Source organism: Ursus arctos, unplaced genomic scaffold, assembly GCF_023065955.2.
Source record: "Ursus arctos isolate Adak ecotype North America unplaced genomic scaffold, UrsArc2.0 scaffold_14, whole genome shotgun sequence".
Classification (NCBI taxonomy): Eukaryota; Metazoa; Chordata; class Mammalia; order Carnivora; family Ursidae; genus Ursus; species Ursus arctos.
In genome coordinates this window covers 7737175-7798122 of record NW_026622808.1, presented here as the reverse complement: position 1 = coordinate 7798122, position 60948 = coordinate 7737175, and the positions used below count along the sequence as shown (strand labels likewise).

The window sequence follows — 60948 nt, the reverse complement described above, 5'->3', positions numbered from 1 at the left end:
CTACATGATCTGGCCCCTGGTTCCTTTCTTATAACTCTTTATCTTGCTCATTCTCCGCCAGCCCCTGAGACATGCCAGCCTGCCCCCGCCCCAGGGCCTGTGCATTTTCTGTTTTTCCCTCTGTCTGTAAGCATTACGACCTCACATACTCACTTGGCTTACTCTCTTGGTTCCTGCAGGTCTCTGCTCAAATGTCTTTTTTTTTTTTTTTTTTTAAGATTTTATTTATTTGAGAGAGAGCACACCTGCACGTGCATGAGCAGGGCAGAGGGAGAGGGAGAAGCAGACTCTGCGCTGAGCAGGGAGCCCGACCCTACTTCTTTATTTCCCACTAGTACTTATCATCTGACATATTACGTTCCTTTTTATTTGTTGGTTGCCTTTCTGCCCTTGTAGAATGTAAATTCCCAGAGTGCAGACACTCTCTTTGCTCACTGCTGTACCCGCAGAGCACGGAATAGTGCCTGGCACAGAGTAGATGCTCAATAAGTACTTGTGGAGTGGATCAGTGAATGGATCCTGTCTGGAGAAGTAGCCTTAGGGAGTGTTTTCCTTAGTGATTTATAACAATCTAGAGAGGTTTAATAAAATCAAGTCCAGCAAAAGATACTTGTGTGTGTGTGGGTGGTACGGGTGGGAAAGGCGATGCTGGGTGGTGATGGGGGTACAAAATACTGAATGGTCTACAAAGCCATATATAGTATTAAAAAATAGCTAGGTGAGGACTGTATTTGAGAGTAAATAATTTTGCAAATGAAAAAATGAGTTTGGTTTAATTTATAAGTTTACTAGAGTTTTTAATTATTCAACATTAAGAGAAAAATAAACATCATAAGTGGCCCAGAATAGCACATTTTGTGCATTTCTTCAGCCCCTTGACAGCATCAGGCAGTTGTGTTCACTCTCCACTGATTTTCGTGTGAACCTCCCGGCTCTTTACCCGCAGCTTGTTAACCTGGGACTCGGCAATGTCAGCCCGTTCCTCGGCCTCCTCCAGTTCATGCTGGAGCTTGCGGAATTTAGCAAGATTAGCGTTGGATTGTTCCTCCTAAGAGGAAAGATAAAATTGTGAGAATTAGACTTTGTGGTTCTCACTGCACTTGTCACCAGACAGGATCATTTCCTCAGCTCAGATATGCCCTTATGGTCTGTTTGCCATGTCTGACTTCAAATCTGGACAGAACTTGTAACTTCAGTCGTGTATTTTTTTTTTTTTTTCATTCTAAAGAATGAAAGAAGAATACTTTTGAAGTGGAAGGACAGCCTTAGTGTGTCAAACCCATGTGTATGTGAAATGTGTTTGTGATACATGGACTGGGTGGAAAGAAGGAAGAGGGCCATGTACCTGGACAGTTTAGTAAGTAAATGCAAGGTCAAATTTCAACTTTGAGACAACCTCACTTAACAAGTTCTGTCATACATTTTGACTCTGGTATACAGAGAAAGGGAAAAAGTGCGTCTGAGAAGAAACATGCATCTGTTGGTTTTACCTATTACCATTTGAGCCTCTCCCTTCCTTCTTCCCTCTCCTGACTTCCTGTCTACTTCGACCTACCACATTGGGTCTGGAAGAATGGGGAACAGTCAGGAAAAGTGAGGGTGGAGAATCTTCCAGCATGTCCTTATTTGCCATAGTATATGTGGAGAGATGAGCCCCTGATGATACTGGTAGTGTGCGAAGGAGTCAGCTGGGGTAAAAGATTTATGTTTGCCTCTTGAGAACGCTTGATTTTGTGCATTTCTAGAGGGAGAGGAGTATTTATCATGGACTACAGTTGTGATGGTATAGCTTTGCAGCTATCAAGGTGGGTTGTTTGGAAATTTGCTTTTTTCCCCCAACCCTTACAAAATGCTTAATGATAAAAATATCTCCTCTTAAAGTCTTATTCTGTAATCAGGATTTGAGGGTAAATTCATGTTTATAATATCTGTCTTAAAATATGAGTGGTATATTAATTGAATTTAAATTAAAACAAAACAATTAAAAAATATGAGTGGTATTTTCTTACTTTGCTTTTTTTCTCATTGACACATTCTCTTATTATACTTTCTACCCCAAAAGAAATTTTCTTCCTCCCTCAAGGGCTTAAAGATACTCACAGCCTCCTCAGCTTGTCTCTTGTATGATTTCACCTTTGCCTGTAATTTATCTACCAAGTCCTGCAGCCTGAGAACATTCTTGCGGTCTTCCTCAGTCTGGGGGTTTGAAAAAACAGTCTGTATTCAGTACAATGAAATGAACCTCCTATAGGTGGTAAGATAAACCACTTTGGTCTGATGGCAGGTGGGCCTGGGGTAAACTTGGTCAACTCTGAGCCTTTGTCCGTAGTATTAACAGTAGCCACTCTTGCTAAATGTCCGTTCTGTGCAGGCACTGTGTTAGCGAATTCTACACATCTCTGATCCTCGCCTCCCATGCTTGTTACTCTGTTTTATAGGGAATGAAACTAAGGTTTAGAGTGTTAAGTAACCTACCCAAGTTAAAAAATTAAGAGGGCCAAATTAGGACTAATACCTGGATTATCTGGCTTTAAAACCTGTATCGTTTTCTCTGGTATGCTATTTTCTAAAGGCCTCCATGCCTTTCCTAACTTAGGAAAGGGTCTGAGATAAGCAATTTTATCATTTGCCCCTTATATTTATATATCGAGTTCAGGTGGATCTGTTTGTGAGCACCACATAAATAGTTACCAGATTCTCAGTCTCCCTTGGGCAGGAAGTCTGGCTACTCTAGAAAGTTATTCCCTTTACCTGGTAGGTGAGTTCCTTTACTCTTCTCTCGTGTTTCCGCAAACCTTTAACAGCCTCAGCATTACGTTTCTGCTCATTTTCAACCTCTCCTTCAAGCTCACGTACCTGCAACCAAGAAAGATATGTATACAGCCAGTCTTGGGGGATATTAATTAGCTCAGGACCTGCTGAAGATATTGGGCGGATGTCCTCAGCCTCAGGACAAAGATGGGCATCAATACGTAGGGAGAGAGAAAGATAGAGGGAGTGTCCATTCCCCTTCCCAGATTCAGAGAGATTGAGAGACCCACCCTGGCCTCCAGTTTCTGGATCTGCTTCTTCCCGCCCTTCAGGGCCAGCTGCTCAGCCTCATCCAGACGGTGCTGCAGGTCCTTCACCGTCTGCTCCATGTTCTTCTTCATGCGCTCCAGGTGGGCGCTGGTGTCCTGCTCCTTCTTCAGCTCCTCGGCCATCATGGCCGCCTATGTAGCAAATACACCAAGACAGTAAGGAAACCTAGTAATGTCAGGTAACACATGTGTCAGTGAAATCAATGCTTAGCTTGCTCACATCAGTGATGGCCTTCTTGGCCTTCTCTTCCGCATTGCGTGATTCTTGAATGACTTCTTCCACTTCACTCTGGAGTTGTGAAACATCATTTTCCAATTTCTTCTTGGTGTTGATCAGGCTGGTGTTCTATTACAAGTAGTCAATGGAAATTCATGAGACTTACTATTTGCCAGTGTGGAATTTTACAGATGCCTTACTTGTTGGCTTGTGCAGGGGACCCGACAGCAACAGTTTACTCAACTTTAAATATTTGGTCAGTGCAAAATACTAACCATTTGAAAGGTTGGAACAGCCCCCCCCCGTCCCAGTGTCTATCTAATTTATGCATAAGGACTTTCAAGATTTAAGAATGCCTATGTTAATTAATTGCTCTTTCAATTATATTTCAATCAGACATTACTAGTGTTCTATCCTTAAAAGAAGTAAAAGAAAATAGGAAATAATAGAAAATAATTGATTCTTTTTGTGAGTGCCTGGCATTGTGAGGTTTCAGTTAGAAAGGATCTATTCTCTGTTAACTTTCATGGTTTGCTGCCTGGGGGAATAGTGAATTAATCTTAGGAAAACATTTTATTAAAATTTTAACCCAGTGCTTCTCAAAGGGAATCAACACTGCCTCAACGAGTATTTGGAAACGTTTGGAGGTAAGTACTTTTGCTTGTTAAAATGACTCCCTGGTGCTCCTGCATTTAATGTCCAGGCAGATCAGCAATATCCTGCATGAGGCACAGGCAGTAAACACAATGCTAAATGCAGAAGGACTCCTGAAGAGAAACACTATGTGGCACAGTTTTGGATTCTGGTGTTAACAAATCATATTTATTCAAGTTTATTCTACATCATGGTTTTCAAAATCTAATGAGTCGAACCTTATTTTTAAATAAAACTCTCTCCTTTTTTGGGTAGAAAACCTTAAAAAAGATATATAGGAACAGACACCAAAAAATTGCCTCCAATCCCATCATTCCAAGATAACTGCAGTTAATATTTTAGAGCATATCCCCCCATCCTTTTTTTTTTAATACATGTATTTATAAAAATGGAGTATTTCCATACTATCATTCTGATCCATCACTTAACAATACTCCAGCATTTGTCTGATGTGGAGGTCTTACCTGGGTGTGCAGGAGCTGGACGCGCTCACTGGCATCCAGGAGCTCCTGTTCTGCGATTTTCCTGCTCCTCTCCGTCTGCTCCAGAGTGGCCCGCAGCTCCTCGATCTCGGCCTGCAGCAGGTTGGCTCTGCGCTCCACCATGGCCAGCTGCTCCTTCAGGTCCTCCTGGCCGCGGAGGGCGTCATCCAGGTGGAGCTGGGTGTCCTGTTTAAAAAAAAAAAAATCCTTAGACACTCTGAAGAGGATGTGAACATCCCAGGAGGAGAACTGGAAGAATGTACTGGCGCCAGGAGCAGGAAGTGACAGGCCTGTCATTTGAATGAGTGTGGAAATGGTGATGTCACCAGCTTAGGTGAGCAAGAATGATCAGGAGACAGAGTCTCATTCTATTTATGCCATTAGCTGGTTATTTTTTCATGTGCGAGTAACTAATGTCTGTCACTTATAGAGCATTTTCCATATGCTCTCCCTAGTACTTGACATCTGTTATCTCATTTGGTTCTCACAGGAACCCTACGAAGTGGGTAATTTCATTCTTATTTGGTAGAAGCAGCAGCAGAGTTTCTGAGAGGTTAAATCATTTGCCTAAAATCAGGCAACCAGTAAGTAAGTAACACAGCTGAGACTCAGCCTCAGGCTTATTGGTACCAAAGTCTTGTACTTTCTCTCATATCAAAGCTTATCTCTGGGCTTCTGTTTGTTCTTTCGTATAGCATTTCTGTAAAAATATATTCTGTGCATATTTAATTTAGCTGTCTCCATACTGTGAGCTGTATAATTTGTTAAAAGAAAACTGGGTTGTTTAGCACAAAGATGTTTTGCTGAATGGAGCACGGGTCACTTCCCTGACTTAGCTGTTTATGTGGACCTGTCTACCTTCAAGATGCCTTGGGTGTTCCTGTAGTTCCTCAGGGCCTCTGCAGCCTGGCGGTTGGCGTGGTTCAGCTGGATTTCCATCTCATTGAGGTCTCCCTCCATCTTCTTCTTGACTCTGATGGCATCATTCCTGCTCCTGATCTCAGCATCCAGGGTACTCTGCATCGACTCCACGACCCTGATGTGGTTTCTCTTTAGCTGATCAATTTCTTCATCCTTCTCAGCAAGTTTCCTGTCGACTTCAGACTTGACTTGGTTCAACTCCAGCTGGATGCGCAGGATCTTTCCCTCTTCATGTTCAAGAGATGCCTTAACAAAACAGCGATCAATTAGTAATGGAAAATAACTTGAGTATTTGGAGTGTATTCCCTTGTGAGCCAAACTCTTACTAACATCAGTTTTCTGATTTTACAGAATTCAATACAACAGTTACAGAAGCCTGCTAGGTAATCGTTTTTGTTTGTTTATTCCGTCATAGATTATCTAGGGCAGCTCTGTGATAAAGGTGCTTTATAAAGTATGAAGTGCTATGTATTATTCATGTGAGTACTAACAGAACTTATAGTTAAACTCATGTAGTAAACACGAACTCTCAATCTGTTTTATACATTAAAATGTTTCTGTGTTTGTAGAAATTCTCAATTTAATAATATTTTTCTGATTACAAAATATATGTTCACTGTAGAACATAGGGCAATATATAAGAACAAAGAAAAACCTCCTGTTGTGCCCCCTACCCAAAGATGACCATTTTAATGTACATTTTCCTAGTCTTTTTTTCCTATTTATATATACTTTTGCATGATGAAATTATAGTGTATAGTCACATGTGTCTTTCCTTTAAAATTATTGTGTACCGTAAATATTTCCCCATATTAATTATATTTAATGGTTGTATATAACTGCATCATATGAATGTTCCATAGTTAACTTTATCTTGTCCTTGGATTGGATATCTTTGTGCTTAAAGATTTACCTCCATTTAAGATAATTTTCTTGAGGTAGATTCTTATACAATTGATGGGTCATAGTATTACATTTTTAAGGCTTTTGATAACTGTTGCCAAATTGTCCTTCATAAAGGCTATACAAGTTCATCCACAAGTTCGTATACAATCCACAGACAAGTTTTCACCCATGTCTTTGATTTTCCCGCGCAACATAATATGTACCTCTGCTTCCTCTAAGGCAGCCTGAATGTCACATTTCTCTTGTTCCACTTGCTTCTTTATTTTCTCCAATTCATGGATTTGCTTCCCTCCCTCAGCAATCTGTTCGGTGAGGTCAGAAATCTCCTCTGTGGGTGAACAGACAAGGGAGGAGTGGTTGGTCTCATGCAACATGGAAGGGTCTTCCCAGGGCTCTTGGAGGTATGGAAGTTCAAGAGCACTCACGCTGCAAGTTCTTGTTCTCTCGCCTTAGGGTTTCCACTTGATCCAGGGATTCCTCGTAGGCATTCTTGACCTTGAACAGCTCAGTGCTGAGAGCACGGGCCTCCTTCTGGGAGGCCTCAAGTTCAGCCTGAGTTTCCTCATACTTCTGTTTCCACTCCGCCAGGACCTGAAAAGCAGCGAATTGTCAGCCGCTGCAAGGAAAAAGGGAGACCAAGTAAACATTGACAAAGTTGAAGCAGGTTGGGCCACCTTGTCGAAGTTTCTCTGCTTCTTGTCCAGGGCAGCGCAGGCCGCGTTGGTTCTCTCCACATCCAGCATGAGATCCTCCACTTCATTCTGGAGCCGCTGCTTTGTCTTTTCTAGAGAAGCACATTTGGCGTTCACGGCTTCTATGTGCTCTTCAGCTTCTTGCAGACGCTGGGCCAGCTTCTTCCTGAAACGTTAGCCAGGCAGTTAAGGAGAGTGGTCTGGAACAGGGGCAAGCAATAACGTCCTTTGACAGTCCTGTTTCTATAATGGCAGATAACATATGGTTATCCAGACTGTGGCAGCCAGAACTGCTTTCTCCATCGGTCTTGTATGGAAAGGTCCAAAATTGTGAGTACCTGGATTCAGTTCTTATAGGCTGCTCTTAGTGCTTCATTGTATGTGTCTTACTACGTAAGTAATTCAGAGTTTTCAGGACTTCTGATTGAGTCTGGTTGCAGAAAATGATTATTCAGGACAGTTTTATTGATTGATTTATATATCTCATCTCATTCCAAAAAGGATTTGAGGCTAACTAGGTATTTTATTGGGCAAAAACGTGCTGATCATATTCATTTGCTTTCTCAGACTTCCCATTTCATTTTATGTATTTTTTCCCTAGAGAAAAATAGTTTCTTTTAATATATATTTGGGAGTTCTCACTAGAGAAAGAAATTGATGGATAAATCAGGACAGTTTAAGGAAGGCAGGTTTTCTTTTTTCCTTCTGAATCGCCTACATTCTTCATTCCCCATTGTGTGCCAACTCTACATCCTTATGGTACAGAAAAGCCTTTTGCCCTGAAGCCCAGGAAGATCTACTTGAAGGGCCTCTTTGGTCTATACACAGACTAAGGCTTTATTTTGTTTAGACCAACCCTAGACATTATATACAATTTGGTGGCCTCCAGCATGAGTTTAAAGAGCTCTGTCTTCCTACTGCAGTACTTAAGAAGGTGGGCTCTGGAATCAGAAGATCTGGTTCTAATCCTAGCTGTACTGTTTATTAATCATGTGCCCTTGGGTTAGTTGGTTAGCCTCTCACAGCCTGTTTCCTCATCTGTAACAGAGGGATAAAACATGGTTGTTGCTACGAAAACTAAATGAGCTAATGTGTATATATAGTACTTGACACATAGTGTGCGTTCAGTATAATTAGTGTCTGCTATCATTGTTATGTTACCACCATCAACATCATCATCATAGTGTTTCTGGGTGTTGCTGAGTTGTGCAGCTAGGAAACCATGTCCTTTTCCTCCCCCAGGGTTCACAGCACGTACTTGGCCTCCTCTAGCTCCTCTGTGCGCTGGATGGCGTCCGTCTCGTATTTGGTCCTCCACTGGGCCACCTCACTGTTGGCCTTGGACAGCGCCCTCTGCAGCTCGGCCTTGCCCTCCTGCTCCTCCTCATACTGTTCCCGCAACAGGTCACAGTCGTGGCGGGAGGACTGCAGGGCGTGGGCCAGGGCGTTCTTGGCCTGTGGAAAGACTAGTTCAGTGACTTAAATTCATTTATTCAGTGATACATAATTTACATATCCAGAGTAGAACCTAACTGAACATGCTTAGATTTGCTCAGCCAAGAAGATCTTTGGTAAAACTCACTTTAGTTTCTTCTTCTAGCTGACGTTTCAGCTCCTCGATCTGCTGTGTAGATGCTTGTTTGCTTCTTGAAAGCTGAGAGACTAAAGCATCTTTCTCATCTAATTGTCGGGAATATTCACCTAAGAGTAAATGAATTGGTTAATGGCATAAAAATAAGCTTAAGCTTTCAAATGTATGTATACCAATATATTTATATACATATATATCAAATATATATTTTATCTGTTTCTAAATATGAGTATAGAACTGATTAGAACAGGAGGTAAAAAGCAGAAATGCCATGGAAGTGTAGCAAGTAAACTATTCTGCTGATGCTTGCTTTGCATTCTTTCTGACCTGCTCAGCAGATTCCACCAGTTTATTTCCCTCTAAAATGGGAGGGAGTATTCCTGTTTCTCCAGAACCTCTGGAATCCCTTTTATCCAGCATGTAGTTTCAGGGCCCAGGGAAAGATCCTTACCTGCTTCTGTCTGCAGACGCGCTCTCTGAGCCGTAAGGTCGTTGATCAGCCGCTGCTGCTCCTCTTCCTTGGTCTTAAGTTCACTCACCTGATCTTCTAGAGTGCGACACATCTTTTCAAGGTTCCCCTACAGGACATGTGGCAGTGAAAGATGAGACACTGAATGCAGTAAAAAAAGTTAAAACTTGGGTCTTCAAGTATTTTTAGAGTGAATAAATTCAAGCGTGTGTAGAAAGTTATGGCACCAACTTAATGGGACTGGCTAAGATTCAAGCATGGTAAGTGTGGAATGTCCCTGAAGTGGCCATTGTTGGAGCCCGTCATTTTTTCTAATGATACTGACAGTTGCTTAAAGTGAGCTTTGAAATAGTCTTAATAGGTCATAAGCAAGCACTAACAAAAATGAAGTAGAATGGAATATATTAGAATAGGGAATATTAGATTAGTGCTATAAACTGCCAGCAGACAATGTTTACTGACAGAACAATGAATGTTCCATCAGGTTCTTAGTTACCATCATTTAGAGATGGTATTGGGTACCTTGGCTTTGGAAATGGCCTCTGCGTTACTGGCGAGGTCATCGATCTCCATCTTCAGCTCGCTCTTCTCCTTCTCCAGCTTCTGCTTGACCCTCTGCAGGTTGTCGATCTGCTCCCCGAGCTCGGCCACACTGTCTGCGTGCTTCTTCCTCAGGGTGGCCGCCATGGCTTCGTGCTGCAGGGTGGCCTCCTCCAGGTCTCTGCGCATTTTCTGGAACTCGGCCTCGCGCTTCTTGTTCATCTCAATCTGGGCGGAAGTGGCCCCGCCGGCTTCCTCCAGGCGCTCGCTGATCTCCTCCAGTTCCCTGGAGAGGTCAGAGCTCTGCTTCTCTGCTTTGGCCCGGGAGGCCCGCTCTGCCTCGATTTCCTCCTCCAGCTCCTCGATGCGGGCCTAGGAGGGACACATCAACGTTAACATAAACTCATCTCAATCTCAGGGTTTTTGGGGTACAGAAAAAAAATGAACATGAGATGGTTCACCTGCAGCTCTTTGATCTTCTTTTGTAGTTGAATTTCTACTGCCTGCTCGTCTTCAATTTTGCTTAGCAGATTGCTGATTTCCAATTCTTTCCTGTAGACAGAAGAACAGGACATATTAGTACTCATGAACTGAAAGATGATATCACATGGAATTTTTTTCTGGAGTTCCTACTTTTTGAGTTTCTCATCAAGTTGCTGCTTGTCATTTTCTACATCCATCGTGGATTCCTGGGCCAGTTTTAGGTCACCCTCTAGTTTCCTCTTTGCTCTTTCTAGATCCATTCGAAGTTTCTTTTCTTGCTCTAGAGACCCTTCAAGCTAATGAGAAAGGAAAATATGTTAAACATTGAAAGTGTATTTAAAAAAAATCCTTCAAATGGATATAAAAAACACACATCATCCACTTGCTGCTCTAGCTTGATTTTAGCTTTGGTCAGGGTGTTGACTTTGTCCTCTTCTGCCTGCAGGTCATCCAGGGTCTGCTGGTGGGCCTCTTGGAGGGCCTTCTTCTCCTTGGTCAGCTTTGCGATGGTTTCGTCCAGGCCTGCCATCTCTTCCGTGAGGTTTTTCACCTTGAAAAATTAGAAGGAGAAATGGTATCTGCTCTAAAGCATCTTAGTAGGGTGGCAGAACCTCTGTATGGTAGAACAGAATAGGATTCATACCTTGTTCTCTGTGGCATGCTTCTCCTTTTCAACCTTGGCCAGGGTCAGCTCAAGGTCGTCAATGTCTTTCTTGAGCTCTGAACACTCATCCTCTAGTTTTCTCTTCTTGGCTGTCAGCTCGGCGTTGATCTCCTCCTCATCCTCTGCTCTCTCAGTCACTTCCTTGATCTTGGCCTCCAGCTGGATTTTGTTTTTAATCAGTTGCTCACACCTTTCCTCTGCATCAGCCAAAGCGTCAGCCTCCTGTGGAGAGATTCGTTAAGGTCTTTAGAGAGCTTGTTACGATTTTGAACTTGTTCTTTGCACAAAATAGTAGTGTTTGCTGACTTCTGGTGACTTTTTCAGTATGAATATAAATTAAACTTAATTGAACATTATTACATGGCCTGGAGAAATGGAGCTAATTAAAAGCGAGACTATAGACTTAGAAGCAAATTAATCTGAAAAATGATTGGATTGAAGCAATTGACTACAAAGTAATGTCTAGAAGAGTGATAGGCCATCGGAAGCCTGAGGTCTTGTCTCAGTTTTGTCTCCATATGGATGAATGTAGGCAAATTACTTTATGCCTTTATCCTCAGTTTTCTCATATGTAGTTGGGGAGGGGGATAAATGATTGCTAGGGAACATTTCAGCTGTGATAGTCAAAGATTTTTTTTTTAAGATTTTATTTATTTGTCAGAGAGAGAGTGAGAGCGCACAAGCAGGGGGAGTGGCAGGCAGAGGGAGAAGCAGGCTCCCCACCGAGCAGGGAGCCCGACACGGGTCTCAATCCCAGGACCCTGAGATCATGACCTGAGCCAAAGGCAGACGCTTAACCGACTGAGCCACCCAGGCGTCCCCAAAGATTTTGACTTAGATTGGTTAGATTTGGTTTTGATCATTCCCTGTTCACCTTAAGCAACTAGTTGTTAGACTGAATTTAAAAAGGAAAAGAAAAAGAACTTAAATAGTTTTATGCCTGTGAATACATTTCCATGCGCCATTTGTTATATGCTCACAACCTTCCTGATAGTCCACAACAGTGCTGTAAGTGTCCACAGTTTTCATTTGCGTTTTAAGGATCACCTGTTAGTCTCAACATGAATTTTAGAATATATAAAAATGTGTAATTTTGAGGCATTACATAGCTCCATACAGTTTTTATGAGTGACTGAAGAACTCAAAAATCAGCTTAGCCTTATTAGATTACTCTGGCTTGGGGAATTTCTTTAACTTCTCACTCAATGTTTGTTTTGTTCGTAGCTTATGTTTTTTAAATGCTTAAATGGATGATAATAGGGGACTTCCCAGGGTTCCTTTGCTTTTGTTTTTAATAGTGACGTATTAAGTAAATGTTTACTCACTGACTGATGATAAGAACCGTGAAGAGACGCTAGACTGAAGCGGCTCTTGGTCCTGTTTTTGGGAAAATGTAACCTTCACGTTAGTGAAGGTATCAGAAGGGCAAGTTGAAAATAGTTTAAAGATTTTAGGAAAACTATCCTTTTCACAGGTTTCTTCACGACACTGGTGGGCTTTTGGACCATGGAGATGGGAGGTTATGCTTGGCCAGAGCCCTGGTCCAGACTATCTCCCACCCTGATTACGATTTCTTCCTGAGCTAGTAAACAGAAGCCTTATGAACTTGGGATGTCTGTCAAAGGAAGAATCACAGCAGGAACTTGGGTCTACCTTACACTCTGATTGTTCAGTTCACATAACTGCAAACAGATTTATTGAGCTAAATCTCCGGGGTTAGGGATGGAGAGAAATAAGAATAAGGGGCACCTGCATCCCAGTGTTTATAGCAGCAATGTCCACAATAGCCAAACTGTAGAAAGAGCTGAGATGTCCATTTGACAGATGAATGGATAAAGAAGATGTGGTATATATGTAGTGGAATATTACTCAGCCATCAGAAAGAATGAAATTTTACCATTTACATCTATGTGGATGGAACCGGAGGGTATTATGCTGAGTGAAATAAGTCCGTCAGAGAAAGACAGTTATTATATGGTTTTGCTCATATGTGGAATATAAAAAACAGTGCAGAGGATCAAAAGGAAGGGAGGGAAAACTGAATGGGAAGAAATCAGAGAGGGGGACAAACCATGAGAGATTCTTAACTATAGGAAAAAAACAGGGTTGCTGGAGGGGAGGGGGGGAGGGATGGGGTAACTGGGTGACGGGCATTAAAGAGGACACATGATGTGATGAGCACTGGGTGTTATATGCAACTGGTGAAGCCCTGAACTCTACCTCAGACTAATGAGATACTATATGTTGGCTAATTGGATTAAAAAAGAATATAATGGTCTTTAATTTCAATACAATCTTAGACTTGTGTTCAGGGAATAGGACGATCCTTGTAAGGCTGGGATGAAGCACGCAAGGCAAACGGGTAAGATGTGACTGCAGTCTGGGGCCTCGCCTTTAAACTGCTTCCTTCATGGCTGCTAGATTTGTGATATTATTCAATATGTTCTTCAGTCCTCCCTTTTCCACTTGTAATTCGGAAGTCATTGTGCATATCTTCCTCATAGGACTACTGAAAGATAAGTGAAATACTAAAAAAAGTAATTTGAGCTTTTTCTTTTTCAAGACAAGGCTATTTGTAAATCCGAAGTATGTACGCCTTCCAGAAACGCTTCAGTAACATGTTGCATTCAGAATACAGAATACTCACGGATTGAACCTGGAGCTGCAGGTCATTTTTCTCTTTTAAGAGAGTGACCATTTTTTCCTCCAGTTCCTTCCTTTTCGCTTCTGACTTGGCGAGCTCATCTTTGGTCTTCTGAAACTCTTCCTTCATGGTGGCCATCTCCTTCTCGGTCTCCGCGCTCTTGAGGAGTGGCTTGATTCTGAAGAAGAGTTTCATCCAGGGCCAGTGCTTGACGTTCATGAACGCGCGGATGTTGTACTGGATGCAGAAAACGGCTTCTCTGAAATGACATAAAAATACCAGTGTAGATTGATTCATTAGGGGCAGTGTTATTGTTGTCAGTAATTTATTTTACACACAAGTTCCCCTAGGTGATAGTCCCCCGGGTGTAAATGATATAGCAGATTTTGTGTATGTTAAATGCGGGCTTCATACAGATGTAGACACACTCATAGTAGTGCTCAGTGTAACCAGTTTGCTAATGTATACTGCTCGTGTGGAGTTCTCGAGAGCCTTACCACGCTAGCAAAAGAGTAGACCTTAGAGCGGGAATACTTGGCACCTGTGAGAAACACATACCAATTTAAGATCACTTGAGATATTACAGTATTAGTGATTTGGGAGCGGACGTGGCGTTTGTGATTTGGTTGTGCTGCTGGGCCGTTGACCTACAGAGTGAGCTGTGAGATGACATTGGGTGCTTTCTGAGTTGCCCCACTTGAGGAATTTAGGATTTAGCACGTCTTTCTTAAAGCCTTTCCTCTTATTTTGATTACCAGTGAATTATCCACTCGTAAACTTTTGTTAGCTTTTTCAGATAATGTACTGGCTTTCCTCAAATTCTTTGAAATGCCTCATTCTTATTTGCTTAATTAGATTGTTCATATCTGCAGGTGATTTATCATACATTGAGCACCCAAATTTGTTTTTTAAGTACAATTTTTAAATAGTAATAAAAGATGCCCCTTCTGCAAACCGTAGCACTAGACTAGCAAGGTTTGCTGTATGCCTTTTCAAGCTTAATAAAATGTAAATTCTGTTTCTGTATGGGTCCAAATTACAAGAACCATGACTCTGAGAAGGCAAACACCTGACACAAGCCATAATACAGACACATGGAAGGACTTGGGAGCACTTACAGTGCAAATCCAAATAAGCACAGAGCAGCAAAATGAATGCAAAGAGTGTGTGGGGGGAGCAGGGAGTGCAGCCGTGCTGAGTAGATAGAGCTGGAAGAGGCTCACCGGAGAGAGGAGAAGTGCAAGTTCTGAATGGATAAATAGGTAAATTAGGATGAGGGGGGAAAGGCTAGGGCAAACATGAAAACAGAAGATAAGCAAATTGTTTAGGCTCGCTGGAAAAGGCTGCGTGGTTGGGAATGACAGATGTTCTGGGGGAATACAGAGAGCCTTGACAGCTACGCAGGGCAACACGGATTTGTCATGGGAGGCCAGGGGGAGCCACAGACTGAGGCACGGCATGATGAAAACTGTGCTTATTGCAGATTATTCTGGCAGCTCTGTGTGAGGTGGGTGGATAGGGAGAAATTGGAGGGATTCCAAGTGTGAGGGGTTAAGCAAAGGCGGTTGTGTTGTAGGAGTGAATTCTGAACCACACGAGAAGCATGTATTAGCCACAAAATGAAAGTTAATAAATGAGAAAGGCCGAGTGATAGTCCCAAAGGGACCTTATAATTCGTATAATCTGCACTGTTGTTACCTCCTTTGCAACATCTTCTGATATTCGACCCTCATTAGGAATCCCCTGCAGACGGCTTGAGTTCTTGTTATAATCTGGGCCAACTTTTCATCTCTCATTTCTTCCAGGAGACCCAGAAGGCCAGCTTTGAAGAAAACCTGGAGAGAAGGAGAATCCCTAGTCTTCCCCGTGGTACAGGAGACACAGAAGTGGCAGAAGGGATGGATCAGGTAGGAATAAATGACAGTTATACCTTGGTATGTCCAAATTTATACTGGGTGTGATCAATATCAATAGAGGCAAGAAGTTTCTCAGAGGCCTTCTTGCTGTCAATGAACTGTCCTTCTGGAATAGCACTTGCATTCAGAACTTTGTATCTGTTCAGTCAAACAAAGAAAAGAATGATTAGGGAGGTATTATATGGGGAAACCAAATGACCCCAAAAATCTGAGAGAAAAAGTAAAATTAGAAAATCCAGCTGTCCTTTAAGTTCAGATAGTAAAACAGGGTGATTTTTCTGTAGTCTAATGCATGTGTCCTTTCCTGTTTGTAAGAAATACCACCTCTTCGAACTGTTATCCTGTTTTACTACCACCAGACAGTATTATTTGACTTCTTAATTTTACAGTATTTACTAAGCAGGGCACATGAAATACAACGAACAGAGGACAACAATTAAGATGATAAAATGTTCACAACATTCAGCGAAATACAACAAAGAGAGACTGGCCTTTGTTTAAAATCCCCATAAAGGATCCTGCTTGGGAACCCCTTCCTGCAGATGCGGATCCCCTCCAGCACCCCGTTACACCGCAGCTGGTGCAGGACAAGTTCATGCTCCATGGCCCCTAAAAGGCAGAATACGCATGCCTTACTTCATGGTCTCAAGCAAACAGCCTGGAGTTGTTTGGGTATCAGATGGGTCTTACCTGGAGTCTTGGTTTCATTGGGGATGATGCACCGTACAAAGTGGGGGTGAGTGCTCCTCAGGTTGGTCATCAGCTTATTCAAATTCTCCTGGAAAACCAGACAGAAGGGACTTGATGAGAAAGTTGTATCTCAGATTGCTTTTTTTGTAGTTATTTGGAGTGAACCTAGGCACTCCCTTAACTGTTAGGTATCAGCATCCAAGGCTTCAATTGCTCTGTATTTTTAAGGTCTCCAGCGTTCTAGCCTGCCAAATAAGCACAAGGCCAAAGTTCTTGGAAGAAATGCAACTCTCCAAGGTATTCATTTATAACACCTAGGATCTGTTCTATAAACAAACTGTAAATCCTGTGGCCTTGATGCTCAGGAATTGTTCTCCACTGGGAATCAGAAGACAGAAGACTGTGGTCTCATTCTGCCGCTGATGAGCTGCTCGACTCTAAAATCCCATTCATCTCTCTGGGCCTTAATCTGGAAAGAGTTGAGATTACCTCTAAGGCCTCTTCCATCTGTCTCAGTGCTAGTAATCTTCACAGTTGTAATTTACACTGGGAACCTAGGTTCCCAGTAACCCACCTTTCCCGTTCCTTCCTTGAGCTTATTATTATCCTTGGAACCTGTGACTTCTTGTTTGTACTTTTTTTTTTTTTTTGAAGAGTCTAAAATCACACGACTATATAATCTTGTGTGGGTGGATCTTGGGGGCCAGGGAATGATCCACAGCCCGAAGCATCTGGGGGGCGTTATTCCAGAAATAGAGTAGTTGTTTATGACCGGTGATGTTGTTTTACTCAACTATAGAAAACTCACATGTAAATATTTCTCAGTATTTCTTAGGTATAGTCTTTGAGAAGGCAGAGTTGCTTTTTTTTTTTTTTTCATATCTCAGTTAACTATTAGGAAACAAAATAAGTACTGTGGGCTTCTAATCTCGAAGACATATACAAGGTTAAGTTGATGAAGCAAGAGTGTACTTGGTGAGATAATGCAAATTGGTAGCGAGAAAGAAAAAGAACAGGCCAGTTTTCCTGTTTCAGTCATGGGTTATATCCTTTAGTTTTAAAAGGAATGAGACTTAGCCATTCAGATTCTGACAAAGCAGCCACGAGTCCAGATGTTTCACACACTTCCCTTTGGAAGAGTCAGTTGTTAAGCTGCCTAACAAAGTCACGTTATATGTAGTAAAATTATTTGTTATTTTAAACTTAAGAGATGTTTTCTAGCTTAATCATCCATCTAAATCACTAGGCTTGGCTTTAGATGGTTCAGCCATTCCAAAAAGTTAAATCCACCTCAGAGAAAGATGTGTATTGAGGGAAGGATGTGCTAAAGAGTGTGTCTCTGGTTCATTGTCAGAGAGGATCTCAGGAGCATGCTCAAAGGGCAACATTAGTGGAATAAAGATAACAGCTTTCCTCAGGGACAGCTTTGAAGTTCAGGTATGCTTCTTTAAAAACCAGCCTGATTACATAATGAGAAAGCTTCTAAGGCTGTTCTGGCATTCCTGAACACATCAGATGGTCGTAATGTCAGATGATCGTAATGCGGAATAATGGGGAGAGCATCTGACCCTGTAGAAGAAGTGTTACATTGGCTCTATCATGATAAGAGTGAGTATTTGAACATTCCATTCCCTCCTAGTTTATCCTAAGCCCTATAGTTATGATAATTCAGGGAAACAGAATAGAGTTGTTGGGTGAAATTTGTACTTTACCCTGAAAAGGGCTGACACAGTCTGAAACGAAGAACCCTTCTTCTTAGCACCTTTCTTTGCGCCACTGTCTGAAGTAGAAAAAAAAACCCAAAACCCATCAGTTAGAGCAGAATCTAGAGCCTGGAATGTTATATGAACATTTGGTGGGAATGGGCTTGATTTAGATCGAGGGCACAGAAAGTACCTGCTTCAGCACTAGCGTAGGTTGAAAAGAGACTTGCCAGAGTCTTCATCGCGGACTTCTGGTACAGCCCAACCACAGTGTCATTCAGGGGGTCCTTGTTCTTGTCCAGCCAGCCACCAATGTTGTAGTCCACGGTGCCGGCGTAGTGGATCAGAGAGAAGTGAGCCTCGGCCTTGCCTTTGACCACCTTGGGCTTCTGGAAGTTGGCCGACTTGCCCAGATGCTGGTCATACAGCTTGTTCTTGAAGGAGGTGTCTGTGGCCTTGGGGAACATGCACTCCTCTTCCAGGATGGAGAAGATGCCCAGTGGCTGAATTTAGAAAGGTGGACGTTAGTGTCAACCCATCTTTCCCAAAAGATGCAGACATGGTGGCTGTATCTGATTGAATTATCAGAATTGCCAAATATATATATATATAAAATAAACCAGGGTCATAGCTCACAAAGAAATCCTTTTGTTATCACTGGAGTGACTTTCCCACCATTTCTTGTCATCTTCAATCCATAGCAACACTTTCAGTTAGAAGAATAGTGGAATACAAACTCCAGATGTCAGTCAACATAGCATACGTGCGCAGTTTGTTAAAATGTTCTGTATTACCACACTTTTTGCCTATTTAATGAATTAATCTACTGTCAGTGTTTTATTTTGTTATGAAAAGGACTTACTTAGAGTAATGTCTACTTTATATGCAGTAGTTTAGTAGTATAAATAATCCAAACCTTTTTAATTCAATCTCCTTAAAGTTGGATTATGGAAAAGTGTAAACAATTAGACTTCTTGACTTCCAAACAGATTATCTTTCATAGAGGCCCTATCTGGGTTATGTGTGTACTAATTTTTATCTAGAAAAAAGACTTATTTATGTTGCCGATGTCTTGGATCATAATGGAGATAGATTCAGAACTAGTGAGGTAGTTCTGCTGGTGGAGCAGATCGTCCCAATGGAATTTTCAGTGCTGCTTTAAAATCAGCTTTGAGTTGCTATTAGAACAAAACTGGTTAGAACAGAATGAAACTAAACACTCTGATACTTCTTATGTAAAAGTTGAAAGGAGGAAGTTAGTTCTAAACAGTAATTCTGTTTGTTCTAATATCCGTCTGTCTGAGATCACTGTGATACTTACTAGAATTGCTTCAGACACTTGGGAAGGTTATCCTCGCAGCCCACCTTTCTTTAGAAGTCAGACAGACCAGGGTGCCGGGATGGCTCAGTCGGGTAAGTGCCCGACTCGATCTCAGCTCAGGTTTTGATCTCAGGATTGTTAAGTTCAGGCCCCAAGCTCCCATGGAGGCTACTTAACAAAACAAATAAGAAGGCCTAACAGACCTTCTCGATGAGCTCGATGCAGGCGGCCAGGTCCATCCCGAAGTCGATGAACGTCCACTCGATGCCCTCCTTCTTGTACTCCTCCTGCTCCAGCACGAACATGTGGTGGTTGAAGAACTGTTGCAGCTTCTCGTTGGTGAAGTTGATGCACAGCTGCTCGAAGCTGTTGAACTAAATGAAACAAAATTTTCAACATGAAATGGATTTTTTAGCAGTAAAATTCATTACTGAAAAATTCTTTTATTAAAAAAATATGGAATACAGTAATGAAATAAAATTCAAACTACTTGTTCTTTCAGAAGTCCCAAGGAAAAAAAACAATCATTTTTTTTTTTTTGACATGAGCTTTTATCATGAATTCTGGGGATTATTTAAAGGCACAGGTGTCAATTATACAGCAAGATTTCTGGTGGGATCTGCTTCTCCCTAGGTCTAAGATTGCATAGCAAAAGCATATGAAAAGTACAACCGCGGTCCTATGAGTTATGGTTTGAGTTCGAGGGTGAAAGTAATTTATTGGAAAGCTTTACTTCTTTTACCACTCCACTCTCCAAATCAGGATAAATTTTACATTTTCATTCTTGGCTGTTACCTGATAAGGAAAGCTTACCCTAAGACCTTTTAGTTGATGTACAAAGCGGAATAATAGGCATGTTTTTCTCCTCTTCATATCAAACATCTGGCAGATTCCCTTTGCCAGGTCTGTGAAAGTAGGGACCTGATATTGTGTCGTAATTGATGATCTGAAAGAGTCTTTGTAATAATTTACACCCACATTTTACACATAATGCAGCTGATACCCCAGAGCTGAAATAGTACGTGTCAGATGAACCTGGAACAGGAGAGACTGTGTGCTTTCTCCTCCATGGGAGATGCCCTGTCTGCACATCTCGGTTCTTGTCCTGGCTTTGCCTTAAATGGCTGTGGGATTTTTAGGAAGGGGTTTCATTTTCTTAAATCTCTGTTTCTCCACATGTAATTGGTAGTAATATTCGTTACCCTTTCGTGGGTTGTTTTGGAGATTAAATGAGGTAACATTTTGAAGTGCTTCGTGGAGTGCCAGAAATACCCTGACTCCTCCACAGATGCCAGTTATGGGTGTCATTACATTTCTGTTACTGCCTTGGTCTGTGGGGGTGACTCCTGTTCCAGCTGCCGTGTTGGAGGAGGGCCCCGTACACGGACAGGGGTGCCTCGGATATCAGAGCCCACATTGTTTTTCTCTCACTTTTTGTTAAAATGATGACAACTCACATCAAAGATCTCAAAGCCGGCGATGTCCAAGACCCCGATGAAGTACTGTCTGGGCTGCTTGGTGTCTAGCTGCTGGTTGATGCGGGCGACCATCCACAGAAACATCTTCTCGTAGACGGCCTTGGCCAGAGCGCCCACCGCGTTGTACACCTTCGTGGACAGAGTAGTGATTGTTGGTGCTACTAAAGACATGCTCTGAAGGCCTGGGATGGGGGTCATTCACTGAGGTTGTGCACTCACCTGCTGCACCGTCTGGCCTTTGGTGACGTACTCGTTGCCGACCTTGACCCTGGGGTAGCAGAGGGCTTTGAGCAGGTCAGCAGAGTTCAGGTTCTGGAGATAGGCCGCCTTGTCAGCAACTGCAGAGACACAATTCAAGAAATGTTTAATGGTGGATATCCCCTTTAACCTAATTTTCTATTTTTCTCCAATCCATTTTCTTTATTATTTAAATAAAAAGCTTTTAGTAATTCTGTAGAAGGTCAGATGAGGTTCCCGTGTACATCAGAGCACCTACTTGCTAATAAATAGTTATACTGGTCTTTGGGGATTTATTGCAAGTAGCTTTTGAGAAATTCATCAACAATTAACAGATGTCCAGTGTTTGTGGCAACATGATGTAAGGCAAAGGCCATAGTGCCTGCTCTTAAGGCAGACGCATTAGGTGTGGTTGGAGGGAAAAGATAAATACATCTTAATATTTGCTGTTAGGGAGAGATAAAAGTCCCAATATTTGGATCCTTATTTCAGTTTTGCCCTCCCAATTTAAACCCACTTGTTCAGTTTCATTATCTGAAAATGTGGGTATTAAATTTCACTGTGAGCCCCCTACGGAGTCTTTCTGAAATTCTAGCAAGGACCATAACGTAAATGCCACAGGTCAGGTACCACAGTAACTGCTGAAAAGTTTAGAGGAGGGAGAGAATGTGTCAGATCTTGGGCGGGGTGGGGCGCGGGTCAGGAAAGGCTTCAAGGAGCAGACATCTTTAGCTTCCTTGGTAGGTCCTTTATGTTCTACACACAGAATACATGATTTTTCTTTCTCAGTTCTTTTTTTATCTGACTGCCTAGAGTGCCTCCGGGCTTATATATAGACAACGCACACATGTGCACAGATGTCTAGGGATGTGCACAGATGTCTAGGGACATCCTTTGCCCCCAGCTCTGTGTTGGGCAGATCCTGTCTCCACAGCCACTAGTTTACCTTGCTAGTGCTGAAGTACGCTAATAGGCCAAGTTGTCTCATGTACATAGCCACCATTGCCATGGCAGAGCTGGAGCACTGTGCCGTCTCTTTCTCTCTCTCATGATCTGGCCCCGGTTGTGCTTTTTAGATATGTCTTTATAAGCACCTATTACGGTTCATCTTAACTTACTTGGACTGTTTAGAAATGATGGAGATATGGACACATGAGGGAGGAAAGGGGGTGAGGAGAGGGTGCAGTCTGTGTAAATATGTATATGCCCTTCAGTAGTTCAGCTATAATGGAGATGTGAGTTTAGAATAGACTTTTTTTTCCTGCCATATTCTTTATTCAGACCCAGAAGGAGGTTCATCTGGTACCTTCGGTGCCATCTGGCTCGGCCTGCTCCTCCCGCTGCTTCTGCTTGAACTTCATGTTCCCATAATGCATCACGGCCCCTGTGAGCTTGTAGATGGAGACTTTCTCTTCAGGAGTGAAGCCCAGGATGTCAATGGCACTCTGCCAGGAGAAATGACAGGACAAAAGCTAGAGCAGAAGAGACTAACTTATTTTGGAGAATTTATACTGTATGCTAAGGTAACCGCACTTACAGTGGGCTGTTCCTGCACATAATGGATTTTTTTTTACTCTGTGTGTGTGTGTGTGTGTGTGTGTGTGACTTACATCTGTGGCCATCAGCTCTTCTTGGTCATCAATGCTGGGGACGGTGATCTCCCCTTGACTGACGAAGGCATAGTCATATGGGTTGGTGGTGATCAGGAGCATTTCTGGGGACATAGAATTCAGGGTATATATTTTACGTTAGAAATTGTTAATAAAAATATTAATGTTCATCCGTGAATTTAAGTTCTTCCTTACCAATCAGATCTGGCTTCTTATTGGAAGTGATCTGATAAAAAATATGGTAGCTTCTTTCTGCCTTCAGCTGGAAAGTAACCCTAGACTTTTCTAGAAGATCTGGAAATAGAAATGGATATTAAATTAGAAAAAGAATCAATGTTCCTAAAAAATATATATACATATATATATATATATATATATATTTTTTTTTTTTTTTAGAGGGGAGAGAGTGAGAGGGAGGGAAAGGGGTGAGGTGGGGGGAGGGGCAGAGTGAGAGAATCTTAAGCAGGTTCCACATTCAGTGCAGAGCCTGTTGCAGGGCTTGATCTTACGACCCTGAGATCATGACCTGAGCCCAAATCAACAGTTAGACGCTCAACCGACTGAGACACCCCTGCTCGCTGATGCTGCTGAAATATTAAATGAACCTCAGTGTCTTTGCTAAAACTGGGAGCATTACATTAGACTCCATTAAGATTTCTACCTGATGATTCATCCTCTTGATGCTGCCTATAAGAATTCCAAATACATATGGCAACTGCCCAAGTTTCTTACCATCTACGAGTAGAGGCTGAAGCCTATCTGCTCTAGTAAAAATAAATTTTTAATATGGGGACCCATGACCTCCGGATTATAATCAGTCTGTAATATCTCCTCCTTCCTTATATCACCTGTGACTTCGTGGTGAGCGGTTACTTAGAAACACCTGCTAAAGCTCAGATGAAGAGCAAATCACAGAGAAGTACTATAAACCTATAAGTAACTCATAGGAACCCAGAAGTAGCCCTAGTGTTTGCCCTGGAAAAAATATCAGAGTTGCTTCTGTGGCAGGAATTTCAGAATGTGCTCCAGAACCATCAGTCTACATTGAGATTGACGGAGCACACCCAGTGGATTTATGGATAAGTCTGGCATTAGCTCTTGGGCAACACTGGCAGCAGGCTCAGCACATACCAAGTGTTCCTGAATATCCTGCCATGAAATCACTCGTCTCTCTTGATTTTTGGTGGTCTGTTACTCACATGTTTCAATATCTGCAGAAGCCAGTTTCCCTGTAGTACCAAAGTGGATTCTAATGAATTTACCCTTGGAAAGAGAAAGACTATTTAGTATTAAAAAGCTGAAGCACACAGAAGGATGCAATTGAAACGACAGTTCAGACATGCTTTCTCTGGTATGTTAAAGGGCTGCAAAGACCCCTCTGTGACCAGGAGACTTACAAAGCGAGAGGAGTTGTCATTCCTCACGGTCTTGGCGTTGCCAAAGGCCTCCAGGAGCGGGTTGGCACTGATGATTTGATCTTCAAGGGTCCCCTGCAAAGGCAAGAGTGGTCCTCACCTCTGGGGCTCCAGACTTCCTGAGAGCCCTGAGAGTCTTAAGTCGGACCCCAGACCCACCCGCATTTTGCCAGAAGTAGCTTCCTCCTTCTTCTTCTCCCCAGTGACTGCAATTGTCGCAAAGTACTGGATGACACGCTTGGTGTTCACGGTCTTCCCCGCACCAGATTCTCCACTGTCAAACAGACCAGAGAAGAAATGAGAACTACTTCAGCTCACGTTGTCTGTATCTAAGACCATCAAAACCAGAGAAGGGAAGAATAACGTACGTGATCAGGATGGACTGGTTCTCACGATCTGTGAAAGAGAAATCAGGACCATCAGTTAAAAAAGGAAAAGAACATTCAGTGTAAAGAATATTGAGTCAGTTTAGATCAAACACAGCTTGTTCTTTTAACATTTTGAAGTTGTCACCTATGATTTTGGTTTTGTGGTTAGTCCCCAAAGAGCACTTGGTTCTTGGAGTAAAATTTGTGATGATGAGAGGTAAGCTTTCATCTGTTTCCTTTTGTATCTTATAAATTTTTAAAGACTTTGTGATGATAAATTTCAAACGCATACCAAGTAGAGACAATAACATAGAGAGCTCCCCATGTCCCCATCATGCAGCTTCGACAATTATTATCACTTGGCCAATTTTATATCCTCTATACTCCCGTCTCATTCTCCCTGGATTATTTTAAAGAAAATCCCAGGCAACCTATAATGTCATCTACCAATACTTCAGTAAGAATTATAGAATTTTGAAGTCACGAGGGATCTTAGAAGTTAACGAGGCCTGCTCTTTGATTTAACAAACAGATGAAGAAGCTGAGGCTCAGAGAGGAATCAGTGACTTTTGGAGTAATAATTACATAGCTTGTTAAGGTCAAAGATATTCGGGTCTTCTGACTTCTACTTTATATATTTTTCCGCTACCTGGCTTCCTCCCAGTTCTTGATATGACTAATTTGAGTGCTGGTAACACTAAATAGGGAAGGGATCTGAAATTGTAAATGTGTTCATTTAGTCTTATGTTCCTTTAAATTTTATATACATTTCTAAATAATAAAAACAGACATTATCACTAGTTGTATGACAGATATTTTGGATTCATACCAATTTTCTGATATGTCAAATCTCCAATTCTATTTGAGTGAATTCTCAAATCTAAAAATCAGAGAAATAGATACAAATCTGGATGTTATTTTGATGTGGATATAGACTTTGGAGGACTTCAGAGTTCTACTCAGAGCAGTAGATATAGATTTTAGAACATACACAAATTGATTTTTTTTTCCAATAGCAGAAAAATTATGAGAGATCGTTATCACATCTCTTGGGAGCACTGATAAGAAAACAAAGTTCTAGCCTCTTTTGGCAAAGCAAAAACAACATGAACCAGGTCAGATGCCACAGTTCAGCATGGTTTTATATGCAAATCACGTTTGGGAGCCTTAAGTGATCTTGAATTTGGAGCAGCCCCAAAGCTTGGGGAGTGGAGACCTTGGTGTAGGGGTTGGTGGTGTGCATGGCAGAGTAAGTGCAGCTGCTGAGTATTAAACCCTCCAAAATGAGCCAGGCTTTGGATCATTTCTGGAAGGTAGCTAGCTTCTGCTGACGACCAAAGGACAGTTTACTGGCATGAAATCCTTGTGGAATTGCTGGCCAATTTGTAATGGGAGATTCCTATTTTATTTGTTTCTTGTCTTTCTTCTCCTTTAACAGACAACTTAAAAAACAAGTGCTGCAAAACAAACAAAAAGCAAAAAAGAACAAAAGCCTCTCAGTTTCCAAACCCTATGGAACAACAGGAAACTCTGGAATTTAGAGTATTTCCAAAGGCAGTACATTTGGCGTGTGAAGATAAAAGGTTTTAACGCTGCACTTGGGCCTGTAATGCATATCAAAGCTGTTTGTTTATGCTTTGATAAGACAGGAAAAACAGACTTTGATTTCAAAAATATTTTCAGAGGAAGAGGTATTTTTATTTTCTTCCAGTCTAATAGGAAAATGCTTCAGAATCATCGAGAAGAAAGTGGTAGCTCGCTCTTTCCACCTGTTCTGTCCCAAAGGCTGGCGCTATTGGCTGTGTCCTTTAACAATTAAGATGAGAATTCACAAAGCTTTCCAGCTGTAGCTGGTCACTATTTTCCTTGATTGCCGTGGATGTGCTTATTTTTAAAATAATTGATTTGAACTGTTCTTCTGTTGAAATCAGAAATGAAAACCTACGGGAAAGCGGCAGACGCGTTTACAGAGGCCGGCTGATTGTTTCTGCCTGACTTCCGCTTACTGGCTGCGTTAGCTTGGGCAGGTCAGTGAGCTCAGCCAGTTCTCTTTCCTCTCTCTAAAATGGGGTATGTGATACTGTAGCTCTGGAAGTTCCTCAAACACAGTGAAGCCCCATGTAGCTGCAGTGTATTATTACAATCAGGGCCCAGACAGCCTGTTTGTTAAAGGTTCTGTTTCTGCATTTCTGCACAGAAACAGGTGCGTCATTCACTCACCCGTCAGCATGAACTGGTAGGCGTTGTCGGAGATGGAGAAGATGTGGGGCGGGGCCTCCTGGCGCTTCTTGCCTCGGTAGGCGGCCACCACCTCTGCGTTGTACACCGGCAGCCACTTGTAGGGGTTCACGGTGACGCAGAAGAGGCCCGAGTAGGTCTGAGAAAATCAGAAAATGCAACATGTGGATCTTGTCCTGACTCAGAGAGATAGACGGAGTAGGGAGATGCTGAAGGGCGCTCACGTAGATCATCCAGGCTGCGTAACGCTCTTTGAGGTTGTACAGCACTCCGGGCTCGTGCAGATGGGTCATCATGGCCATGTCCTCGATCTTGTCGTATTTCGGAGGGTTCATGGGGAAGACTTGGTCCTCCCTGACAGTTAGAGTCTGGCAAGTAAAGTGAGAGACCACATTGTATTAATTATGGGACGTAAGGTTGGTTTGTCTGTTTGGTTTGCTTATAAAACTATAATTACTGACACTTTTCATTTATTTAGTATTCTTTAAATAAAGGCATGGAATTATATTTGTTTCAGAGTCTGATGCTAAGAAAATCCATCTCCTGTGATGAACTAGGATACTACCTTTTTTTAAAGATTTTTTTTTCTTCCCACATTCCCCTGTCCCAGGTTTATTTATCGGTTTATATCTTTGTTTTTCTTGGCCATTCATTACAAGAAACTTCAATCTGGGGGGAAGTAATGGGGATGCTAATACATTATTTAGCTAAGCAAATAACAGTAGTTTCCTGACAGGAGAAGCTGCCTTCTGTTTCCCCCAAGTTTGGGGGTTTAGAGTGGGAAGTGGGGAGTTGAGGGATATGGTGGCAGCTGACTCTAGTGTGTTGAAGTCCTATGGGTAGCCAGGAAGGGGGAACCCGAGGTGATTGCTGGAACCTCCTCTGCCATCCAAATCGGGCATCCATAAAGGATCAGAAGAGTGTCTGGAATGGCAGGAAACTTAGAGCTTCCCAGCAAGAAGAGCTTCACCTTGATGAGGAGACCGAGAAAGACGACTGGGAATGCTTTCTCCCTGTGTGTTTACTTACTGCTCCACCTTCTGTCTTCACTGTTACTTTCCCTCCTTCCTTGCTCTGTATGGTGCTCTTCACATAGGAGGCCTTGGGCTCCGCGACAAAGACCGATGTTTTAGCATCGAAGGGCTTGTTTTGGGCCTCGATCCGTTCCTTTTCTGATTTTCGGAGGAAGGGAGCAGCTTCGCCAAAAACCGCCATCTCAGCGTCCGAGCTCGCACTCATGGCTGCGGTTTGTTTAGCAGAGGATTCTGCCTTGGGGAAGAACTGGGGCAGAGGGGGAAATAGCAACCAGAAGTTATACCTGTGAGCTAGGATGAGTCATGAAAGAGGCGTTGCGCCCCCATCCCCCCATCGCTCAGGCTGTCAGTTCTCCCCCAGGCTGTCCTTGACCGGTGTTCTCACACAGGCCAAAGGACTGGTTGGGCATGAGGTTGTGACTGGAGGCTTCATTCTTAGTACTTTGCAGATTTCCTTCTGGGATCACATATCTTGGTCCTCAGCTGAGGCCAGAGTGCCTACAGTGGATTTCCACTGTAACAATATCTACAGCTGGTGGATTGTTCTCTAGCAGCTGTCTTCCTTTAATCCCCACTTTTCCTTTTGCATGATGTTTGCATCTGCTATATACCAGGACAGCCATATCATTAGGAGAGAAGGTTTGTCTTGTGCAAAGCAAGGTCGATGTTTCCAAAGCTTTCAAAAACTTGCTTTACCTTTATTGGTGGCCATTTTTTTTTCTCTTAAGGCTCGTATTATTATTATTTTTTTAAAGATTTATTTATTTGGGGGTGGGGAGCAGAGGGAGAGAGAGAATCTCAAGCAGAATCCCCGCCGAGCACAGAGCCCTATGCGGGGATCTCTCTCACAACCCTGAGATCATGACCTGAGCCGAATCAAGAGGCTGAGCCACCCAGGTGCCCCAAGGCTTGTGTTATTTTTAATATCTACTTTATGTTAATATTTAGTATTAAATCTCTCAGTGGGTTGTTAAAAGAACCTCATAAAAAATTCTTAGTACTACGTGGTTTTGTCATTTGGCTTGTTACCAAGAGACAGTGTTGCCTTAATTCCAAAATCTCTTTTGACACTTTCTTTTTTTGCATGAGAGATTTCAACTGCCAGGTAACAGATCTAACCACAGAGAAATGAGAGCTTCAGCATGAAGAAGGCCCTTCTTCCCACATACATTCCCTAGGCTTCTTTTCTTTCCATCAATAAAAAGAAAAGAGAAATGTAAGGGTTCATCACATGTAAACCGTTGTCCTCTGGTTGATAGATACGCCTCTGCAGGGTTGGCCTCTTAGCTTGGTTGAGTCTTTCCTTTCCTTTCAGGTGTAAATTACTTGGGGAATGTCCAGGACCTCTCCTAAATTAGGCACGGTATTTAGCACTCTGTGGGTGTACCACTGGGGGACTTTTTAGATGAGCAATAATCAGTCTTTTTAAAAACAATTAACAATGAATCATCAAAAGTAGCTAAAACATTATGGTTGTCACAAGATGTTTGTCTTTTCATTTTTTGATAAGGATTTTTCTGGGGTGTTTAAAAAATATCTGGAAGATGTCTAAGGGTCAGTGCTTTGCAGGAGAGGGAGGTTGGCATGGAATAGTCTGTTGCCCCTGGACAGGTCCTGTCTGAATACATTCTGTCCCAAATGGTCCTTCAACCCTGGAGCTCAGGTGAGGGGAGTGTAGAGGAGAAGGCATTCTGCAGCAGCATTTCCCTCTCATTTATAAGCAGTCATTCGGAAGCACCTCCTGCTGAGGCAAGAGCGGGAACATGGAAATGGTGTTCAATTAAGAGTTGTTCCCGGCTTCGTTAGCCTGAATGCCCTGTGTCATCCACCCGCCCAGAAAGCGGGGGCTTACCTCGGGAGTTCCAGATGAAACGCAGGTTCAGAAGTGGCTGACACTGTAAAACGACAGGTCTCTTATTAGTGAAGCTTCGACATTCCAGTAAAACAGTTACAGAATTAAAATTGCCCTGCTCTAAAGCTCGGCTCTCCGAAAATAAAAATCAGACTGGGGAGGGACAATTTCATGCTCAGAGGTGGCCCATGGGGTCAGCTCTTCCTGTCCCTGGGGGTCCTTCAAGCCTCAAGGTCCCCATCACTCACCTCTGGGTTCTTGGTGGAGATAAGGCAGGCAGGGTCCCCGTGCTTATATAGGCACCAGTGTGCTGACGCCGCGGCTCTCTCCTCTTTGTTAGGGCAGGACATTTGGCAACATGACCCTCGGCATAATTTGTTCTGACATTTGGCATGTTTGGATATAATTAGAAGTATTCATATCATTTTGAGTATGTGAACCAATCTCCTATAAATAATTTGACAGGAACCAATCTGCCGGCAGAGAATGCTTTCTAGTATGCTGGGAAGGTGATCTTTGACAGTGCCTGGTGGGGCCTCAAAGTCCGTTCCCACGAGCTATATTCGATTTGGCAAACTCTTCTACACATACCTGTGGTAACCCAGTGATCCGATTCTCAGCGACGCATTGCTGTCAGGGCCTTATCTGCTTTTCCTCATTTGTTACCACAGGAGCCCTCCACTTCGTCCCCCTGGGTCACTGCCAAGGCTCACCCTTGGTGTCTGGGCTTGGGGAGCAGCGCCAAGGTGAGAGGAGAGTCTCCACTGAGCCTCCACCGTTGGCCCAGTGCCCACCCCCGCAACACTGAAACACATTATTCCAGTACAAAATAGGGATGTATTCATTGTAGGAAAACAACCACAGTTAAGCAGAGAGAAAAAATGTCCATAATCCCAATATGCATAGATAAAATAAAGACGTATTAAGTGGGATCATACTGCATACGTGATTATGGTACATATATGTCTTATAATCTACTTAAAAATTATATTGTAGGTAATTTTAATATCAGGGATACAATTTGCAGCCTTATTCTTTAAACAGATTATATTATGATCATTCTTTTTTTTTTTTTTTTTTAATATTTTTTTTTAATATTTTATTTATTTATTTGACAGAGATAGAGACAGCCAGCGAGAGAGGGAACACAAGCAGGGGGAGTGGGAGAGGAAGAAGCAGGCTCATAGAGGAGGAGCCTGATGTGGGGCTCGATCCCATAACGCCGGGATCACGCCCTGAGCCGAAGGCAGACGCTTAACCGCTGTGCCACCCAGGTGCCCCTGATCATTCTTTTAAAATTAAAATCTTTCCTTTTTAAAAGGTCCAGTATATTGAGGTTTAAGTTATATGCTGCAAAATTCACTCTTTAGCTCGCAATTGTATGAGTTTTTTTGCTGCTATTTAAAACATTTTTGACCTTGACGGTAAAATTCCCTTTCTCTGTTGCATGGTTCTAGTTTTTTCATGTGAACGGGTTCTTGTAGCCACCGTCACAGACAGGATACAGAACAGTTCCATTTCTCTGAGTTTTGATAAATATGTGTAGTTGTGTAATCTCTTACATTCAAATTACATGAAAAATTAAAGCCTTGGAGTTGAGGCTAAAATTCCCCTTTGATGAGCTCACAATGGAGGTAGCTCCCTTCTCTCCAGAGGTAACCACTTAACACCAGTTTGGAGTGTAATATTTCAGACCTTTTCTGTGCACTTAACTAAGTTATATTTGGGAAAAATACAAATTAATAAAACTGGCCTAAGAAAATTGGCCCATAGAAAATACATAATGAGATGTTTAAAATACGTTAGAGATAGTATCATACTTTACATATTTACCAACTTTTTTTTTCATTCTGTACTCTTAGATCATTTTCCATGTTAGTATATAAATTAAAATAAGCAGAAATTTAAAACATACACAAAAATAGAGAAAATACTGTATGAACCATCATAGTCATCATCCACCATGAATAATTATTAGTTCATAGTTAGTCTTGTTTTGTATATACCCCAACCCACTTCTCTATCCCTGGATTATTTTGATACTACTCTTTTAAAAATTTCTCTGTGGAATTCTCTTTGTTCTAGATTATAATCATTTCTTCTTTGTACAAATTCCAGAAGGTTTCTCCTCGTCTAATAGTGATCTTAACTTTGTTCTGTCATCTCAGTCTTATGGAAGTGTTAAATTTTTGTGTAGTCAGAGTTACAAATACTTTTCATTTGTATTTTTACCTTTTTGTGTGTATTATAAAAGAAGCCCTTCTCTAACTCAAGGACTCGGTCATAAATACGTTCTTCTATATTTCCAATCTAATGCTTTAAAAATATATATTGACATTTGTAATCTAGCTGTATTTGTGTGTGTGTGTTTGTGTGTGTGTGAATGTAATATTTCTTAATTCCATATTTTGTACCATTGTTTGTTTTTCCTTTCCTTTTTTTTTGTTTTTTGTTTTTTGTTGTTATGTTATGTTAGTCACCATACAATGTACCATTGTTTCTGAGCCAGTAGCACATATGCTTTGATATCTAGTAGGGCACATTATCCCTAATTATTCATTTTAAAGTTGTCTTTACAATTCTTACATTCTGTTGTATACATTTTTAGTGTTTTGTTGCTGTGGTGAATGGAATTATTCTTCTGATTATCCTTCCCACTTGGTTATTACTGGCATGTGGCAGCCAAGGTGGCCTGCTCAGAACCTCAGGTCTGTCTGTGGCAGTCGTATGCCACCTCTCTTCATTTCCCGGACACCTGTGGCATAGGGCAGCCATGTGACACTGTTTTGGCTAATGATGAAGGGCAAGCAGGATTTGCTGGGTGGGACTTCCAGAAAAGAGAGCAGACTCCACTGGTACTACCTTTCCCTTTCCATTCTTACCCCTTTATGGTGTAGAACACAGATGAAATGGTGGAACTCTAGCCTTGAAAGAAAGATCAAGAGAATTTCAGAGACAGGGTTGACATCTGTGAGTTGAATTTTAATATGTGAAGAAGAAAATGAACCGCTGATATTAATAAGGTACCATTTACTCAGATTATCTGTTACATACAAACTCAGTCCTTAGCAGATGAGTGGTGTTTCAGAAAGTTGGTTTTACGGGTATCTTTCATTCGGCCCCCTTGCTGAGCTTCCTTAGCACTTCTGACGATTTATGTGATTCTCTTGGGTTTTTGATGTAATATGCACAAATAATCACAATTTTTTGTCTTTCTTTTATAATTTTTTTTTTCTTTTTCTTATTGCATTGTCTGAGACACTTAGGACAATGTTGAATAGTAACACTAGGATACTTACACCCTAGACAGGGTAAGTGATCCTTATTTTGTTCCTAACTTTGGATTGCCTCTGACGTTTCAAGTGTGATATTTACTGTATACTTTATATTTAGTTTGCCAGTGATTTTGATCATCAGTGAATTAAACTGCTTCATCCCTAGGTACATGACGAAGAGAATTGAAAACTTAGGCTTATACAAAATTTCATACACAAATATTCATAGCAACATTACCCGTAATAGCCAAAAAAGTGGAAACAACCCAAATGTTCATCAGCAGACAAATGGATAAACAAAATGTGGTATATCCATCGGTTGGAGTATTCTTCAGCCATGAGAAGGAGTGAAGTACTGATACATGTTACAGCATGATGAACCTTGAACCTCAAAAATATTACACTGAAGTGACATAGCGCACTTACATTTGATGATTCCATACCTATAAAATGTCAACAACAGGCAAATCCATTGAGACAGAAAGTAGGTTAGTGCTTGCCAGAGAATGGTCTGGAGAGGGGAGACTGGGGAGTGAGTGCTAATGGGATTTCTTTCTGAGGTGATGAAATGTTCTGAATTTAGTGGTTAAGATTGTGTAACTTTGTGAATCTCTACTAAAACCCCTGAATTTACATTTAAATGGTGAATTTGTGGCATGTGAATTATATCTTTAAAAATGCATTGGATTTAAAAAAAATTTTAAAAAATGCATTGGATTTTATCAGTGTTTTTTTCCCCTGCATTTATTGAGATTATTTTTTTTTGCCTCAAATTTATTAATGTAGAGAATTATGTGGTAGATTTTCTCACTTTTACTACTAAAATTCATGAAATGAAACCTATAGAAATAACATTGTTTAATTTCCTGCTGATCAAATATAGTAATTTTTTTTTTTCTAATGTGGGATTTCTGCATCTGAGTTCATTATGGGACTACGACAGGGTTTTCTTTTCTTATGCTGTTCGTTTTGGTTTTATTATTGGCATCATGCTAGGTCTTGTAAAATAAGTAGCTTCCCGTTTCTGTTTTCTGCAGCATTGTGTTTAGAATGTGAGTACTGTGTTCTGCGAACATTTGGTAGAGTTCCTTCATGGAATTCTTTTGGCCCATAGCCTCTTTGGAGGAGGAATCTTTATTTACACTTATAATATAAGCTTTTTAAAAAATGGCTATTGATTAATCTGTTCAGAGTTTCTTTTTTTTTCCCCATTTAAAATCTTATATTTTCCTAGAAAATTGCCCATTTCATGTGAGGTTTCAGATATTTTGACTTTTTTTTGTGCTTATCTTTTTATAGTTAAAAACCTCCTAATTAATTCCACTGTATTTTAAAATCCTTTTTATTCCTCTTCTACACAGTTTAATTTTGTTCTTTTTATTTCAAATCATATTTGCTAAAGTTTTGTGTTTGGTGTTGGTCTTTTAAATTTAGTTTTACCAAACAACTTTTTTCCCCCTGTTTTTCCTATTTTCTATTTTCTATTCTGCTTTCAATCTCATCCATTCCTTTCTTTTATTTCTTTAGGTTTATTTTCTTGGTCTGTGTTCAACATCTTAAATTGAAAACTTCATTTATTTTCATTCTTTCTTATGGTCTTACAGGTTTATTTGTGGTTATAAATTTTTCTTTGGTAACTACTTTGACCGAATCCCTTCCACAGGTTGGTATGTGGTGGTACTCTTCTTGTCCTTCAATTATAATTACTTTAAAATTTCTGTTTCCATTTCAACCCCCAAATTATCTAAAGCATGTTTGTTTTTTAGATTTTCAGATGAACAAATCTGGGCATTGGGGTGAGGGTTCTCTTTTAGCTACTAATTCTTTGCCTTGCATGCGTGTGCGTGCTCAGTTTGTTTCCTGGTAGACCCAGTACGGGTGAGGGATGTTGTTCGTGTGTGTAAGTAATAAGAAAATTCAGATAGCATCCGGGTAAGAATATTATCAGCGCCCCAGAAACCTCTCAGGATCCTCCTCATTATAACTCTGATTTCCCTCACGTAAAGGTTAACTATGATTTTTACTTTCATGATAATCATTTCTCTGCTTTTCTGTATTTCATTATTTGTGTATGCATCTGTAAATAATACATATACATTTTTCTACCTGTTTTTGAGCTTCATATGAATACAACTTTATTCTTTAGTATCTCTCTTCTTTTACCCAGCATTATTGTGGGATTTTTTTTTCCCCATGAAGGTACATGTAACCGTATTTTATTTTTATTACTGTGCCGTATTTCATTGTATGATAATACTATTCTGTTGTAGACAAAATTTGGGGTTGTTCCCAGTTTTTTGCTATAGCTTTTTATTTTATTTTTTGCAAGATGAACAGTGACTGTTACTTCTTTGATATCTTATTCTAGAAATAGTTGATACTTCTTTTATGGTTTTGTACATGGGTCAGTTGTTTTCCTCCTCTTCTTTAACACCTTTATTCAGGTAGAATTTTATATACCTTAAAAGTTATCCATTTTAAATATAGTTCAATGGGTTTTTACTAAATTTATGCAGTTGTGTAACGTCACCATGATCCAGTTTTATCAACACTTCCTCAACTCAAAATGTTCCCTTGTGCCCATTCGCATTCAGGTGCCCTTCCAGCCCCAGACCACAGGCAGATACTGATCTGCTTTGTCTCTATAGTTTTGCTCTTTCTAGAAATTTCCTGTAAGTGGAATCCTACAGTGTGCATTCTCTTGTGTAGGGCTCCTTTCCCTTTGCCTGTTTCGGACTTCGTGCATGTTGTTGCTTGTGTCAGTAGTTTGATCATTTTTATTGCTGAGTAGGAGTCCCTCGTATGGGTACGCCACATCACGTTTATCCGTTCACCAGCTGATGGACATTTGAATTGTTTCCAGTATTTGGCTGTTATGAATAATGCTATTAATAATGGGCCATACAAGGCATTGCACAGACATTTGTTTTCATTTCTCTTAGGTAGATAATTAGGAGTTGACTTGCTAGGTGGTTTAACTGTTTAAGAAACTGCCAAATTCTTTTCCACAGTGGCTGTACCATTTTACACTTGCACCAATAATATGAGGGTTCCAGTTTCTTTACATTCTCACCTACACTTGTGTTGTCCTTTCTTTCTGCTTATGGCCATCCTCCTGAGTGTAATGTGGTATCTCATGAGGTTTTAATTTTCATTTCCTTAATAATGATTTTGGTTACTTTTTCATGTGCTTATTTGCCATTTATATATTTTCTTTAGGTGAAGTGTCTATCTGAATCTCTAGCCTGGGTCTCCTGGGTGGCTCAGTCGATTAAGTGTCTGCCTGTGGCTCAGGTCATGATCCCAGGGTGCTGGGATCGAGTCCCGCATTGGGCTCTTTGCTCAGCAGAGAGCCTGCTTCTCCCCCTGCCTGTGCACTCTCTCTCTGGCAAATAAATAAATAAAATCTTAAAAAAAATCTTTAGCCCATTTAAAAAATTGGGTCATTTTCGTACTGTTTACTTAAGTTGTTGATAGATTTATCAGATGTATGATTAACAGATATTTTTTTCCTAGACTCTGACTTGTCTTTTCAATTTCTTAATGGTTTCTTTTGAAAAGTCGACTTTAAACTTTGATGAAGGCCAGGTATTTTAAATTTATTTTTATTTTTTATTTAAATTCAGTTAGCTAACATATAGTACATCATTAGTTTCAGATACAGTGTTCAATAATTAATTAGTTGCATATAACACGCAGTGCTCATCCCATCATGTGCCCTCCTTAAGTCCAGTTTTTTTATGAAGTCAATATTTTCTATTAGGGATCGTGCTTTTGATACATTTTACAAATATTTCCTAATGCAAAGTCACCAGTATTTTCTTTTATGTTTTTTTCTGTATATTTTATATTTATAACTCTTATGTTGTATAGGTCTATATTCCGTTTCAGGTTATGGTTAAGGAAGGGTCTGGGTTCATTTGTTTTTACATATAGATACCCAGTTCTTCCACTTGCCATTTGTTGAAAAGACTGTCCCTTTCCTACTAGATTACCTTGGTACCTGTGCCGAAAATTTTTGATGATTTTTTTCTTATTTTAAATTTGAAACTATTTGCTTTTCATGTAGTTTATGCATTTACATGCTTCAGAATTCTGGAAGCACAGAAGAACATACAATGAAAATCTTTTCTTACACTATTTAGTATGAGAGAACTATGTAGTTTTCTTCCCCATTGTCAACAACAGTTATCAGATTCCTGTGTGCCCTTAACAGGTATTTTATGCATATATTAACAAATACACATATGTTCTTTTTTTCTTTTCTTTTTCTTTTCTTTTACCTGCCCTTAACAGGTATTTTATGCATATATTAACAAATACACATATGATCTCAATTTTTGAGAATTTTTTTTCTTTTATTTTTTTTTAGGTAGACTCCACACCCAGTGTGGAGTCTAATGTGGGGTTCGAACTCACGACGATGAGATCAAGACCTGAGCTGAGATCGAGAGTCAGACACTTAACCGACTGAGCCACCCAGATGCCCCAAGAGTGTGTTAGATCAGTGTTTTTAGCCTTTTTTTTCATTACTCCCCTTGAAGAGAAAAATTAATTAAATTAAATTAAGTTTAATTCTTGCTAAGAAATCAAACACTAAGCAATAGTATTTTAATTAAATACATTTAAATTCAATTAATTTCTCCCTAACAAGAGAATTAAAGCAGTCAGTTTTTTTTTTCAGATAGGGTTGTATTTGGCAGGGGGAGGAGAGAGGCACAAGTAGTATAATACCGAAGATTTGTTTTGCTCTTCTTTTTTTTTTTTTTTTTTTTAAAGATTTTATTTATTTATTTATTTTTTATTTTTATTTATTTATTTTTTTTTTAAAGATTTTATTTATTTATTTGACAGAGATAGAGACAGCCAGTGAGAGAGGGAACACAAGCAGGGGGAGTGGGAGAGGAAGAAGCAGGCTCCTAGCAGAGGAGCCTGATGTGGGGCTCGATCCCATAACGCCGGGATCACGCCCTGAGCCGAAGGCAGACGCTTAACCGCTGTGCCACCCAGGCGCCCCAAGATTTTATTTATTTATTCGACAGAGATAGAGACAGCCAGCGAGAGAGGGAACACAAGCAGGGGGAATGGGAGAGGAAGAAGCAGGCTCATAGTGGAGGAGGAGCCTGATGTGGGGCTCGATCCCGGAACACCGGGATCACGCCCTGAGCCGAAGGCAGACGCTTAACCGCTGTGCCACCCAGGTGCCCCTGTTTTGCTCATCTAAAAACTAATTTTCACTTCTTAAAGAGTGATGTCATTTCTATTGAAATTGCATGCATCAAGGCACCTGGCTGGCTCAGTTGGTGGACCATGTGACTCTTGATCTCGGGGTTGTGAGTTTGAGCCCCTGTTGGGTAAAGAGATTACCTAAAAATAAAATCTTCAAAAAAAGAAAAAAAAGGAATGTATATATTAGATGCTTAAAAAGCATTTATAGTTTCTCATTGTTGTCTCATTGTTGGCTACAAAATTTACTATTTATTCAACATGGATGTTGGGAAGAAAAGATTCCACAGTTAGAGCCTGAGGAGACTGGGGCTGCCACTATTGCAAACTCTAGATTTTTTTTTTTATTGAAATGTACAAAATTTAATATTTGTCTTGACAATTGAGCTTGTTATTTGTGTTATTCAGTCATCTATGTTTTTAGTTTGTTTACTTGGTCTGTAATTTCTCCAGTAGGCCCAAGTTAAACTCCACTACTATTGTTCTCAGATTTTTCAGATTTTGTTTGTGTAATTCAAAGATAGCTGCTAATAATACCATAGAAATTTGTGATCATTTTATCTTTCTGGTAAATTGTGTCTTTTAAAAATAAAATATGAACTATCCCTGCTGCATTTAGTATTATTTTGCCTTGAATTCTATTTTTTCTAATATTTTGGTATATTTGGCTTAACTTTTTGGTAACATATAGGTGGGTGATCTTTACCTGTATCTTTACTTTTGATCTTTCTGAGTTATTTTATTTTATATCTAACTTTTAAAAAACAAGTGGTAGCTACTTTAAAAATCCAGTATGAGAGCCTTTTTTAATAGGTAAGTTTTAAAGGCTGCAAACTGGCTAGCATGCTTCTTATGATGTGTACAACGTTTTTAAATATCAGCTTAATCAGATGTTATTTTGTATGATTTTAGGCAAGTCACTTAATCCCTGTAAGACTCAGTTTGTTCATCTGTCAAAGGAAAATAATAATTTTCTACCATCTCAAAAGACTAGTGTGAGTATTCAGTGAAAAATGTATGTAGAGCATCTGGCAACACAAAATATTCAAAAAATACTGGCTACTATCACTGTCTAAAATAGTGTAAAAAATAGGGCTCTGTTGTGAGTCATGGACTATCACGAGTCTTAACCAAGGAACTGACATTGTAAGATTTGCGTTTTAAGCACCGTACGGTAGCAGCATGGAAGGTGGATTGGAGGAGTGAAGCAGAGGTAAAGAACCCACTTAAACAGTTGTTGTACTATTTTAGGAGATCTGGGAACCTGCTTTAAGCCAGCAGCTCTTGGAAAAGAAAAGAAGGGGATGTAAGCAAGTACTTGGGTAGTAGACTGACTGCTTGCTGCTGCTGAAGTAGAAATAATTTTAGATGTTCAGGAATCATCTAAATTTATTCTACCTCGAGACAACTAAAATTAAACTGAATTTCCTGAGATTGGGGAGGGGGTAATGTTTCTCATGGAAAAGAACAGATTTAGAAGTACAAGACAAAAGAGAGATCTAACTCCATGGAGCATGCAATTTCAGAGTTTGTGGTGAAAGAACGCAAATTTCTGGGAATAATGAGTGAGCTTTCGCGAGACAATGAAATAATAAGCCACCCTGTCTGACATTAAACGTTATTTCAAGAATATGGTGATTAAGATAGTATAACATTAGTGTAAGTGAAGACAAGTAGATCAGTAGAACATAATATAGTCCAAAAATGGGTTCTTGCATGGATGGCAATTTAAAATATGATAAAGGTGGCATTTTAATCACAGGGGGCAAAGAAGGACTAAGCAGTAAGTGGGGTTGAGATTTATCATTTGCAAAGTAATTCCATTAGGTCCTTGCCTGACACTATTTATAAAAATAAGTTCTAGGTGAATTGAAGTCTTAAGCATTAAAACAAAGCACGATCATAAATGTAGTAGAAGTCGTATACATATCCTTCAAATCAAGAAGAAAGGGAGCTAACAAGCAAATGGAAAAAGCCAAAAAGATAGAAATGGACAGTTCATGGAAGAGGCAGTACAAATGGCCAATAAACTTGATAACACACTCAACCTCAGGATGTGCAAGATCAAATAACAGCTAGTACATCTCCCCCATCAGCTTGACAAATAAAACAATTTCGTGGTAGCAAATGGTGGTGTTGGAGAGTGGATGCCCTCATATGGTTTGGGTAAGGGTGTAAAATTCCAGGGCAATTTGTTGCTCCTTTTGAAATGTGAAATCGCAGCAATTTCCCCTCTTGCGCTTTTTTTCTACAGAAGCACAGGGAACGAGAAAGATATGTCAAGGTTGTATATTTAGCACTTCTTCTAATAACAAAACTTTGGAAACAACTTAAATGTCCATTCAGTTGCTTGTCTGTAATTTAGCTGAGTGGCCACCTGTTAAATGGTGGTGCTCTGATTATGTGGTCAGTGGTTGATACCTGACACTCACTTGAATTCGAGAATAGGATTAACATAATACATTTTCCACTTGTTTTCTTTGAGGTGTAACCCTGGAAATGGAAAACTTACTTAAAATAACAATGAAAAGTTTTAATGGGCAATATAAATAAGAAAACTGAACTGTGAGATTTTTGCTAAAGCTTATTTATTGGTATATTCCCACCCTTCCCCAACGTGCAGATATCTCTTACCCAATTCTTGTGACAACTCGTTTAACTTAGAGTAAAAGCCCTTCCAAGGTCTGGCTCTTATTCCTTGTCCTTGCTTTTCTTGGTAGTATCTGCTTACAATTAAGCCCAGGGCCAGCATTAAATTACTCTATCTAATGATCCTTCTGCTCTAAGAGTTCATGTCAGAAGTTAGCTTATGATTCCTGAGATTCCCTTTGCCCTAAGGATTTATGTGTTCTCTCCATCCAGTGAGAAAAAGCAGAGGAATTACAGTCACTAAAGGCATCTCTACCTTTCTATACGGAACTCTGTAATTATCTCACCTTCAAACAAAGGAAACAACTCACCTTTCGTAAGACTCATGTCAAAGAGGAATATGATAGATTCATCTGTGTTCTTTTTTTTTTTTTAAAGATTTTATTTATTTATTTGAGAGAGAGCAAGAGAGGGAGAGAGAGCACAAGCAGGGGCGGGGCAGAGGGAGAGGGAGAAGCAGGCTCCTGGCTGAGCAGGGAGCCTGACGTGGGGCTCGACCCCAGGACCCCAGGACCCCAGGATCATGACCTGAACTGAAGGCAGACGCTTAACCAACTGAACCACCCAAGAGCCCCTCATCTATGTTCTTGCATGTACTTAATTTATTTTTATTGGTGAATAGTATTTCGTTGTGAGCATATAGCATATTTTGATCATCTGTTCTTTTGCTGATGGATATTCCTATCTTTTTGTGAAGGTATCTTTCATTTTTTCTGGTTAAATTCCAAAGAGTGGCATCACCAGATCAAAAGGTGTATAGGAGTGTATTTAACTTAGAAGAAATGGCCAATTTTTCAAAAATAGTTGAACCGTTTTATATTCTCACTAGTAATATATGAGAGATGTGGTTGCCTAGCATCCCTGCTAGCATTTGTCATTGTCCATCTTTATAATTTTAGTCATTCTTATGGATGTCTAGTGGAATTTCCTTGTGATTTGTAAACTGTATCCTCCAGACGAATGATGCTGAGGATCTTTTAATGTGGTTATTGGACCTTCACATACCTTCTTTTTGAAAGTGTCTTTCAAATTCTTTTGCCCATTTTTATTGGATTGTTTTCTTTTCCTTATTGTTTTGTATGTGTTCTTATAATAAAGTTCTTTGTTGCATTTATTTATTGCATATGTTTTCTCCCAACTTTTGATTTGCCTTTTTGTGTTCTCAACAGTATCTTGGTGAGCAATAGTTTTAATTTTGAAGAGGACAGTTTATCATTTTTTCCCCCTTTATTTAGAACTTCTTGTGTTCTGTTTAGGAGTTTATGCTCAAGATCACAAAGATATTTTCCACATTTTCTTTTAGAGGATTTATAATTTTAAAACTTGCATGTAGGTTTATTTTCTATATTGAGTTAATTATTCTGTATTGTATGAATTATTATTTGTTCATACAGATGTCTTATTGATCCAGTATCATTTCTAGCAGACTTTACTTTCTACATTGAATTGCATTTGCATCTTAGTAAAAAGTCATTTGATGGTATATATAGTGGATTTATTTTTAAGATCTGTATTCCTCTCTATTCTATTCCAGCAATCTATATTCTTTTCTATCCTTATGCTAGTACCATGCTGTCTTAATTAGAGTAGCTTTATTTTAAGTTTTTAAAACCATTGAGTAAGTCCTTCAACTTTGTACTTCTTTCTCAAGAGTGCTTTGACTATTCTAGATCCTTTATATTTTCATATGCATTTAATATCAGCTTGCCAATTTCTCGAAAAAAAAAATGCCTGATGGGATTTTGATTTGGGTTATGTTAAATATTTCAGTCGATTTGAGGAGAATTGACAGACTTAATGATATTGAGTCTTCCAATCCAAGAAAATGGTGTCTCTCTCCCTCTTTTTCCATGTATATATATGTGTACATACATAAACACACACACATACACACACATATATATATACATGTGTATAGTTTATCTAGATATTCTTTACTTTCTCTCAGCAATGCTTTATAGTTTACAACATAGAGGTTTAAAAATTTTTTAAATGAAGTTTATTCCTAGAATATTTTGTGATTTCTTTGATGCTGTTGTAAATGGTATTGAATTTTAGAATTTCACTTTGTTTGCTGTCAATATAAAAATAAAACTTATTTTTATATATTACTTTGACACATGCTCAATTTCTTGTATTAAGTAGTTTTTTATAGACTTATTTCAATATTCTATGCAGTTTTGTCATCTGCAAATAAGGACAGTTTTACCTCTTTTTTTCCCCCAATCTCTATGTCTTTTATTTCCTTTTCTTGTCTTATTGTATTAGCTAAGACCCCCAATGTAGTTAGCTAGACATGGTGAAAGTGGATATCATTTCCTTAATCCCAATCTTAGGTAGAAAGTCTTCACTATTTCATTGTTAAGCACAATATTTTAGCTGTGCTGTTTTTTGTAAAGATTTTATTTATTTGAGAGAGAGAGAGCACACATGAGAAGGGGGAGGGGCAGAGGGAGAGGGAGAAGCAGACTCCCTGCTGAGCAGGGAGCCCAACGCTCCCAGGATCCCAGGACCCTGAGATCATGATCTGAGCTGAAGGCAGCCACTTAATCGACTGAGCCACCCAGATGACCCTGTGCTGTTTTTTCTTTTTAATATGTGCCTGTTATGTAGATTGAGAAAGTCCTCTTTTATTGCTAGTTTGCTGAGAGTTTTTTAAAATTTATTTTATTTTGGAGAGAGAGTGAGAGAGCTCAAGTGGGGGTAGGGAGCAGAGGGAGAGGGAGAAGGAGAATCCTTGAGCAGACTCTCCACTGAGCACAGAGCCAGATGCAGGGCTTGATCCCAGGACCTTGAGATCATGACCAGAGCTGAAATCAAGACTTGGCCACTCAACCGACTAAGCCACCCTGGTGTCCTGAGAGTTTTTTTTTTTTTTTTTTTAAATTATGAATGGGTGCTGGATATTGTCCAATCATTTTATTGCATCTATTGAGATGATCATATAATGTTCACTTTTATTCTGTGAATATGATGATTACATTGAGTTTTGAATGTTAAACCAACCTTGCTAGGCTTCCCATTATTTTATCCTTTGGTTAGAGAGAGTAGGCTTTTTATGGGGCTTTTTTGTCTGCATCTGTTGGTGTTTCTGTGCTTCTTCAACTCCAGGTCTGGGGGATATGAAGCAAAAAGAAAACCCAGGGAACTTACCTAGTCCATCTTCTTCTCTCCACCATTCAGAATCTTTTGTATTAGTTTTATATATAATGTAGGGGTTTTAGTTGCACTTAGTAGGAGGGAAAAATAGGTCAACTTAATTTTCCTGGAAACAGAAGTCTTCGTACTGTTTTTTTTTTTTTTTAACTCAATTACTGAGAAAAAGGTACTAAAATATCCGTTGCTTTAGGATTTATTTATTTATTTTTTTGGATGATATATGTAAAATACCTAAGTTCTTAAATTATTATACGTCCCACAAATATTTCTTGAGCACTTATTACATGGCAGGCCCAGAGAGGTTTGGCTGAATTTATAGGTGTAAATGCAGGGCTCTGGACTATCATGTGTAATTCCTTTTGGAAAGATTTGGTGCTAATGTAGAGCTGTGGTTGTCAGAGTTTCATCCTGACTGGCCGCATTAGCATCACCTGGAAATGTGTTGGAAATGCAAATTCTTGGGTCCCAACCTAGACCTACTAAGTTAGAAGCTCAGGAGGTGGGGCCCCCTAATCTGTGTTTTAGCAAGGCCTCCAGGTGGTTCTGATGCATGCTAAATTTGAGAGCTCCTGATGTGGAGGCTCACGTAATCCCTAGCCGTGAGGAAGGGTGCCGGGTGTCTTGATACCCAGAGTCAGGCCTCAGTGTAGGCAAATGGCTTTTGTAGAGGCATTTTTTTACATCTCCCCCCTTCCCTCCCTTCAGGCACAGCTCAAGAGACCTCTTTCTTTAGATGCTTTCTCAGCTGATTATCCAGTAATGCTAGCTAGGGTGTTAGTGGAAATTAGTATAATTACTAGGAATTTAATAGGAGGTTAAATAAAGTAAACATCCTTCAGGATGCTTAAGATTTCAGTCTCATAGTGGGAGATTTACATATAAAAGAGAAGGGGGTAATGTTTCAGAGGAGAGGGATCTTGAGATTTCTTTTGCTCTTGATATCTGTTTGGTTATAAATTGAGTTAAGGAAAAAGATTCATGGTATTTTCAAGTATCAGTATGTGAATGGTACCAGTATTTGCTTTCAGTAACAATGGTCTTGAAGTTTTTAGAAGATAAAGAATCTGGCCTTATTACAGATTCTTAGATTTTATTAGTGTAACGATGCCTGGCTGGATACCAAAAATACTAGGGCATGGCCATCTCTGCCTAGTTCCTTACTTGTATACTTCAGGTTGGTTTATCTATAGGTTATCTCAAGGTAGCCCTTTGCGACAGCCCATAGTCTCCTTCCAGTCTCAGTTTCTCCCCATCACAGTAAGTCCTAGTGTTACTGTCTGGGAGGAGTCAAACATAAACTCCCTCTTGCTCCTAATTCAGAGATGTTCTCAGAGACAGTCTTCTGCATCCTGCCTCCTCCCTCCTCCCTGCGTGCACCCCATTTGGGTCCTCATATCCAGCATCAGTAGGTTATGAACACTTCCCATATCTCAATGGTCCCTCATTTCAGTGAAAGGAAAGACAAGAGTATTACAAGCATTTCTGGATTTTCATGTGTGGCTTTGTTGTGAGAGAGAAGGAAATAAGTCTATAAATCATCTAATCTGTGAGGAAGATGAGGAAGAATATTAATCAGAGTTTCTGTGACTCTAAGTCCTTGCTGCTTTAATCAGGGACCCCAGGATAATCGACCCGTACATAATGAAATCCACTCCCAACTCTCTACATAAGCAATTATTTAAATAGTTAGGAGACAGAATAATAAAGCAATTGGCCTGTGCTTTTGAGGTCAATAGGTTAACTCTACAGAGTTTAATTAAAATTTGATAATAAATGCCTGCCCTTGGCAGAATATTTCATTAGTCTTCATCATGGCCTAGGTTAAATATTCCTTATTAATTATTTTTCACCCCTCTTAAATCCTCTTCTCATGAAGGAGGCTTCTCATTACTAATTAGGATTCCCACACTGGGGAAGGAGATTCCTCGAAGCAGCTGCCTTGTTAGGAAGGGGTATCCACCACTATAAAAGAATAGATTGGGATTCTGTGATCTTATTTTGAAAATATCTACACAGTGAAGCCAAATGGTAAGCTTTAAAAAAGTATCAAAGAAAAGACCACTCTGGCAATTGCTATGGTATAATCTCAGTCACATTCCTATTGATATTCATAAATAAATTCCCTTTCGGATTCCTCCTTAAAATAGGTATGGTACTGAGAAAAATCAGGTTCCTTGGGCTTGTTAAGTAGACTTGTATGTAAAAATTAAGAATTATCTAAGAAGTTCTGTGCCTTTTCTTGGAGAGATTCAGAGGAAGAGAATTTCCCGCAAAAGGAAATAAAACACATAATCATAAGGTAACTGGGAGGTTTGAAGGCCGTGAAACTGGTTTACTTCTCCTCAGTGCTCTTCCGGTCCTTTCCTTGGACCAGTATCAGAAGCCTGCTTGCATTCTGCATTCTTGTTCGTTGCCGTCACTCTCACCTCTAATCTGGACCATTTTCGTAGCCTCAGCAGTCTCCAGGCTCTGGTCTTTCCTGTCCTTCTCCGTCCTCTGTGCTACTGGCAGAGATGGGTCAGTGGTCTTTCTCATGAAATCTGACCAGGTCCGTGCATATCCTAATTCCTTAGCACCACGCAGGAGGCCGTTGCCTTCATAGGCAGGCCTTCCCTTCTGTCTTTGGCCTCATCTGAGGACCTTGCTCGTGGGGCCTATGCTCAAACTACTCTGAAATCTCATGCTTGTTTTCTCCTCTTAGAATGACCAGTTCCATTTCTCTTTCACCTGATAACTGTCTACTCATCTTCTAGGAGCTGTTTGAATTGCTGTCTCTCCTGCTGGCTTGAGCTCCTCAAAGGCAGGGACAACTTTCCTATCCCTGGTGCCCATTTCTGTACACACACTTGGTTCTCAGTAGAATTGGTTGAGTGGATTTGGGGGTGCACTAACCACCTTTGTATTCTCTCAGAGAAATGAATTTCTTTTGCCTTCTATGAACATTGGTTCACTGACCACACTCATTCTTGTCATCATCATGTGATTGCACAGTTAGGAGCTTCACAAGTGTCGAAGAAACGAGTTAGTTCTCATAGCACTATGGAACTTGGAATTAAGAGAGACATGCATTTTTAGATGGGAAAATTCTCTGCAGATTTTATTGCCTTGATGTTACAGTGACATGCGACAGTGACAAAGAACTTCACATTTTGCACATTTCTTTGGTCACCTTTCAGCATAAGAATGAATTACTCTTCACTTATGACTTTCGTCTGAACCTCCCGGCTCTTCACCCTCAGCTTGTTGACCTGGGACTCGGCAATGTCAGCCCGTTCCTCGGCCTCCTCCAGTTCGTGCTGGATCTTGCGAAACTTGGCAAGGTTGACGTTGGATTGTTCCTCCTGAGAAAAGAAACGCATTTCAGAGAACGAGAAAAGTTGACATTTTCTGACTCTCACTGCCTCTGTTACTAGAAGCAGCTACTGGATTTACTTCATAAATGAGAAAGCAAAAGGTTCTGCTATTTGGTCATGTACTTAATTGGGGGTGAGGCATCCCACATAGTCCCCTCTGAATGAGTGGGCTTACAGTGCCCCCTGCTCAGTCTCTCTCACTTGATTCTTTTCCTGGCAAACTTAAGATGCTACAATGACAACAGGGAGATCAGAGTAGCAGGAATCCACATCTACGAGACAAACTTTAGAAAGGAGGCATGGTGATAGTATTGGGTGCAGAGAACCTTAAGGGAAGTTTCTGAATTAACAGGATGAGAGGGATGATAAGATGAGAAAGGAGCCAAATGAAAAAGAAATATTCTGATGGATTTATTGTGAAGTCATTTAACAGAGCTTAGACTTGAGAGCCCTCATTCATGCAGCCCCTGTGAGTGCTGGAGATTTCTGGGAGTGGTGGAGTGTTCTAGATAGGGAGGGAAGTGGGTTGTAACCAAAAAACATTTCTATACTAACATGTCTGGAAAATTGCTTAAAGAGGTCTCAGGAGAAATGCACCTGAATCTCTAAGGCTCCAGTAATTACTGGTAAAATTTTTTCATTCCAAATATTCATTTTCTAATTCTGTACTTTTTTTTGCCTTAAAGAAAGACTCTGAAATTCTATAAACTCTAGGCTCCACAAAACTTGGGGCTTCTCCTGAACTTTTCTCTCTCATTGTGAAGCTACTCACGGCCTCTTCAGCTTGTCTCTTGTAAGCTTTAACTTTGGTTTGTAATTTGTCCACCAAGTCCTGCAGCCTGAGAACGTTCTTGCGATCCTCCTCAGTCTGAAATGAAAGAGGTAGCACATAGTGGTGTTATTTGAAAACGACTCATTATTTTTATTTTCTTGAGAACAGTAGGCCTGAGAAATATGGAAAGGTGGGTCACCTGGTAAGTGAGTTCCTTCACTCTCCTCTCATGTTTGCGAAGACCCTTGACAGCCTCAACATTGCGTTTCTGTTCATTTTCAACCTCATTTTCAAGCTCCCTCACCTGGAAGAGAACAAAGGCTTTTAGCAATTTGGCTGTAAATAGCTATATGAGCAGGTCAGGAATTGAATGAAGTGATGGAGACCCACTCTGGCCTCCAGTTTCTGGATCTGCTTCTTCCCGCCCTTCAGGGCCAGCTGCTCAGCCTCGTCCAGACGGTGCTGCAGGTCCTTCACCGTCTGCTCCATGTTCTTCTTCATGCGCTCCAGGTGGGCGCTGGTGTCCTGCTCCTTCTTCAGCTCCTCGGCCATCATGGCTGCCTGATGAGCAGTAAAGCAAAACCCATTGAGAGAGCTGAGCGAGCACATCAATATTCAAGTTTGACCACCACTGTGCTGCACTCTGCTCACGTCAGTGATGGCCTTCTTGGCCTTCTCCTCTGCGTTGCGGGCTTCCTGGACAATGTCCTCCATCTCTCCCTGGATCTGGGAAATGTCTGTCTCCAGCTTCTTCTTGGTGTTGATAAGGCTCGTGTTCTGTTTCAAATTAATAAAAAAAAGAAAGGGAAGCACATTTAATTATATTCTACTTACATTGTCATTTTGACTAGTGTATATAGGCAAAAATTCTTGACCCAGGAAAAATTCAGAATAAACAACAAATCAAAAGTTGATTCTAAGTTATGCCCTCTCTTCTTTTTATTCATAATTCTGTTAATGAACGTTTTCTGAAATTCTTCCAGGTAAAATTTGATTTTTGATATCAAGATGTTCGACTATTATCAGCGGTTGCTTGTAAGCCTGAAGCACAATCCTGACCCAAGAAAAAATTTAAAATGCTGTACCATGTAGCACCACACAGCTCATGGAAAATGGATTATTAATTTTTATTTGTTCATTCATGTTTGGTTGACGTTATATTTAAAGGGCATAAGTAGCATCATTTTCGGTACAAAAAAGATCCAAGAATCTGTTACGTTTTGGAAAGTTGATAGTACTTGAAATATGTAACCAGTTCAAGGATACTAAAAATGAGGAAGAAAAATGTTGTATTTTAATTTGAATTTAAAATTATTTGTAGTATGTGATTTTAACATTTCCATGATGGCTATTCCCTTATATTGCAATGTTTTAAAAGTATATAGTAATATATGTTTATTGTAAAAAATAGAATATACAAATTAGCAAAATAAGAGGTAAAGAATAATTATTATACTCTCAGTATCCAGAGATAACCATTGGTAACACTTTGTTTATCCTTCTGGATGTTTCCTATATATTTTTTAACAAGAATGATCATGCTTTATATATTATTTTTAAGTTGCTCTTTTCATGTATTGTGAACATCTTTTCATGGCAATAAATGCGTACTGTAATGGCTCCTTATTAGCCTTGTGAGGATATACCTCCATCTATTTAGCGTGTGCGTTATAAACAACAAATGCTGAGTAGCAGTATTGATGGCCTCTGAATTTGAGCTGAAGAGTTTCTTTCATGTAGTTAGCTTCATATGCATACAGGGTACATAAAAATAACTTGGTGGCTTATTCTTTTTTCTCTGTTTTATTTGCTTATCTGTTTGCAGCTTAGAGTTGCAAAAGACAAGATGGCCCCCGGTGTCATATCTATGGTTATTAGTAGATGGCCGCCTGTGCTTTTTTATGAAAGTTTCTAGAACTCTAAATTTCTTCAAACAACATGATAATGTCAGCCCATAAATACACCCATGAACTGGCTAGGCCCTCGTACGTCTTAGTGTAGTACACATTTTCCAGAACTTCAGGAAAGGACCCTTGCCAAGGTTACTTTACTCCTTACTTTATAAACAAGCTTATCCCCTCAAATTATCTTCAACGTCAGGGAATGCATTTGCTCATCCAGAGCCCTGCTTCTCACCTGGGTGTGCAAGAGTTGCACACGCTCACTGGCATCCAGAAGCTCTTGCTCTGCCACCTTCCTGCTCCTCTCGGTCTGCTCCAAGGATGCCCTTAGCTCTTCAATCTCAGCCTGCAGCAGGTTGGCTCTGCGCTCCACCATGGCCAGCTGCTCTTTAAGGTCATCTTGGCCTCTGATGGCATCGTCCAAATGTAGCTGAGTGTCCTACACACAAAGAGGCAACCACTCTTCCTCATGCTTCCATTAAGTGAGTACACATTTGGGTCATGTACACACTTTGTTCTCAGTAACTTAGAGTATGATTAGAGGGGGAAAATCTGCAAGTCCCTTTAATGGCAAATTCTTTGTAGCCTAAGGTAGCAAATCCACTCAAAAGAATAGGATGTTATATTTTAGATCCTAAATCATAAAAAAATAACCATGGCTAAAGCTACAAAATGTTGGATCAAGAAAGCATCCTCAGAGATGAGCTAGTCTAATGATGTTGTTTTATATATATTAAACAAGTACAGATGTGTATATTTAAAAAATATACATGTATACTTTTATATATATTATAGAAATGAAGTGATTTGTGCAGTGTCTTCTCTTCAGTTGACAAAGTGAGCTTTGTCTTAGACTTTCCAGATGGAAGCTGTTCTTTAGCTGTGTATGTAAAATTTTCAACTGATTACCATGTTATTTAGATCTATGGCATATAAATTACAGTTAACACCCAGACCGCATGACACCATGTGTGTTTATCTCGATGTACCTTCAGTATTCCTTGTGTGTTTCTTAGATTCCTTATGGCCTCTGCAGCCTGGCGGTTGGCGTGGTTCAGCTGGATTTCCATCTCATTGAGGTCTCCCTCCATCTTCTTCTTGACTCTGATGGCATCATTCCTGCTCCTGATCTCAGCATCCAGGGTGCTCTGCATCGACTCCACCACTCTGATGTGGTTTCTTTTCAGCTGATCGATTTCTTCATCTTTTTCCGCAATTTTCCGGTCAATCTCAGATTTCACCTGGTTTAACTCAAGCTGGATGCGAAGGATTTTGCCCTCTTCGTGCTCAAGCGATCCCTTTTTAAAAAACAACATTTAGATTACTCTTGGCTCACGACCCTCTCGGGATCTTCCCTGGTGTAATCTGAGACTGGCGCCTGTACTTGGAGGGCAAGGAGAAGACCAAAGGAAGAGGCAGGCTGCTCCAGCTTGCTGGTGGCAGCTTAATAAGAGCAAAGGGAACTACGTGAGAGGCTTGTGGCGGGAAGACGAATGGATCCCTGCATCCGCCCTCCAAATTTTAAAAGTTTACAAAGAAGCCTTAAGTAGATTTAGTCACATATACCATGTAGGTGTTCTCAACACCCCACCACTGTCTCAAGGCTAGGTCTTTGGAGCAGCCTCTGGGAGCGGGAAAGGCAAGCAGAACCTGTATTCCTAGGATAGGGGGACAGTCAGTTGGCGGTCACGTCTTTTTGATGGTGTTTTCTGGGTCGTCACCTAAAGAGCTTGTTGTTGTTTGTTTGGCACAATATGATGATTTCTTGAAGAAGGCATTAAGAAAATGCACAAACTTTCATACATCTTAATTTAGCTTCTTTGTTCTGCATTCCCAAGGAACAATTCAGTGTTTCTCACTGAATTACACGGGTTATCCCCTGCAACTCTGCAGCATGATAGCTGCTCTCAGTTGCTATTATTTTTCCGTTTATTTATAATGCATAAGTGAGCACACAGAGCACGTACCTCTGCTTCCTCCAGAGCAGCCTGTAGTTCACTCTTCTCTTGATCTATTTGTTTCTTCACTTTCTCCAATTCATGGATATGCTTTCCCCCCTCTGCAATCTGCTCCGTCAGGTCTGAAATCTCCTCTATAGGTTAATAATAAAATAACCACATTGAGTTGAGAAAAGTGAAAACTTGCAAAGATGTCTCCCCACCATGTTTGAGGTAGAATGGTTACAGAGACTCACGCTGTAAGTTCTTGTTCTCTCGCTTCAGGGTTTCAAGGTGATCCAGGGATTCCTCGTAGGCATTCTTGACCTTGAATAGCTCGGTGCTGAGCATGCGGGCCTCCTTCTGGGAGGCCTCAAGTTCAGCCTGAGTTTCCTCATACTTCTGTTTCCACTCCGCCAGGACCTGGAAGTACATCAGAACTAAGCCGCTGTAATGAAGAATCAGGCCACTTTCCCCCAGGAAGCTGGTCATCGTGGGCCACCTTGTCAAAGTTCCTCTGCTTCTTGTCCAGGGTGGCACAGGCGGCGTTAGATCTCTCCACGTCCAGCATGAGGTCCTCCACCTCATTCTGGAGCCGCTGCTTCGTCTTTTCTAGAGAAGCACATTTGGAATTCACGGCCTCCACATGTTCCTCAGCATCCTGCAGACGCTGGGCCAGCTTCTTCCTGAAACGTTGGTCAGTGCGAGTGACCAAGAACAGATTCAGAGCTACCACAGTGAACTTTGTAAAGCTCCTGACTAGGAAAGGGTGTTTTCCCCAAGACTGTTTGCTTCTCTGTCACAAAGTGTTAAAGTTTTCTAAACTTTACCATTTTGTCTCTTTGGTTTTCCCTAGTGAATTCTTATCTTTATGTTGGGTTATTAAACATATTCACGAGGCCTTTTTGTATGCATGGTGGTGGTGGTGTGTGCATGCATGAGAGAAAGAGAGACAGAGAGAGAGAGAGAATGAATGAGCCTATCTGGTTATACAGTGGTGGAAACCACCATCTTTTCCTTACAGACCAGTGCCTGTCCATTGAAGAATGGGCAAGACCACAGCCCTCCCCACATCAGCTGAGTGAACAATATGAGGACATGACAGCCGTGAACTGGAAGTGTATCACCAAAGCATTCTACCACTGGATAGTGTCATTAAGCATTTTTTAACATTTTTGGTCCTCTTCATAAATGAAATTGTGGCCCAAAGTGACGTGTATGAGGTCATATGATTAATCACGAACTTTCTGGGTCTTCTGCCCCAGACAGCAAATATTATTCCAGAATTTTATTTCCCAAATACCCTCCAAAGTCTTACTGCTTTCTTCACCAGCTAACACTTATCTGGAGTGTTCCCTCTGCAAATGCTTGCCAAATCCCCTCATTCTGTTTAATTCTAGCAACTACTGAGATAAATGCAATTTAGAGAAGCTTCCTTCACTGGGAGAACATAATGATTATTTTTCTTCCATGTGTCACTCGATGAGTTTTATTCCATAAGTGTGTGTAAGTAGTGAATCAGTTTATTGATACTGGTTGTTAGTTAAATGACAGAGTATGATAGTCTTATTCTGAACTTCTAGATAGGGATAAACTGACTATTGTTAATTGTAATATTCGTAATAATGTACCAGATAGTCTCACTGTCTCCACTTTTCCTTATATTGAAGGGAATTAATTCTACTTAATTCATAAAGGGTATGGTGATAATTTTTAATTCATTTTGGTGGAAAGAAATTTCAGATATTTTTTTAATAGACCAAAATGCAGGAAGAGCTGTGGTCTTGGCCCATTCTTCAGTGGACATGACTGGTCCGTAAGGAGAAGATGGTGGTTTCCACCACTGTATAATCAGATAGGCTGAAATTTTCCTCCTATCTTCATGCCTGAAATAGTCCTTCTTTTTATTATTTTTCCTTCACTGCTTTTAAACTTTTCTTTCTACCTCCATCATTAAGAGCCCGTACTTGGCCTCCTCCAGCTCCTCCGTACGCTGAATGGCATCTGTCTCATATTTGGTCCTCCACTGCGCGACCTCGCTGTTGGCCTTGGACATTGACCTCTGCAGCTCTGCCTTTGCCTCCTGCTCCTCCTCATACTGTTCCCGTAGCAGGTCACAGTCATGGCGGGCTGATTGCAGGGCGTGGGCCAAGGCGTTCTTGGCCTGGACCAACCAAAAAGTGTGCATTGTACATTTATGTTCTGGTCATTGATATTCCGTAAGTGAAGTTTAATAGTGTGTCATGCTGCAAAGTTCAAGTGATTGAAAGTCTCAATTAGAGAATTCTCACCTTAGACTCCTCTTCCAGCTGCCTCTTTAATTCCTCAATCTGTTGTGTAAATGCTTGTTTGCCTCGTGATAGCTGAGACACCAGAGCTTCTTTCTCATCTAGCTGTCGTGAAAATTCACCTGTGAAAGACAAAACATGAATGATTTAGTTCTGTCGTCTAGATGAAGACTGATTTAAAGAATGTGATAACATTAGAACTCTTCTTACTCCATGATGAAAAGAACAGCTCAAAAACTTTGGTGTGGTTGAAAGGGTTGTTTCTTGCTTTTTCAAAAATGTAAGCTTTCTTTGATATTTTACAATTTTCTTTCTTTTTCTTTTCTTTTTTTCTTTTTTTTTTTTGAGTAATGCTGAGGCAGCCAAAAATCTCCTCAGCCCAGGAAGCTTAATTTTCTTCCAGTTATAGCTTATAATCATCCTTTTTACCATTTCCCAATAAAAAGGAGAAAGAATGACAAATGAATGATAAATGGGCATGTGTGGCTTAAATGATGGGTGTTCAAGAGGTGTTCACAAGTAGAGGCTCGCCTTTCGTTCGTTGGCTCTCTGCGTGCTGGCTGCGTGCGCCCACTGACCTGATTCTGTGTGTAAACGAGCCTTCTGGGCTGACAGCTCATTGATGAGGCGTTGTTGTTCCTCTTCCTTCATTTTCACTTCACTAAGCTGGTCCTCCAGGGTGCGGCACGTTTTCTCGAGGTTTCCCTGTGGTGGGAAGTAGAAAACAGGGAAAGATGATACGTTTTTATTTGAAGTCTGGTTTTGGAGATAACTACTTGTGGAAAGGAGCTCAATTGTATATTCTTTTCCATCCACTCCAAAGCCCTGCACGGTACCTTGAATGTAGAGACACATAATTTGGGCTACATGAATAAATAAATGGTTATGAAAACTAGATTGTTGTCTTTGGAACACATGAACATCACTTACATTCTGCATCATGTGGAGTATGGTTTTTAGAGAATTTTTTTTTCTGGAATTGCATTCTTTCATGGTCATAGTGACAAAAGTTAATGTGATTTCTACAAATCACATAGGAAGACTGGAATGATTCATTTCAATATAGTGATGCTTAATAAGCATAACAGGAATAATTTTAAAGTGAGATAACATTATAGCAGCAATGTCCACAATAGCCAAACTATGGAAAGAACCCAGATGTCTATTGACAGATGAATGGATAAAGATGTGGTGTACACACACACACAAAATGGAATACTACTCAGCCATCAAAAAATTGAAATCTTGCCATTTGCAATGACGTGGTTGGAAGTAGATGGTATTATGCTAGGTGAAATAAGTCAATCAGAGAAAGAGAATTACCATATGATCTTGCTCCTATGTGGAATTTAAGAAACAGAGGATCACGGGGGAAGGTAGGGAAAAATAAAACAACATGAAATCAGAGAGGGAGACAAACTGTAAGAGTCTCTTAATCATAGGAAACAAACTGAAGGTGCCTGGAGGGGAGGGGGTGGCAGATGGAATAACTGGGTGGTGGACATTAAGGAGGGCACGTGATGTAATGAGCATTGGGTGTTCTATAAGACTGATGAAACATTAAACTCTACCTCTGAAACTAATAATAACATTAATTAATGGAATTTAAAATAAATAAAATAACATTTAAAGTTTGTACAATTAGATTAGATATATTCATATATAAACTCTATCATTTTGAATCATTGTGAATAAAATGAAAAGGGGACAAGTTCATAAAAACCTTGGCTTTGGAGACTGTCTCCATGTTACTGGCGAGGTCATCGATCTCCATCTTCAACTCGCTCTTCTCCTTCTCCAGCTTCTGCTTGACCCTCTGCAGGTTGTCGATCTGCTCCCCGAGCTCGGCCACGCTGTCTGCGTGCTTCTTCCTCAGGGTGGCCGCTGTGGCTTCGTGCTGCAGGGTGGCCTCCTCCAGGTCCCGGCGCATTTTCTGGAACTCGGCCTCGCGCTTCTTGTTCATCTCGATCTGGGCGGAAGTGGCCCCGCCGGCTTCCTCCAGGCGCTCGCTGATCTCCTCCAGTTCCCGGGAGAGGTCAGAGCGCTGCTTCTCTGCTTTGGCCCGGGAGGCCCGCTCTGCCTCGATTTCCTCCTCCAGCTCCTCGATGCGGGCCTGGGGGTGACACAGCAACGTGAATGCCAGCTCCTGGCCGTTGTGATTCCTGGAATGAGCAGAAGAGGTGGGGGGTCCGACTCACCTGTAATTCCTTGATCTTCTTCTGTAGCTGCATTGCGAGGGCCTGCTCGTCTTCAATCTTGCTTTGCAGATTGCTCATTTCAAACTCTTTCCTGTTAGGGGAGCAATGCATAAGCTCTCCATCAATTCTCTTACCAGTTTTCTTTCCCAGGTAGGGTGGAATGTCTTTATACTGCTGTGTTGAGGACATGAGTAGTACATGTTTTTACAAGTCAGTAACGTACGATTTTCGTTAAATAAAAAAATCAAAGATGTCTTTTTTCCCTTGTGTGCTCTGAAGTAATATTTTAGAGATCTTTAAAACATCTATTTCACCTGAATTGACAGACAACAAGCAGGTTACTCACTTTTTGAATTTTTCATCGAGTTGCTGCTTGTCATTTTCTACATCCATCGTGGATTCCTGGGCCAGTTTTAGGTCACCCTCTAGTTTCCTCTTTGCTCTTTCTAGATCCATTCGGATTTTCTTTTCTTGTTCCAGAGATCCTTCAAGCTAAATATATAGTGGTCTTTATTTATTTCAGTCCTAAGGCACTGAGCCATATGTTACTAGCCATCAAAGATACACAGGAGAATTTTAAAAGATACACCAATCAGCATGGGAATTTTAATTATTATTTTCAAAGCCACAGTGAAAGGCTTGTGAGCATTATAGACAATTGCATGTCACAACTTTTTTTTTTTTGTAATATTGAGAGGAAATACTGTATTTTTCACACTTACATCATCCACTTGCTGCTCTAGCTTGGTTTTAGCCTTGGTCAGGGTGTTGACTTTGTCCTCTTCTGCCTGCAGGTCATCCAGGGTCTGCTGGTGGGCCTCTTGGAGGGCCTTCTTCTCCTTGGTCAGCTTTGCGATGGTTTCATCCAGGCCTGCCATCTCTTCCGTGAGGTTTTTCACCTTAGATTTGAACAGATTATAGAAATGTTAGTGACATCTATCATCTTGATGAAAAACAAGCTTAGGACAGGGTCAGCCTGAGATGGAAAATGGAGACAAGATGCTAAGTCAGGCTCACCTCACTGAAAAGTATGGGGGATAAAGGTCAAGGTAAATAGAAATGGTGAAGACTAAAGAGATGACATAAATGTGACAGTACTTTCCTTTTATATTCAGTGACTATAGGATTAATCTTTTTATTAAAATACTTAAGTAACAAGCTAGCACTTGTAGACACTCTAAAATGGATCATGATGGTACCTTGTTCTCTGTGGCATGCTTCTCTTTTTCAACCTTGGCCAGGGTCAGTTCAAGGTCATCGATGTCTTTCTTGAGCTCTGAACACTCATCCTCCAGTTTCCTTTTCTTGGCCGTTAGCTCGGCGTTGATCTCCTCCTCTTCCTCTGCTCTTTCAGTTAGCTCCTTGATCTTGGCCTCCAGCTGGATTTTGGTTTTTATCAGTTGATCACATCTTTCCTCTGCATCAGCCAAGCCATCTGCTTCCTAACGGGAGAAATGAAACAATTTCACCTGTCTAAGCTGTATCTGCAAACACACGATAATTTATTAAAAGGTGGATACTTCAGTGATTCAACCGGTTTGGTCAACACATAGGCCAACTTTTAAAAAGTCTAATGGACAAAATGTTAGTAATTTTATTTTATTTTATTTATTTTTATTTTTTTTTAAAGATTTTATTTATTTATTCCACAGAGATAGAGACAGCCCGCGAGAGAGGGAACACAAGCAGGGGGAGTGGGAGAGGAAGAAGCAGGCTCATAGCAGAGGAGCCTGATGTGGGGCTCGATCCCACAACACTGGGATCATGCCCTGAGCCGAAGGCAGACGCTTAACCGCTGTGCCACCCAGGCGCCCCAAAATGTTAGTAATTTTAATGCACTGATTATAATAACAGATTTCCTCCAGCTATCCGTGTGTGGAAGGTCAGATCAGGGAAACTAGCCTTTTGGTAAAATCTGTCCCAGTGTTACTTTGGAAAAGTCACGTATTAATTCTAGGACTCTGTTTCCTCACGTTGGAGGGGGTTAGTTAATTTAGCCTTTTCGCTGACCTTGTAAGAACAACACAACTTCTGTTTATGTACACAGATATTCACTAAGCAAAGAACAGTTTCATCGAAGAGAAGGTTCTATTAAGGAAGGAAAATATCTGTGGACATCTTTATGACTGTGCTCACTGTTGACCATACTGCGTATGAATGTGCGTAGGAACATACACAGCATAATTGATGACTTTGCAGCTGTTGCTTCTTTAGGTCTGAGTCTTAGTATTTTTGAACGACAGACAATTACAGCACATGTTTTAGTGGAAACCATTCATTCAAAAACCTTAAGCTGAAACCTTTTCATATCCACTCCCACAGTGTGTGGTGGATAAGAAATGTCTGAGCTGTGCAGTGGATGACACTCACAGATTGAACTTGGAGCTGCAGGTCATTTTTCTCTTGCATCAAAGCTACCATCTTCTCTTCAAGCTCTTTCCTTTTTGCCTCTGACTTAGCCAGCTCTTCTTTGGTCTTCTCAAACTCTTCCTTCATGGTGGCCATCTCCTTTTCTGTCTCCGCACTCTTGAGGAGGGGCTTGATCTTGAAATACAGCTTCATCCAGGGCCAGTGCTTGACGTTCATGAACGCACGGACGTTGTACTGGATGCAGAAGATGGACTCTCTGTAGAAAAGAACAAAGACGCAAATAAGGAACAGTGTGGACAGTGACCATCACTCAACAGAAGTAATGACTGTGTCGGATTCAACCATGACAACGCAGAGAATGAGGACTTGGACTTGGTCCCTCACCTCCTCTCCATCATCTTCTTGAATTCCACCCTCATCAGGTACCCTCTGCACACAGCTTGGGTGCGTGTGATGAGTTGAGCCAGCTTTTCATCTCTCATCTCCTCTAGAGTTCCCAGCAGGCCAGCTTTAAAGAAAACCTTGCCAAAGAACAAGCTAAATATGTTATTTCCACTTGTGAGAAAGTCCAAAGGTAATGAAATGATGATAGATATTTAGGTTGATGGTACCTTGGTATGACCAAATTTGTACTGGTTGTGGTCGATGTCAATAGACCCTAGAAGTTTCTCAGAAGCCTTCTTACTGTCAATGAACTGACCCTCTGGGATGGCACTCGCATTTAGAACCTTGTATCTATCAGAATGCAAAGAATATAAAAGTGTGGTTTTTCTTCTTACTGGAACTGTTAGTAGCTATCATTGAAAAAATGATAGACTGAGTTTTGGAGAAAACAAATTCCATTAAAATAATCCAACAGTGCTTTAGGTGAACCTTGGGAAAATATGTTTAAAAACTTCTGGTAATATAAAGCAAGCCTTCATTCTTTTATGATCACCTTTCAAATGGTTGCATTTCAGTTTTCAAGGAAAAGTTAAAAGATGTTTGAGCTGCGTGGGGATACTGCTCTAGGCTAGCACTTTGAAAGGGAGGAATAATGAGACACAAACCTCTGTTTGAAGTCTGCATAAAGGATCCTGCTTGGGAACCCCTTCCTGCAGATGCGGATCCCCTCCAGCACCCCGTTACACCGCAGCTGGTGCAGGACAAGTTCATGCTCCATGGCCCCTAAAAGGCAGAATACACATGCCTTACTTCATGGTCTCAAGCAAACAGCCTGGAGTTGTTTGGGTATCAGATGGGTCTTACCTGGAGTCTTGGTTTCATTGGGGATGATGCACCGTACAAAGTGGGGGTGAGTGCTCCTCAGGTTGGTCATCAGCTTATTCAAATTCTCCTGGAAACCATATTCAAAGTTATGCAGTCACTTTTCGTTGCATGAGAGTCCCTGTCAATGATCTGTAGTGAATGTGCCCCATTTCACGAATAAAGTAAATGTAACTGATGACAGTGGTTGCTTTTAAGAGAGGGTTTGATTTCATGTGAAATGTGTTCCGCTCTAGATCTTTTAGATTTGGAGTTTTAAGGGTAACTGTTTCATTTATTGTAAAGTTTGAACCCACATTGTGGGTTTTCTTTTGGTTAAATTTCTCCTAACATGTTTTTCATTTTCCTTTGTACAACACTGCTTTTATTCAGTTTCACCGTAGATCTCCTTTAAAAAGTTTTAAAAAGTTATGATAATTTAATTTTGTTACAGAAGTAATCTTTTGGCATTCAAGAATATACTGTACCCTGAAAAGGGCTGACACTGTCTGGAAAGAAGAACCCTTCTTTTTGGCACCTTTTTTTCCACCTCCACTTTCTGAAAAATAAAATAGAAAAATTAAAACTATTTGCAACAGCTTCGGAAGTACTATCCATAGGTACAAGAACTGCCAAAATTCCTTCTGGAATTTAAATTTGCACTTGTTCACTTGTATCATTCCTGTTTTTCTTTCTGTGTCTTTCTGCTGACTATAGATTAGGAAAATGGAAGCATTGGCTCACATTTATAGGTATTCAAGAAAACAACAACAGTAAAAGAACTGTGGATGAAAAGGGTAGATGTGGGGGAAGGGATGGGATTCCTCTCCTCCAAATTAGCAATGTGTGTCCCCTGAAGGAAGTGCCCAGGAGACAGAGTAGTACTGCCGCCTTAGTACACAGAGGTCCCAGAGAACAGGTAAAGTTGTGTGCTTGCTACCAGGTGGGTGAGCCTCTACTAACCTGCAGGGAGGTCCCACTTCCTGTTTGCTTATGCTTCTGTACTGTTACCTGCACATCTGGTCTTAGAGGACTTAGGAGAACAGAATTTCAGTTCCTCAAGCACTAGTGCCTCGACAAAGGATTTCCTCATCTCCAGCTTAGCTGAATCCTTGAAGGGACCAATACTATTAAAATAGTAGAAATGAACTGTATGATCTTGAGCAAGTCACTTAGCCTCTGAGTTTGTGTTTCTCATTGGTGAAATGAGGCCATGGACAAAATGATCCATAGTGTCATTTCAGCTCTGAAAGCTTATGACCGTAAGACCATAGCACACTAAATACACTTCCTTTTATTAAGTCTATATTGTATAGTTCAATTCACTCTGTGAACGTACTAATGACATTAAGAATGACCTGCTTCAGCAC

The 60948-nt window shown here is 40.6% G+C and overlaps 2 protein-coding genes across 2 annotated transcripts in view; both read right to left on the bottom strand.

Moving 5' to 3' along the window:
* Positions 1-781: 781 nt before the first annotated feature.
* Positions 782-29469, bottom strand: MYH8 (myosin heavy chain 8). The gene is made up of 40 exons (XM_026521002.4): positions 29454-29469; positions 29206-29248; positions 27349-27600; positions 26544-26687; positions 26302-26458; positions 24082-24109; positions 23873-23987; positions 23696-23788; positions 23498-23561; positions 22494-22592; positions 22299-22402; positions 21995-22133; positions 20671-20789; positions 20431-20580; positions 19177-19347; positions 17846-18155; positions 17662-17729; positions 15950-16037; positions 15751-15868; positions 15274-15397; positions 15042-15178; positions 13347-13602; positions 10679-10921; positions 10409-10585; positions 10186-10331; positions 10014-10104; positions 9535-9924; positions 8995-9121; positions 8535-8653; positions 8211-8407; positions 6935-7118; positions 6686-6851; positions 6464-6588; positions 5292-5600; positions 4416-4619; positions 3301-3426; positions 3042-3212; positions 2752-2856; positions 2101-2196; positions 782-1048 (listed from the first exon to the last, which is right to left on the bottom strand). Exons 3-40 carry the CDS (start codon positions 27556-27558, stop codon positions 899-901), a joined length of 5820 nt encoding a protein of 1939 aa, XP_026376787.2. The 5' UTR covers positions 27559-27600; positions 29206-29248; positions 29454-29469; the 3' UTR covers positions 782-898.
* A 17113-nt stretch (positions 29470-46582) lies between these two features.
* The window catches only part of LOC113271212 (myosin-4), a 23082-nt gene continuing 8716 nt past the window's right edge, over positions 46583-60948 (bottom strand). Inside the window, exons 14-38 of the mRNA XM_057311318.1 lie at positions 60937-60948; positions 60067-60137; positions 59582-59669; positions 59383-59500; positions 58945-59068; positions 58718-58854; positions 58334-58589; positions 57163-57405; positions 56686-56862; positions 56310-56455; positions 55964-56054; positions 55489-55878; positions 54344-54470; positions 53769-53887; positions 53445-53641; positions 51980-52163; positions 51735-51900; positions 51508-51632; positions 50530-50838; positions 49776-49979; positions 48291-48416; positions 48030-48200; positions 47839-47943; positions 47640-47735; positions 46583-46855 (exon numbers count right to left, since the gene is read on the bottom strand). The exon at positions 60937-60948 is cut by the window's right edge and continues 298 nt beyond it. Coding sequence (XP_057167301.1) covers positions 46703-46855; positions 47640-47735; positions 47839-47943; positions 48030-48200; positions 48291-48416; positions 49776-49979; positions 50530-50838; positions 51508-51632; positions 51735-51900; positions 51980-52163; positions 53445-53641; positions 53769-53887; positions 54344-54470; positions 55489-55878; positions 55964-56054; positions 56310-56455; positions 56686-56862; positions 57163-57405; positions 58334-58589; positions 58718-58854; positions 58945-59068; positions 59383-59500; positions 59582-59669; positions 60067-60137; positions 60937-60948 — 3935 coding nt within the window. The 3' untranslated portion in view covers positions 46583-46702. The remainder of the gene's footprint in view (positions 46856-47639; positions 47736-47838; positions 47944-48029; positions 48201-48290; positions 48417-49775; positions 49980-50529; positions 50839-51507; positions 51633-51734; positions 51901-51979; positions 52164-53444; positions 53642-53768; positions 53888-54343; positions 54471-55488; positions 55879-55963; positions 56055-56309; positions 56456-56685; positions 56863-57162; positions 57406-58333; positions 58590-58717; positions 58855-58944; positions 59069-59382; positions 59501-59581; positions 59670-60066; positions 60138-60936) is intronic.

What these genes read in the sequence shown, in the direction of transcription:
- MYH8 (XM_026521002.4), bottom strand. Translation starts at nt 27,558, where the DNA reads ATGAGTGCGAGCTCGGACGCTGAGATGGCGGTTTTTGGCGAAGCTGCT. An exon ending in AGCTAGAAGAAGAAACTAAA is followed by an intron (nt 8,408 to 8,534) that starts GTGAGTTTTACC and finishes GTCTTTCCACAG; the next exon opens with GCCAAGAACGCCCTGGCCCA. An exon ending in CCAAGAAGGCCATCACTGAT is followed by an intron (nt 3,213 to 3,300) that starts GTGAGCAAGCTA and finishes TTTGCTACATAG; the next exon opens with GCGGCCATGATGGCCGAGGA.